The sequence below is a fragment of the Triticum aestivum genome, chromosome 3A (assembly GCF_018294505.1).
Source record: "Triticum aestivum cultivar Chinese Spring chromosome 3A, IWGSC CS RefSeq v2.1, whole genome shotgun sequence".
NCBI classification, from domain to species: Eukaryota; Viridiplantae; Streptophyta; class Magnoliopsida; order Poales; family Poaceae; genus Triticum; species Triticum aestivum.
In genome coordinates this window covers 642,365,033-642,436,807 of record NC_057800.1, presented here as the reverse complement: position 1 = coordinate 642,436,807, position 71,775 = coordinate 642,365,033, and the positions used below count along the sequence as shown (strand labels likewise).

The window sequence follows — 71,775 nt, the reverse complement described above, 5'->3', positions numbered from 1 at the left end:
AGTTGGTGTTGTTTTAACCTTCGCAAGGACCGGGCATAGTCACACTCGGTTCAACTAAAGTTGGAGAAACTGACACCCGCTAGCCACCTTTGTGCAAAGCACGTCGGGAGAACAGGTCTCGCGTAAGCGTACGCGTAATGTCGGTCTGGGCCGCTTCGTCCAACAATACCACTGAACCAAAGTATGACATGCTGGTAAGCAGTATGACTTATATCGCCCACAACTCACTTGTGTTCACCTCGTGCATATAACATCAACTCATAAAACCTAGGCTCTGATACCACCGTTGGGGAACGTAGTAATTTCAAAAAATTTCCTACGCACACACAAGATCATGGTGATGCATAGCAACGAGAGGGGAGAGTGTGATCTACGTACCCTTGTAGACCGACAGCGGAAGCGTTAGCACAACGCGGTTGATGTAGTCGTACGTCTTCACGGCCCAACCGATCAAGCACCGAAACTACGGCACCTCCGAGTTTTATCACACGTTCAGCTCGATGACGATCCTCGGACTCCGATCCAGCAAAGTGCCGGGGAAGAGTTCCGTCAGCACGACGGCGTGGTGATGATCTTGATGTTCTACCGCGCGGGGCTTCGCCTAAGCACCGCTACAATATTATCGAGGATTATGGTGGAAGGGGGCACCGCACACGGCTAAGAAAATGATCACGAGGATCAACTTGTGTGTCTAGGGGTGCCCCCTGCCCCCGTATATAAAGGAGCAAGGGGAGGAGGCCGGCCGACCCTATTGGCGCGCCAAGGAGGAGTCCTCCTCCTAGTAGGAGTAGGACTCCTACTAGGAGGGGGAAAGGAAGTGGGGAAGGAGAAGGAAAGGGGGGCGCCGCCCCCCTCTCCTAGTCCAATTCGGACCAGGGGGGAGGAGGCGCGCGGCCCACCCTGGCTGCCCTTCTCTCTCTCCACTAAGGCCCATATGGCCCATTACTTCTCCCGGGGGGGTTCCGGTAACCCTCCGGTACTCCGGTTTTCTCCGAAATCACCCGAAACACTTTCGGTGTCCGAATATATCCGTCCAATATATCAATCTTTATGTCTCGACCATTTTGAGACTCCTCGTTATGTCCGTGATCACATCCGGGACTCCGAACTAACTTTGGTACATCAAAACTCATAAACTCATAATATAACTGTCATCGAAACCTTAAGCGTGCGGACCCTACGGGTTCGAGAACAATGTAGACATGACCGAGACATGTCTCCGGTCAATAACCAATAGCGGAACCTGGATGCTCATATTGGCTCCCACATATTCTACAAAGATCTTTATCGGTCAGACCGCATAACAACATACGTTGTTCCCTTTGTCATCGGTATGTTACTTGCCCGAGATTCGATCGTCGGTATTTCAATACCTAGTTGAATCTTGTTACCGGCAAGTCTGTTTACTCGTTTCGTAATACTTCATCTTGCAACTAACTCATTAGTTGCAATGCTTGCAAGGTTTATGTGATGTGCATTACTGAGAGGGCCCAGAGATACCTCTCCGACAATCGGAGTGACAAATCCTAATCTCGAAATACGCCAACCCAACATTTACCTTTGGAGACACCTGTAGAGCTCCTTTATAATCACCCAGTTACGTTGTGACGTTTGGTAGCACACAAAGTGTTCCTCCGGCAAACGGGAGTTGCATAATCTCATAGTCATAGGAACATGTATAAGTCATGAAGAAAGCAATAGCAACATAATAAACGATCGGGTGCTAAGCTAATGGAATGGGTCATGTCAATCACATCATTCTCCTAATAATGTGATCGCGTTAATCAAATGACAACACATGTCTATGGTTAGGAAACATGGCCATCTTTGATTAACGAGCTAGTCAAGTAGAGGCATACTAGTGACGTTTAGTTTGTCTATGTATTCACACAAGTATTATGTTTCCGGATAATACAATTCTAGCATGAATAATAAACATTTATCATGATATAAGGAAATAAAATAATAACATTATTATTGCCTCTAGGGCATATTTCCTTCATGACTCTCTTCTTGGAAGCATCCCACTTGAGTTGAGCAGCCTCTTGTTTCAGTGCCATGTTGTAGAATTCATCGTACTTCTTCAGCTCAAAAAGCACAAGAGCTAGTTGCAGAGCTTCTCTGAGGCCACCTCTGAACTGATAAATCATGTTCTTCTCGTCAGGGACGTCTTGCTTAGCGAAACGAGCGAGTTTCTGGAACATGATGTTGTACTGGTAAACAGACAAGCTACCTTGCTTCAGATTGCGGAACTCCTCACGCTTGCTCTCAACAACACTCTGAGGAATGTGGTGAGCTTTGAAGTCTTGGAGGAATTCATCCCAGGTAATCACATGACCTCCTCTGGAATCTTTGTATTGCTGATACCACTCTGCAGCTTAGTCTTTGAGTTGGAACGAGGCAAACTTGACAAAGTCCTCAGGCCTGACGTTGTTGCACTCGAAATGTTTGCAGATATCCATGAGCCAATCATCAGCGTTTGTGGCCTCGACACAGTTACTGAAGGACTTTGGCTGGTTTGCGAGCAACTGGTTGAGTGTAGCAAACTGATTCTGATTGTTGCCATGGCCTTGATTTTATTGGTTGCGCTCTTGCAAGAGTTGCATAAGCATCTGCGTGTTGGCGTTGGTAGCGGCTATCACAGCTTGCCATGCCTCCGGAGGTGGAGGTGGTGGCGGCGGTTCCGGATTCTGACGCGTTGGGGAGCCATCCTGAAGAGGGTAACATCCGTTAGCATCTTGACAGACATATATTCAAGCTGAATCAAATGGATCGAAATTACAACATATAGCCTTAACATTCGAACAAAAATGAACGAATGAATTCCAAATTAAATGGTCACACTTCCATAAATTGAGAAGCCACTTAGATAGAGGTAGAAGAATAAAACAACAAGGTACAAACATGACCACATAGTTGGTGAGGATTACCCAATCACAAACCAAATATCCGCGGAAGAAATACTAGAGCTACATGAATTCCCACCTATGAAACTCCCGAAATTTTCCGGTTATGCAATCGGGTGTTGGGGATACATGGGAAGCAAAACTAGCAAATCCTACATCCAGTTGTATCCATCCTTCAACACATAACCAAGAAACCTTCGGAAATCATTTACCTCAACCTTCAAAAATCATCCGTTATACGAGTTATGGCAATACTCCCGAACTCCCGCCCCAGTACTGGGTGGGGTCGAGGTTATCTCACCAACAACTGCATAAAAGAGATTTTTGATGTCGGCGAAACTCAGGTATTCCAGAACTGCAACGATAAAATTGTGACGACAACACCTCGGAGCTCAACTCCCCGGGACACTGGCACAACCCCTAAATGTCAGGAGGCACCAAGAACAATGTTCTCGTCACAAAACCATCGAAACGATTCCAAGATACCCGCGTGATCCTAATTTTTTTAGTGAAATTTGAGAAGAGAAGAGTCAAAACTCTATGTCAGGATGCCTCACCAGAGCGACGAAGGGACTGATGAGTAAAAAGAATCCTACTCTCCGATATATATAATCCTAAAAGACTCAAAACATTTTTCTATACTCAACAACGCCAGCGATTCGATCAAGCAGGGGGCTCCTAAGTCGGGGAAGGCTCTGATTACCAACTTGTAACACCCACGATGCGGCTATATCTCCCACGTGTCAGAGCACGACTTAGATGCATAACCGCATTGTAGGCAATATCACAAGAGGGGTAATCTTTACACATCCCATGTACTGAATAAGAAAAGAGGTACATAGTTGGCTTACACTCGCCACGTCAAACAATACATAAATATAGAATTACAATCATCCAGATACAATCAAGGTCCGACTACGGAACCAAAATAAAGACAGCCCCAAATGCATAATGTCCCCGATCGCCCCAACTGGGCTCCACTACTGATCGTCTGGAAAGGAAACGTAGTATCGTCCTGAGTCCTCATCGAACTCCCACTTGAGCTCAGTCGTATCTCCTGGAACGGTATACATGGTCCCTGCATCTGGTTTTGGAAGTAATCTGTGAGTCACGGGGACTCAGCAATCTCACACCCTCGCGATCAAGATTATTTAAGCTTATGGGTAGGTAAAAGGTATGAGGTGGAGCTGCAGAAAGCACTAGCATAAATGGTGGCTAACTTACGCAAATGAGAGTGAGAAGAGAAGGCAAAGCACGTTCGAGAATGTATGATCAAGAGGTGATCCAAGTCTACTTACGTTCAAGCATAACCCGAGACCGTGTTCTCTTCCCGGACTCTGCCGACAAGAGACCATCACGGCTACACACGATGTTGATCCATTTTAATTAAGTTAAGATTTTAGGTTTTCTATAACCGGACATTAAAAAATTCCCATCTGCCCATAACCGCGGGCACGGCTTTCAAAAGTTCAAATCCCTGCAGGGGTGTCCCAACTTAGCCCATCACAAGCTCTCACGGTCAATGAAGGATATTCCTTCTCCCAGGACGGCCCGATCAGACTCGGAATCCCAGTTACAAGACATCTCGACAATGGTAAAACTAAACCAGCAAAGCCACCCGAATGTGCCGACAAATCCCGATAGGAGCTGCACATATCTCGTTCTCAGGGCACACCGGATTGTCCAAACTTCCGGTAGGCCAGCCCAGAGTTGCCCCTGGTGGCCACCGGCGGCTGACAAGTTGGACCAACACTCAGAGGAGCACTGGCCCGGGGGTTTAAAATAAAGATGACCCTTGAGTCAGCGGAACCCAAGGGAAAAAGGCTAGGTGGAAAATGGTAAAACCAAGGTTGGGCCTTGCTGGAGGAGTTTTATTCAAGGCGAACTATCAAGGGGTTCCCATTATAACCCAACTGTGTAAGGAACGCAAAATCAAGGAACATAACACCGGTATGACGGAAACTAGGGCGACAAGAGTGGAACAAAACACCAGGCATAAGGCCGAGCCTTCCACCCTTTACCAAGTATATAGGTGCATTAAAGTAGACAAGTAATAATAATGATATCCCAACAATAAACATGTTCCAACAAGGAACAAACTCCAATCTTCACCTGCAACTAGCAACGCTATAAGAAGGGCTGAGCAAAGCGGTAACATAGCCAAACAAAGGTTTGCTAGGACAAGCTGGGTTAGAGCTTTGACATGGCAATATGGGAGGCATGATAAAGCATGTGGTAGGTAACATAGCACATACATAGCAATAGAGCGAGCAACTAGCAAGCAAAGATAGAAGTGATTTCGAGGGTATGATCATCTTGCCTGCAAAGTTCTCCGAGTTGACATAAGCTTGATCCTCGTAAGCATACTCAACGGGTTCCTCGATCACGTACTCGTCTCCCGGCTCTACCCAAAGCAAGACACAAGCAAAGGAAGACACAATCAACCACGGTGCAATGCGCAAGCAACATGATGCAAAACATGGCATGATATGCAGGATGTGATATGCAATGCATATGCGTGCTTCGGAAAGGAAATATTGAACCAGGCCTCAACTTGGAAAACCAAGAGTGCCGCTGGAAAGATGAGTTGATTTCGGTCGAAATCGATATAAAGATCACCGGAATCGGATGCACGGTTTGCAAATGGCAAGCAAAACAATAATGGCACCAATCTGCGATTAACAGCACGAAGGCATCTAAATGCATCAAGAAAAAATAAGCTACTGCACTCTAACATAGCAACAAAGCACATGGCAGTGGTCCACTCAAGATGCTTGACAAAAGATGAACACTGAGCTACGGCTAAATCACACAATAGCAGGTTCAAACAAGCACGGCAAAAGTGCAAAAGATATCAGGTTCACAGACTTAGTGAAAATAACAACATGGCAGGATTTAACATCAGGAAGCAATGTTTAGAGCAAGATAACAACATGCTACAGGAACATATCATGGCAAAGCAAGGCATGGCATGAAACTACACAAAGCATATAACAAAAGTCCCTTACTGACCATAAGCCAAAAGGGATCAGAAAATACAATGGCACCCATGTAAACATAGAAAGTTTCGTTAATGGATTCAGACTTAGCAGAAAACTGGGCATGTCAAAAACAGAGTTACGTAGGCATGTTTGCGAGCTCGATGCACTCACCACAAGGCATTGCATGACAAACTAAGCATACACCCAGCAAGAAGATATGATAAATAAGATAACCATGGCAAGAACACTCTCATAGCATGCATGGAACAACTACAACAACCTCGACAAAATTGATTAACATGTAAACAATCTGCCAGGAACATTTTATAGCAAAAGTAGAGCAAGATTGAGTCATGCTAGGGTACTCCATAATTGCAAACAAAGACATGGATGGATAGAGCATAACAATATCTCAAAATCATCCTTATTGAACATGCTCAAAATAGGCATGGATCACTCTGTAGCAACATGAATACATGGCATAAAAATATCATCAGGGAAATGACTTAGAAGAATTCTAAGTCCCTAAAATCAGCAACATCACGAGAGCTACTTTGCATGCTTGTGCTAGTCACCACAATGATCACAAAAATACATGGCATACACCCCTGTAAAGATGGCATGGCATACAACAAAACACATGTAGGGCTCAAGATCATAGGAGGCACACATTAAACATGGCAAAAATGACAAATGTCCATAATCTGTTAAGAATCTGAAACTAACATTACATAGCACTCTTGCAACAGCATTTAGGGTATCAAGATGAACTCAAATGAACATGGTGCAATGGAATGAAATGAAGTGCACATCGAGACGAACAATTTGATATGCTACACGCCCAAAACGGAGCCACGGATGCAAAGTTATTATGTGATGAAGTATGCTAAAAATATTCGGGACTTAGGGGAGAAAGGAGGTCAACCCTAATATTTTCAGATCTGGATCGGGGGCACTCTTCCCGAGGTTGGCCGGAGAAGAAGAACTCGCCGGTGGATCAGAGGGCGGCGCGGGGCTCGCCGGCGACGAGGGCAGGACAAGGCAGGGTCGGGCGTCGTGGCGGCGCTGGCGCGAGCTCGTCGAGGAAGGCCGGCGCCGGAGAAGAGGCGCGGGGGAGCGCTGTTGGGGAACGTTGCAGAAAACCAAAATTTTCCTACGGTTTCACCAAGATCCATCTAGGAGTTCATCTAGCAACGAGTGATTGGATTGCATCTACATACCTTTGTACATCACGCGCGGAAGCGTTCAAAGAACGGGGATGAGGAAGTCGTACACGACGTGATCCAAATCACCGAAGATCCTAGCGCCGAACGGACGGCACCACCGTGTTCAACACACGTACGGTCAGCGTAATGTCTCCTTCTTCTTGATCCAGCAAGAAGGAAGGAGAGGTTGAGGAAGATGGCTCCAGCAGCAGCACGACAGAGTGGTGGTGATGGAGCTGCAGTACTCCATCAGGGCTTCGCCAAGCGCTATGGAGGAGGAGAAGGTGTTGGAGAGGGAGAAGGAGGCAACCAAAGGCGTGGAAGAAAAGCCCTCCTTCCCCCACTATATATAGGAGAGCCAAGGGGGGGCGTCGGCCCTAGGAGATCCAATCTCCTAGGGGGGCGGCGGCCAAGGGGAGGTTTCCCTCCCCCCCCAAGGCACCTAGGAGGTGCCTTCCACTATTGGGACTCTTCCCTTTTGTGAAACCCTAGGCGCATGGGCCCTTTGGGGCTGGTGCCCTTGGCCCATGTAGGCCAAGGCGCACCCCCTACAGCCCATGTGGCCCCCTGGGGCAGGTGGACCCACCCGGTGGACCCCCGGGACCCTTCCGGTGGTCCCGGTACAATACCGATGACCCCGAAACTTGTCCCGATGGCCGAAACAGGACTTCCCATATATAAATCTTTACCTCCAGACCATTCCGGAACTCCTCGTGACGCCCGGGATCTCATCCGGGACTCCAAACAACATTCGGGTTACTGGATATACATATCCCTACAACCCTAGCATCACCGAACCTTAAGTGTGTAGACCCTACGGGTTCGGGAGACATGTAGACATGACCGAGACGACTCTCCGGTCAATAACCAACAGCGGGATCTGGATACCCATGTTGGCTCCCACATACTCCACGATGATCTCATCGGATGGACCACGATGTCAAGGATTCAAGCAACCCCGTATACAATTCCCTTTGTCAATCGATATGTTACTTGCCCGAGATTCGATCGTCGGTATCCCCATACCTTGTTCAATCTCGTTACCGGCAAGTCACTTTACTCGTGCCGTAATGCATGATCCCGTGACCAGACACTTGGTTACTTTGAGCTCATAATGATGATGCATTACCGAGTGGGCCCAGTGATACCTCTCCGTCATACGGAGTGACAAATCCCAGTCTTGATCCGTGTCAACCCAACAGACACTTTCGGAGATACCCGTAGTATACCTTTATAGTCACCCAGTTACGTTGTGACGTTTGGTACACCCAAAGCACTCCTACGATATCCGGGATTTACACGATCTCATGGTCTAAGGAAAGGATACTTGACATTGGAAAACTCTAGCAAACGAACTACACGATCTTATGCTATGTTTAGGATTGGGTCTTGTCCATCACATCATTCTCCTAATGATGTGATCTCATTATCAATGACATCCAATGTCCATAGTCAGGAAACCATGACTATCTGTTGATCAACGAGCTAGTCAACTAGAGGCTTACTAGGGACATGTTGGTGTCTGTTATTCACACATGTATTACGATTTCCGGATAACACAATTATAGCATGAATAAAGACAATTATCATGAACAAGGAAATATAATAATAATGCTTTTATTATTGCCTCTAGGGCATATTTCCAACAGTCTCCCACTTGCACTAGAGTCAATAATCTAGTTACATTGTGATGAATCGAACACCCATGGAATTCTGGTGTTGATCATGTTTTGCCCTAGGGAGAGGTTTAGTCAACGGATCTGCTACATTCAGGTCCGTATGTACTTTACAAATCTCTATGTCTCCATCTTGAACATTTTCACGAATGGAGTTGAAGCGACGCTTGATGTGCCTTTTCTTCTTGTGAAACCTGGGCTCCTTGGCAAGTGCAATAGCTCCAGTGTTATCACAAAAGAGTTTGATTGGCCCCGACGCATTGGGTATGACTCCTAGGTCGGTGATGAACTCCTTCACCCAAATTGCTTCATGCGCTGCCTCCGAGGCTGCCATGTACTCCGCTTCACATGTAGATCCCGCCACGACGCTTTGCTTGCAACTGCACCAGCTTACTGCCCCACCATTCAAAATATACACATATCCGGTTTGTGACTTAGAGTCATCCAGATCTGTGTCAAAGCTAGCGTCGACGTAACCCTTTACGACGAGCTCTTCGTCACCTCCATAAACGAGAAACATTTCCTTAGTCCTTTTCAGGTACTTCAGGATATTCTTGACCGCTGTCCAGTGTTCCTTGCCGGGATTACTTTGGTACCTTCCTACCAAACTTACGGCAAGGTTTACATCAGGTCTGGTACACAGCATGGCATACATAATAGAACCTATGGCCAAGGCATAGGGGATGACGCTCATCTCTTCTATATCTTCTGCCGTGGTCGGACATTGAGCTGAGCTCAATTTTACACCTTGCAACACAGGCAAGAACCCCTTCTTAGACTGATCCATATTGAACTTCTTCAATATCTTATCAAGGTATGTGCTTTGTGAAAGACCTATGAGGCGTCTTGATCTATCTCTATAGATCTTGATGCCTAATATATAAGCAGCTTCTCCAAGGTCCTTCATTGAAAAACTCTTATTCAAGTAGGCCTTGATGTTGTCCAAGAGTTCTATATCATTTCCCATCAAAAGTATGTCATCTACATATAGTATGAGAAATGCTACAGAGCTCCCACTCACTTTCTTGTAAACGCAGGCTTCTCCATAAGTCTGCGTAAACCCAAACGCTTTGATCATCTCATCAAAGCGAATGTTCCAACTCCGAGATGCTTGCACCAGCCCATAAATCGAGCGTTGGAGCTTGCACACCTTGTTAGCATTCTTAAGATCGACAAAACCTTCCGGCTGCATCATATACAATTCTTCCTTAAGGAAACCATTAAGGAATGCCGTTTTGACGTCCATTTGCCATATTTCATAATCGTAGAATGCGGCAATTGCTAACATGATTCGGACGGACTTTAGCTTTGCTACCGGTGAGAAAGTCTCATCGTAGTCAACCCCTTGAACTTGTTGATAACCCTTAGCGACAAGCCTAGCTTTATAGATGGTCACATTACCATCCGCGTTTGTCTTCTTCTTAAAGATCCATTTATTTTCTATGGCTCGCCGCTCAACGGGCAAGTCAGTCAAAGTCCATACTTCGTTTTCATACATGGATCCTATCTCGGATTTCATGGCTTCTAGCCATTTGTCAGAATCCGGGCCCGCCATTGCTTCTTCATAGTTCGAAGGTTCACCGTTGTCTAACAACATGATTTCCAAGACAGGATTGCCGTACCACTCTAGTGCGGAACGTGTCCTTGTGGACCTTCGAATTTCAGTAGGAGCTTGATCAGAAGTATCTCGATCATCATCAATAACTTCCTCTCTAGTTGGTGCAGGCACCTCAGGAACATTTTCTTGAGTTGTGCCATTCTCCGGTTCAAGAGGTAACACTTCATCAAGTTCTACTTTCCTCCCACTTACTTCTTTCGAGAGAAACTCTTTCTCTAGAAAGAATCCATTTTTTTGGCAACAAAGATCTTGCCTTCGGATCTGAGGTAGAAGGTATACCCAACAGTTTCTTTAGGGTATCCTATGAAGACGCATTTTTCCGACTTGGGTTCGAGCTTTTCAGGTTGAAGTTTCTTGACATAAGCATCGCATCCCCAAACTTTCAGAAACGACAGCTTAGGTTTCTTCCCAAACCATAATTCAAACAGTGTCGTCTCAACGGATTTCGACGGAGCCCTATTTAAAGTGAATGCGGCAGTCTCTAAAGCATAGCCCCAAAAAGATAGCGGTAAATCGGTAAGAGACATCATAGATCGTACCATATCTAATAGAGTGCGATTACGACGTTCAGACACACCATTACGCTGAGGTGTTCCAGGCGGCGTGAGTTGTGAAACTATTCCACATTTTCTTAAGTGTGTGCCAAATTCGTGACTCAAGTATTCTCCTCCACGATCTGATCGTAGAAACTTGATTTTCCTGTCACATTGATTCTCAACCTCACTCTGAAATTCCTTGAACTTTTCAAAGGTTTCAGACTTGTGTTTCATTAAGTAGACATACCCATATCTACTCAAGTCATCGGTGAGGGTGAGAACATAACGATAGCCACCGCGAGCCTCAACACTCATTGGACCGCACACATCCGTATGTATGATTTCCAATAAGTTGGTTGCTCGCTCCATTGTTCCTGAGAACGGAGTCTTGGTCATCTTACCCATGAGGCATGGTTCGCACGTGTCAAATGATTCGTAATCAAGAGACTCTAAAAGTCCATCTGCATGGAGCTTCTTCATGCGTTTGACACCTATGTGACCAAGGCGGCAGTGCCACAAGTATGTGGGACTATCATTATCAACTTTACATCTTTTGGTACTCACACTATGAATATGTGTAGCATTATGCTCGAGATTCATTAAGAATAAACCTTTCACCATAGGAGCATGACCATAAAACATATCTCTCATATAAATAGAACAACCATTATTCTCGGATTTAAATGAGTAGCCATCTCGAATTAAACGAGATCCCGATACAATGTTCATGCTCAAAGCTGGCACTAAATAACAATTATTAAGGTTTAAAACTAATCCCGAAGGTAAATATAGAGGTAGCGTGCCGACGGCGATCACATTGACCTTGGAACCATTCCCGACGCGCATCGTCACCTTGTCCTTTGCCAGTCTCCGCTTATTCCGCAGCCCCTGCTTTGAGTTACAAATGTGAGCAACTGCACCGGTATCAAATACCCAGGAGCTACTACGGTTACTAGTAAGGTACACATCAATTATATGTATATCATATATACCTTTTGTTTTGCCGGCCTTCTTGTCCGCTAAGTATTTGGGGCAGTTCTGCTTCCAGTGACCACTTCCCTTGCAATAAAAGCACTCAGTCTCGGGCTTGGGTCCATTCTTTGGCTTCTTCCCAGCAGCTTGCTTGCCGGGCGAGGCAACTCCTTTGTCGTCCTTCTTGAAGTTCTTTTTACCCTTGCCCTTCTTGAACTTAGTGGTTTTATTCACCATCAACACTTGATGTTCCTTCTTGACTTCTACCTTTGCTGATTTCAGCATAGCAAATACTTCAGGAATGGTCTTTTCCATCCCCTGCATATTGAAGTTCATCACAAAGCTCTTGTAGCTTGGTGGAAGCGACTGGAGGATTCTGTCAATGACCGCATCATCCGGGAGATTAACTCCCAGCTGAGTCAAGCGGTTATGTAACCCAGACATAGTGAGTATGTGCTCACTGACAGAACTATTTTCCTCCATCTTACAGCTGAAGAATTTGTCGGAGACTTCATATCTCTCGAGCCGGGCATGAGCTTGAAAAACCATTTTCAGCTCTTCGAACATCTCATATGCTCCATGTCTCTCAAAACGCTTTTGGAGTCCCGGCTCTAAGCTGTAAAGCATGCCGCACTGAACGAGGGAGTAGTCATCATCACGTGTCTGCCAAGCGTTCATAACGTCTTGGTTCTGTGGGACGGGTGGATCACCTAGCGGTGCTTGTAGGACATAATCTTTCTTGGCAGCTATGAGGATGATCCTCAGGTTCCGGACCCAGTCCGTATAGTTGCTGCCATCGTCTTTCAGCTTGATTTTCTCTAGGAACGCGTTGAAGTTGAGGACTACGTTGGCCATTTGATCTACAAGACATATTGTAAAGATTTTAGACTAAGTTCATGATAATTAAGTTCATCTAATCAAATTATTCAATGAACTCCCACTTAGATAGACATCCCTCTTCTAGTCATCTAAGTATAACATGATCCGAGTCAACTAGGCCATGTCCGATCATCACGTGAGACGGACTAGTCAACGTCGGTGAACATCTTCATGTTGATCGTATCTTCTATACGACTCATGCTCAACCTTTCGGTCTTCTGTGTTCCGAGGCCATGTCTATACACATGCTAGGCTCGTCAAGTCAACCTAAGTGTTTGCATGTGTAAATCTGTCTTACACCCGTTGTATGTGAACGCTTTGAATCAAACACCCGATCATCACGTGGTGCATTGAAACAATGAACTGTCGCAACGGTGCACAGTTAGGGGGAACACTTTCTTGAAATTATTATGAGGGATCATCTTATTTACTACCGTCGTTCTAAGCAAACAAGATGCAAAACATGATAAACATCACATGCAATCAAATAATAATAGTGACATGATATGGCCAATATCACATAGCTCCTTTGATCTCCATCTTGGGGCTCCATGATCATCTTGTCACCGGCATGACACCATGATCTCCATCATCATGATCTCCATCATTGTGTCTCCATGAAGTTTCTTGCCAACTATTACTTCTACTACTATGGCTAACGCGTTTAGCAATAAAGTAAAGTAATTTACATGGCGTTTCTTAATGACACGCGGGTCATATAAAAAATAAAGACAACTCCTATGGCTCCTGCCGGTTGTCATACTCATCGACATGCAAGTCGTGATTCCTATTACAATAGCATGAACAACTCATACATCACATATACATCGTTCATCATTCATCACAACTTTGGCCATATCATATCACAAAGCACTTGCTGCAAAAACAAGTTAGACGTCCTCTAATTGTTGTTGCAAGTTTTACGTGGCTGAAGTAGGGTTCTAGCAAGAACGTTTTCTTACCTACGTGAAAGCCACAACGTGATTTGTCAACTTCTATTTACCCTTCATAAGGACCCTTTTCATCGAATCCGCTCCAACTAAAGTAGGAGAGACAGACACCCGCCAGCCACCTTATGCAACTAGTGCATGTTAGTCGGTGGAACCGGTCTCACGTAAGCATACGTGTAAGGTTGGTCCGGGCCGCTTCATCCCACAATACCGTTGAAGCAAGATAAGACTAGTAGCGGCAAGAAAGTTGACAACATCTACGCCCACAACAAATTGTGTTCTACTCGCGTAAGAAGAACTACGCATAGACCTAGCTCATGATGCCACTGTTGGGCAACGTTGCAGAAAACAAAAATTTTCCTACGGTTTCACCAAGATCCATCTAGGAGTTCATCTAGAAACGAGTGATTGGATTGCATCTACATACCTTTGTAGATCACGCGCGGAAGCGTTCAAAGAACGGGGATGAGGAAGTCGTACACGACGTGATCCAAATCACCGAAGATCCTAGCGCCGAACGGACGGCACCTCCGTGTTCAACACACGTACGGTCAGCGTAACGTCTCCTTCTTCTTGATCCAGCAAGAAGGAAGGAGAGGTTGAGGAAGATGGCTCCAGCAGCAGAACGACGGAGTGGTGGTGATGGAGCTGCAGTACTCCGTCAGGGCTTCGCCAAGCGCTATGGAGGAGGAGAAGGTGTTGGAGAGGGAGAAGGAGGCAACCAAAGGCGTGGAAGAAAAGCCCTCCTTCCCCCACTATATATAGGAGAGCCAAGGGGGGGCGCCAGCCCTAGGAGATCCAATCTCCTAGGGGGGGGGGCGGCGGCCAAGGGGAGGTTTCCCTCCCCCCAAGGCACCTAGGAGGTGCCTTCCACTATTGGGACTCTTCCCTTTTGTGAAACCCTAGGCGCATGGGCCCTTTGGGGCTGGTGCCCTTGGACCATGTAGGCCAAGGCGCACCCCCTACAGCCCATGTGGCCCCCGGGGGCAGGTGGACCCACCCGGTGGACCCCCGGGACCCTTCCGGTGGTCCCGGTACAATACCGATGACCCCGAAACTTGTCCCGGTGGCCGAAACAGGACTTCCCATATATAAATCTTTACCTCCGAACCATTCCGGAACTCCTCGTGACGTTCGTGATCTCATCCGGGACTCCGAACAACATTCGGGTTACTGCATATACATATCCCTACAACCCTAGCGTCACCGAACCTTAAGTGTGTAGACCCTACGGGTTCGGGAGACATGTAGACATGACCGAGACGACTCTCCGGTCAATAACCAACAGCGGGATCTGGATACCCATGTTGGCTCCCACATACTCCACGATGATCTCATCGGATGAACCACGATGTCAAGGATTCAAGCAACCCCGTATACAATTCCCTTTGTCAATCGATATGTTACTTGCCCGAGATTCGATCGTCGGTATCCCCATACCTCGTTCAACCTCGTTACCGGCAAGTCACTTTACTCGTGCCGTAATGCATGATCCCGTGACCAGACACTTGGTTACTTTGAGCTCATAATGATGATGCATTACCGAGTGGGCCCAGTGATACCTCTCCGTCATACGGAGTGACAAATCCCAGTCTTGATCCGTGTCAACCCAACAGACACTTTCGGAGATACCCGTAGTATACCTTTATAGTCACCCAGTTATGTTGTGACGTTTGGTACACCCAAAGCACTCCTACGGTATCCGGGAGTTACACGATCTCATGGTCTAAGGAAAGGATACTTGACATTGGAAAACTCTAGCAAACGAACTACACGATCTTATGCTATGTTTAGGATTGGGTCTTGTCCATCACATCATTCTCCTAATGATGTGATCTCGTTATCAATGACATCCAATGTCCATAGTCAGGAAACCATGACTATCTGTTGATCAACGAGCTAATCAACTAGAGGCTTACTAGGGACATGTTGGTGTCTGTTATTCACACATGTATTACGATTTCCGGATAACACGATTATAGCATGAATAAAGACAATTATCATGAACAAGGAAATATAATAATAATGCTTTTATTATTGCCTCTAGGGCATATTTCCAACAAGCGCGGCGTCTCACGGATGGCAGGCGACGTCGGTTCGGGCCGAGCGGACCCCGCCTGGGCCCGACGGGCTGGCGCGTGGGTGGCATTGCGGTGATGTGGGCGCGGGGCGGCGGCGAATGAGGAGATGACATGTGGCGGTGGCGGCGGGATTTCTGTCCGGCGGCGGGCGGGCACGTCCGGCCGTGCGGAGGGGAGAGGGAGCTAGGGTTTGATCCGGAAAATTTCGGGGGAGGCACCTATTTATACATAGAAGGAGCTAAGAGACTCCAAATTAAGCACGGTTTTCGGCCATGCGATCGTGATCGAATGACCGAGATGATGGAGGGGGTTTAGCTGGGTTTTCGGCCACTTTGGAGGGATGTTGGGCTGCAACACACACGAGGCCTTTATGGTTCCTCAGTTAACCGTTGGAGTATCAAACGAAGTCCAAATGGCACGAAACTTGACAGGCGGTCTACCGGTAGTACACCAAGGCCACTTGGCAAGTCTCGGTCCAATCCGAGAACGTTTAATACTCGCACATGAAAAGAGGCAAAAGGGGACATCGGAGGACGTAGGAGTGCCAGAATGCAAAACGGACAATGGGAAAATGCTCGGATGCATGAGACGAACACATATGCCAATGCGATGCACATGATGACATGATATGAGATGCATGACAAGGACAAAAGCAACACGACGACAAAACCCAACAATGAGGAAATATCATAACTTAGTGCCGAAAATGGCAAGAGTTGGAATACAAATATGGCAGGTTACATATGGGGCGTTACAATCACCCAACTACATTGTACTCGTCCTCGTCCTTGTGAAGTTCTCATACCAACTCTCACCCCCACTTCTTGGAGGCCTTTGCACAAAATTGGTGACGCGACAACATTCATGAGCGGTGCCCATGTTGAGATGATTGGTCGATGGCGGACATGCAAGCCGCTTTGCACGTGCAATGTTTGATGAGATGTTGGTGGAAGAAGAGGGAGGAGATAGAGATTTGTAGTTTACGGCATGTTCAGAGACTCTCTAGCTTGTCCAAAACTTCTCGTATCCAGCTTCTAACCTGACTTCTCACTTCATGTGACGTCCAACAAACAACCTCGCTAGCTTCTCCCAGCGCCCGAGTGAGCTGGCAGCCCAGCTAGGGCGGTGAAGCCCAGCTTCTTGCCACCTTGGGCTAGCTGGAAGCAGCCCATTTCCACACCGGCGCTGCTCCTCACTGAGCTGCTCCTTCCTTGTGATTTTTGGTTCTATAGAGAGGTGTATAGAGAATGTTTATGAAGTTGGGATGCTCCTCCTTGCTCATCGGCGCCGCTCCTCGCTGAGCTCCTCCTCCCCCCACTGGCGCTGCTCCTCGCTGGCGTCAATGGCATCTGGATGAGATCCTCCTTCCCCCATGGCGCCGCTCCTCGCTGACGGTGGTACTTGCGGCTGTGAGGACGGGAATCGGCGAGGAACTCATTGTGAAGGCCAGATCTGGAGTCGTTGGAGAGAATCTAGGCGGCGACCGAGGGGGGCGGGCGTGGCGGTGGGACGGTGGCGTTGAGGGTTTCCAGAGGGATAACGTGAGGGAGAGGGGAGATATTACCGAGTTGTTCGTGTGTTTCTGTTCGAGTGAGCAAGAGGTGGGTTGTCGAATTGTTTTCCTAAGCAGTGGCAATCTGGTTGTAAATAAGGGGAACTCCAGATTCTTCAAAACATGGAGCTGTGTTCCCTTTGCTTCACAAAATTGCACTACCGGCCCATCTTAGCTTCGGGAATTCAACTTCTAGAAGATAAAGCGGTCAAGTCAACTTCAAACGAGAAGTTTGTGGAGTTGAGAGTTGGAGGGGTTCAAAACAGGCCCTTAACTAAAATACATTTTACGAGGAAACCTTACAAATTTTGGTGCTTGTTTTCTCCCTTCAAAATTGCTTTTGGATCAAAGTGTATAACTTAAACCAGTGTATAGGGTAAATTGCGTGAGTTTTGAGTTACATGGATTGTTTTTGAATCGCTTTTGGATCATAGATTAATTCACTCTACATTTTTACAGTAAAGACATTTTATAGGGTAGATCGCTTTTGGATCATAGATGAATTCACTATACTTTTTTTGAGGAAAATACTTGAGATTATATTATGTTAAGGAAAACATTACAAGCAGACATACAGTAGATACGAGTACATCCACATAGGTTACGGAAGAACACCAAATCCAACTCGACCACACAACTGCCGCTACCCACATCTCGCCGTCGTCGCCGCCGGAGAGAGAAGAAAAGCGACCAACCCCTTTAGATCCGGAGAAGCACCATCGCTTGTAAGCTTTGTGAGCCACACAATCGTAGCCCGCCGAGAGAGGCGAGATCTTGAGTAGAGCTGAAATGTCCAGGCTGCCGAAGCGACGCCCCATGCCACGCCGGATCCGCATCGGCCAGCTTCGCTGAAGCAGGTTCAAAGACCAATCGCCGATGAACAACCTCCAATCCTCCATCCCTGTCGTAGCCACCTCCTGCGTCCACAGCAAAAGAAGCGCCAGAAGCATCTTCCCATGGAGCCGAAGAAACGGACAAGCCCCAACCACCGCTCCACATGGCCAAAGCCGCGAACGCCATGGGTTAGAATCCTCGACCCCGCTCGCCTTCTCGCCGCAGCAAGGAGCCTCGCAGTGACCGACGACGGTGACGACCAACTCGCGGGATCGTAAACACTCAGATCCGCGAGACCAAAAGGACCCCAGCTCCTCGCTAGTGCCAAGAGCGACGACAGGCGAGCGAAGAAGGTGACCGGGCCACTTTATTCCACACACCGACTTCCCCTCCGCCATGACGCCGGTGCAAAGGACACCAAACCTAGAAAATCTAGGTATATACACCGTCAGGCATCAGATCCGAGATCTCCCACCCCTCCAGTAGCCATAATGGCCACCTGAGGTGAAGGAGACCACCGGTCTTACCCTGCCCTCTTCTATAGGCAGTTTCGAGAGAGGACGGGAAGAGACTAGTTGGAAAGTGTTGGAAGGGAGAAGTGAGAGGGGAATTCACTGTACTTTTTTAGGGTAAAGAAATTAGGGCATTTCACTCTACTTTGCTTTTTTAACCTATCACTCTACTCTACTTTGCTGGATAAAGGAACGAAACATGGTGTTAGGGTATCTCCAACGCCGATCGTCAATGTGGTACGAACGCGGGCTTGTATCGGTCTGCAGTGTGGTACGAACGCGTTTTTCTCCCGCAAACTTGAGACAAACGTGGGAGCGATTTGCGGGAGTCTGGACCGCTCCCAAACCTGTTTCTAACAGTCCTGGCGTGTCAAAAACTCCTCCCCCTCCCACGCGCGCTTCCCTTTCGGTGCCAATTGCCCACATTCATGTCGCTGTAGAGCGCGCTGCTCCACATTGAAGGCGGCTCAGGGCGGACGCGGCCTCTCACTGCCTCCGCCATTGAAGCAGCGCGCCGGCCGAGGGTGCCGCCCGCTGCACACCCGGCTGAACACGCCTCCTTGCCGCATTCAAACACATCCATTAAACCCGCGTGGAAGTCGAGAAACCTACTCTAGCCACACGTCCGTTCACGAGCGGGCCTATATTAAACACAACGCAGGGCATGCTCCTCCCGTCCGCCCTCTATATAAACCAGGCCAGACTCTGAATCACGCCACTCCACCACTCCCCATCTCCTCCTTCCACCATTTTCTCCAATCTTTCAATGGCATCCAACGAGCCAGAAGAGCAGTTCTCCGGCATAAAAGTCTACCGAGTGACCCGCCGAGCTCGGCGGGTACGAGCGAGGCACCTCGTTGCTCCATCCCGCTCGTCTAGCCCGTTTGAGCAAGTTGCCGCCCCAAGCCGATGAGCGATTCAGCAACTCGCTGCTCCAAGCCAGCTCGCGAAGGAGTGGTGAGTTGCTCCAGGCTGGCACAGGCATCACCGCCTCCAGTGCATGCGACCGCGCCATCTGTCGTCAATGCACGCGTAGCCGTGCCGTGTAGGCAGAGAAAGAAGCCGGCTACACGAATGTCGACAAGGTGGCGGCAGCACGTCCGTGCCCACCGCCGTCATCGAGGAGAAATAGAACACGGGAGGCCGTCGCTTCTTGGGTCCCAGGAAGGCCGTCGCCGGTGACTTGGCCGGTTGTTCGTTATCTCAGACCATCCTAGGCACCCGCCTGAGATCCACAGAAGCACCCTCTTTGCTGCTCCAATGAGCAGCGCAGTTGGACATAGGGAAGATATGGGGGAAGAATATGCCTCTAGGGCTCCCGGCAGTCCGGTTAGCGGGCTGTCAAACATGGGGAAGACAAGCTGCGGGCGACCATAAACTAGTGCAGTGTATTTATGTCGCGGGAATGAAGCTCCACATGACCGTACGTGCACATAGTTTTAGTTTTTTATTAGTTGAAAATATGTTCAAAATGTAACCGTTTTCGTCCGGTTTATATGAAATCCGTCATGTTTATATGAAATCTAACCTTGTTTGCATGAATTCCATTCCTTTGTTGAAAAAGAGTTTGAAATGTATGCGGTCATGGTTGGATGGCGTGTCCGCGGACTGATCCCCGTGTTCGTGGACGGAGGCGGGAGAAAATTTGTGGGTTGGTTAGACCTGCCTTATATAGCTGGCCAAATGGGCCGGTTTTTTCGGGCCGGCCCGTGAGCACGCCGGCACGGCCCGACTTGGGCCAGGCACGACACGGGCTAAACGGGTCGGGCCCGGCACACGGCACGCCCTGGGCCGTGCCTGGGCCTGGAGGCTAGGCTCGCGGGCCGGCACGGCACGGCCCGATTAAGTTTTCTTTATTTTTTTATACATCTATATATGGCCCAACATATAAAAATAGGCTAAAAACGCTCAGTGCGGCAAATAATAGACTGAAAATATGCGGCCCACCGTGCTAAACGGGCCAACGTGCCAGCCCATTTACTAATTGGGTTGTGCCCGGGCCTGAGGGCGCAGCACGCGGGCCCACACGGCCCGTATAGTAATCGTGCCCTGGCGGGCCATGCCGGGCCAGGCACGATTACAATGGGCCGGGCCGGGCCGGGCCGTTTGGCCAGGTATGCTGCCTTAGTTTGCCCCCAAAAAAACGGTGGTTCGTTTTGGACTTTTGGGCTTGGGCTTAGCCCCTCTGGTACACCACAGTGTACCCGCCGCCGCCGCCCACCATGCTGCGCTCGCCCACGGCCGCCGCCAACGCCATGGCTGCAACCCGCCGCCTCCTATGCACGGCAATCACCGATGCGTTCCCCTCCCCAGCCCACCTCCTCGCTCTGCCTCCCGTCACTCCGTCGCCCACCGCCGACGAGCTCGCGCGCCTGCTCCTCGCGCACCACAACCCCTTCCACCCGTCCGAGTCGCCGCTCCAGCTCCTCTCCGGCGGGGGCGTCTCCCTCTCCCAGGATCTCCTCGTGCAGATCCTCCTCCGCCTCCGCGGCGCGTCCAAGCTCGCGCTCTCACTCCTCAACGCCGTCCGCCTCCACCCGTCCGTCTCCTCCCCGCCCAACGCCGACGCCTACGACGCCGTCGTCGACGCCCTCGGCCGGGCGCACCAGTTCGACGCCGCGTGGCGGCTCGTTGTCGAGGCCGCGGCGGACGGCGCCGCCACGCCCCGCACGTTCGCGGTGCTCGCCAGGAGGTACGTCGCCGCGGGATTGACCAGGCAGGCGGTGCGCGCGTTCGACGACATGGAGGCTTTCCTAGGGAGAGAACCCGATGCCCAGGAGTTCACCACTCTTCTCGACACGCTCTGCAAGTACAAGTACCCCAAGGTTCGTGATCTGGATGCCTAGGTGGTAATCCTCTTAGTTTGATTGATTGCAGATAGTGTAAGGTCTCTTAACACTGCATTTCTGATTTCTGTACTATGCCTGTTGTAGTTTGTAGCCTCCTGCTCTATATTTAAATGTCTGTTATGGCGAGTGGCGATTTTCATTGTTTTGTTGCAAGTTACAATTGTGAGCTTACGATGAGAATATGAATGCATTCAAGTGAAGATTGTGTTGGCTTTCTATGTCTATAAATATATGAATGTGCTGCCCCTTAAGCTTTTTGTGGTGCACCATGAAACTCTTGGCCTCTCATTGTGATTTGCTTTTTGTGGTCTGCAGTTTGGTAGGTTCAGAGTGAACATTGCCTGTAGTTTGATGAGACGTTTCATAGTAATGAATTGGTGCAGTTGCAATTAGGCTGATTCAATCTGCAAATTTTCCTCTTTTTTTTGTTCTGATATTGTGTATGAAATTGGTCGGTCATGGATTTGCTTCTTATTCTGTGCAGTTTGTGGTGTGCAATTTGTAAGCACTAGATGACATCTACAAGTTTGTTCAGCTTGTTCAGTTTGTAAGTACTAGACGGCATCCACAATAATGATTCTGTCCAGTTTGTTCGGCTTCTTGCGAGTCAAATTAACCGTGATGATAAAGATCTACAAGAAAATGAAACCTGAATTTTAGTATCCCTGTGGACAATCCTTCAAAGAGAAACCACAATATCACAGTTCATTTTCTGGAATGGAAAAAATAATGGCAAAGTTACTAATTCAAAGAAATTAGTATATAGAGGCAAGCTTGTTGATCAGGATCTCAGCAGAAGCATTATCATTTCAGGTTGATGAAATACCTGGCATGACAATTAGATCATGCCTGCAAGATGGCAGAAAGGATTAAGTGCTTAAATTGCTTCCTTGGTTGATCATGCATTTCTAGTTTTTTTATGAGCATTAACAAAGTAAGATTCTACTCCAGATATTTGATCTTGGGCATTTCCGCGTGTACAAAGATAAGACTATGCTAACCAATGGTTTTGGTGTTTCCATCTAGATATGTTTTTAATGCTTGGATTCTGGGATTTAGATGAATGGAGTTGTTCTTTTTGGCTTTAGTCTCATCTTGATGTTTTCCTGTGAATGTTGAACTGATTTTTGTTTGTTTGTTTGGGAATATGGTGCCAATGGAGTGGTTTGCCCTCATGTCCTCATAAATGTTTTGTATCTGTAGCTTCAGTAGCGAGTAGAGAAGCATTTTGGATTTCTTGGACATGTAACTTATGTGATGCCAAAATAGATCAACTTTACTAAGTGCCTGCATCCTAATGCGTATGGTTTGGCTGGAAGTTTTTACTTCAGTTTGATAGTCAAATAAGGTATGTGTAGAAAGTTGTAGAGATATTTTTAGACGAAATAGAAACAGTTGACTTAAAAGTATCTCTATTTCATCTAAAATAGATATACTATTTGCCTAACAAGTGTTTGAATTACATTAATCAGCTGTCACACAGTTGTAGTCTACTTTATGTACATTGTTTGGAGGGTCTGGTAATAATTCTCTAATGTGCCCACTGGCATTTTTATCACCATTGCAGGTTGCTGTGGAGATATTCAATAAAAGAAAATACAAATATGAACCAAATGAAAAGATGTACACTATCTTAATTTATGGCTGGTGCAAGGTAAACCGAAGTGACATGTCCCAGAAATTCCTAAAAGATATGATTGATCGTGGGATAGAGCCGAACATAGTTACATACAACATTCTCTTAAATGGTATCTGTAGGCATGCAAGTTTGCACCCTGATAACCGGTTTGATAGAACAGTTAACGCAGCTGAGAATCTCTTGAAGGAGATGAGTGACAGGGGAATTGAACCAGATGTAACGAGCTACTCAATCATCCTGCATGTTTACAGTCGTGCACATAAGGCTGAACTATGTTTGTGTATGTTCCGCTCGATGAAGGATAGAGGCATTTGCCCCACAGTGGCAACCTACACTTCTGTGATCAAGTGCCTTGCTTCGTGTGGGAGACTGGAAGATGCTGAGAAGTTGCTCGGTGAGATGGTTAGTGAGGGGGTGTGTCCCTCCCCAGCGACCTATAATTGCTTCTTCAAAGAGTACCGAGGGAGAAAAGATGTTAGTGGCGCCCTTGAATTGTACAACAAGATGAAGGCTCCTTGTTCACCAACTGCACCAGATATTCATAGCTACAATATATTGCTTGGAATGTTCATCAAGTTGGACCAACATGAAACTGTTATGGAACTTTGGAATGATATGTGTGAGAGCACCGTGGGTCCTGATCTTGATTCATACACCTTGCTGATTCATGGTTTTTGTGTCAAGGAAAAATGGAAGGAGGCATGCCAGTTCTTCATGGAAATGATAGAGAAAGGTTTTCTTCCCCAGAAGATCACCTTTGAAACACTGTATCGCGGTCTTATACAAGCGGACATGTTAAGGACCTGGAGAAGGCTGAAAAAAAGGGTTGATGAAGAATCAGCAAAATTTGGCGATGAATACAAATCATATCACATCAAGCCTTACAAGAGGTGATATGTTGCCATCGAAAAGATGATCTGTATATTCTTTTAATTTCTTGCAATCCTGCCGTTGTATACCAGCTTGATCGGGGCACAGTTGTTAGATGTATCATGGCACTATCATTCCGAGGTGATCTTTATGACAAACATAAGCTAAGGAGCACTTCAGGCGGAAAAAAGGAAGGGCGAGCAGACATGTGCCATTGGTACACTGATTTCATCGGACTGAAATTGCAGTTACTCATGCATCTGCTGTCTATATAGTAATCTGGTATAATGATTCTTTGGTGTGATTGGGTGAAGTTGAAGGTGAAGTACTGTATTACTGATTTCAGATCTTCATCTTTAATTTCATGTGAGCTACATCTAACTGAACCATTTCACCTGTTCATGTACTGCAGAAAGGTGTTCCTTCAGAGACATCAGATTATTGGCGGAGTGGGAAAATTCTACTGCCAAATTTCTTGCGACGAAGGCAGCTGTTTGATGGTGCTGGCTTCAATGCAAACTTTCAGGACATGCAGATGTCCCAAATTTTTTGTAGGTTGTGGTTAGCCTTTATCCATAGAGTTGTTTTCGTTTTAGTCAACAATCATGTACTAGTATGCTGTGGGTATCTGATATAGCAAGAAGTTATTCACCTGTGAAAATTGTAGCCCTCCCTTATTTTTTCTAATGTTGTACTTATAGTCTTATACTCCCTCTTTTCAAATGGTACCTTTGACCAACAATTACACTATTAATATATAAATTTTGTCATATTCATAAAGTACTTTGGAATATGAGTCTAATGACATGGATTTTATGTCACATAAAGTACTTTGGAATACGAGTCTAATGACATGGATTTTCTGTCACATGAAGTACATGGAATATGAATCTAAGACATCAGTTTGGTGTCACATAAACTCATAAAGTAATTGTTGGTCAAAAGCCTGTCCTAACAGGACCAGCATTTTGTCATCTTTGCCACCGTGTACTTTCTTCCTAGGCTTTGGGCTGCATATATTATGATGATTATGTTTGGTAATAATGTTTTCATAAAAGTTGGTCTTTTGTATGAGGAAAGGAAGGTTGCAGAAAGAGATGTCATTGCGTGCATGAGAACAAGCTAGATATGTTTTCTTCTTCTTCTTTAACTGGATTTAGGATCTTGTGGTGGTCTTTGATCACAATGATTCTTTTCATCCAAGACAAGAAATATCTCCCACCAATTATTGGTACCCAAGGGTCCCATCTCCTTGAGCTTTTCCTCAAATTGTAAGTGTAATCCTTTGGAAATCTTAAACCCTAATGTTGCCTTTCCAAAGAGGACACCACAATACTTGTGATAAATCCCACACACAAAAAAAACAGCAAAAACATAATCATGTCAAGTCCAATATTTGCATCTTAAAAAAAATCCGTTTCAGTTCCCATTAGCCAATAAATTCTCCAACATAGTTCTACCTCCCAAAATTCATGAAAAAATGGCGAGACACCCATTTTACAGGCAGTGACCTCTAGTACAAAGATTGGGCGAAATGGCACATTGTTTCATCCTTATCCTTTCATTAAACATCTTGGATCTATATGGCCAATTGAAAGTGCATCTTATCAGGTTTTCGTGATGAATGGCAAGACAATTGATATGACTAAGAGTTCATCAAATTTATTTCAGTAAATTAGTCCCCATATGTGAGTGTGACTCCTACTTTTACATCTTCAGGTGGTTACTTGCTTCAAACTCCCAGGATGTAATTTATAGGTCTTTGGTGAATCCAAAGTTCACATCAATGTTAGTACAATTATACTATCAGAAGGGCACAAATAAAAGAACAATGGTTGAACTCCAAGATAAAATCCTCAACCAAAGTCCCTCGGAATTTTACTCCTTTTACTCCTGCCACTCAATCCTTTGTTTTTCCTAGCCTTGGTACCTTCGAGTAATTCTACCCAGTACTATTGAGGGTGTGTGCTCTGTCGAGTGAACCCTATTTTCTCCGAGTCAGAACTGCCAAGAAATTTCTCCAGTACCACCGAGCTATGTTTCCTTTGAGATCAACTCTGTTAGCTCTGGTACATCCGAGCATGACTTTTTCCCGGCACTTTCGAGCCCTTCTCAATTTGCTTCAGCCCTTTGAGTCCCATTATAGGTCCAGTACTCCCGAGCAAATCCATTCGGAACCTCCGAGCTGGGATCTAGCCTTTTCTGCACCGTTTCTCTTTGAGAACAACTCTGCCGACCCCGGTACTTCCAAGCATCTTCTATCTTCATAGAAAAGAGCCACCTTTCTGTTTGGTATCTCCAATCTTCTAATCCAGGTACTTCCAAGCATCTTCTATCTTCGTAGAAAAGAGCCTCCTTTGAACGTGCCCCATAGTTCTGGGTTTTTTTCCTCTGCTGGTTCCGGGCTAGTCTTTTACTAATCATCACTGTATTGGTTAGTACCCCCTCCGTAAAGAAATATAAGAGCATTTAGATCACTAAAGTATTGATCTAAACGTTCTTATATTTGTTTACAGAGGGAGTAATACTCGATAGGCATGTGTCAATTGGGCAAATATCAGTCTAAGGAGAGCCCTCAAATGATGATTATGCACACATTTTATTTTCTATGTAGCAATCCTAGAGGAAAATCAGTGACCAACATAACAAAATAAGATTGTATTCATACTCTGAGAAAGATTGTATTCACATTCGCCGTGAGAATTCAGTTGCTTCGAAGCAATTGTCGGCGAACCATATGTCCATCAGCAAAGCTTTCAGAGTAAAATATTCCAGAATTTACACAAAACACTCCATTTTAAGCTGGACGCAGTGTAAGTTTATGCAGTTAAATTCCCTGACTGGATCAGGAGTTACACACGCGAAGCTTATTATTTATACATCAGCCTCGAAGAAGATCGAACGATAGAGCAGCGAACCCGGGCTGAACCTCCATATGTGCTATACCGTGATCTGCCAACTCGAACGAAACCAAGTTGCAGCAGATGTCGGAATTTATGCGGCTGCCCTAGAGAAGTAGTAGAAGAAGCTTACATAGCGCACCATTCTCCGGTTAGCTACGCTCCTCTCCTGCAAATTGACAGGAGGGAACATTGGTTCCTCAACTCAAAAGAGTAGGCCAAATGTTGTCGGATTTTGCACAGTGTTGTACTAGTAACTTACAGTCTTGGTTGTGTTCTTACAAGAGATGGCTGCAGCGCGTCGTAGTGCCCATAACCGTCGTATAGAACACGGACCGGGTTGTCCTTGCCGTACTCCTGGCCATACTCTGCTATGATCCTGGGGTTATCGGTGCCCTTGGTGTACATGTGGACGGTGATGGGCATCCTGCAAGCAGTGTTGACATTCCTCGTAAGCAATTACATTTCAGAATATAAACCTACAAATTGATTACACATGTAAAGAAAGGTGCCTACCCAAGAACATGTGAGCACATGAGCAGCTCAGGTTCTCCTCCCCAGGCGTGAGGCTTCCTCATCTTCCGCACATAGCTCTCGAAATTGCCTTCGAGGAACCTATCCAAAGATTCACATCGAAAATGATCATGTTACTTTTGATTTTGCAGGAAAGAAAAGATCATGTTTAATTCACTGTTTTAAATTTTTTTGCAGGAAAGAAGACTTCACCATTCGGTATCTCCTCGTCGCTTGATGAACTCATCTGCAACCTGAAACAGGCCGACAGGTGGGTCAGCAATCTCTTTTGCTAAAATTGCAAGGAACGGAACGGAATCATCAAGTGCTGAACCGGTTGAGTGGTTACCTTTGCTCGAAGCTCGTCGGCGAGTTCCTTCTGGGCGCTGTCGCTCGGCGACTGCTTGCCTCTCCTTATGCAGGCGCCATAGGCGACGGACCGGAACAGGCACCTCCCGTCCCCTGTAATTCCTGAAAAATAGTCGAGTTTCCAATGTTCAGAAATGCGGATGGCCGACTCGATCAGTCTGAAAATCACATCAGAATCAACCGCTTGGAGAGTTTCACAGGAACAAACAGCCCCGTAAGCGTGATGCGCCGTACAAAGCACACATCCCAGGTGGGATCACTTTTTTCTTCATAAAGTACAGTTATATATTGATCTTCCTTGTTGAATTTATGTCAAAGGAGATGCATAGATATATAGATAGATAGATAGATAGATACCCAGTTATGCAAAGGCTGCTGCTTTAAAGTTTAAACTAGTCATACAGTGCATGGAGACGGCAAAATATGGAAGGCGAACAAGACCAGGGAGGCATCTTAACTAGTCGATTAGTTTAATAGCGATTCAAATCAACGCCTAAATCTGTTTTCTCCCGCTCTTTCCTCCCCTTTAGACCAGGCTCAAGATCGTACTGATCACAGATAAATCATGGCAACAAGAAGCAAAAGAAAAAACTCTGTTTCTGTCATGATCATCATCGAAACAATCCCCCTTTTCATGCACCAAGACGAGGAAGACGCAGCAAGCAAGACAGAGAAGCAGAGAAGCAGAGGACGTACGGATGGATCGCAGCGGCGGCGGGAGCTCCCGGTCCGACATCCGCCCTGCCGGCGGCGGCGACGGCGGCGGCGATGGGCCGGCCCTCTTCCTCCCCTTGCTCCTCTTCCACGGCAGGGAGGGGAAGCAAGCGGGCGGAAGGAATAACAAGCAAAGCAGGAAGGGAGAGCGAGACGGAGGCAGGAATGTTGCTACAGAAAGTGGCGGGTTGAGGGGGGGACGGGCGTGGAATCGGATTCGCTTTTCAGGCCGCCGGGGCTGGCCGGGTGGAGGCCCTCGCCGCCGCCGCGTCCCATCGAACCGACCGACGGCCGACGCCCCCCTCCCTCCCTCCCTCCCTCCCTCCCTCCGCGGCTGGCTTGGCTTCCCGCCACAAATAACCGGGGGCTCCTAATTAAATCAGATCCCCTCCGGAGCCAGCGGCGCCTTTCGGTGCTCCGCTCCGCTCCTCGAGAGCCGCTCGACCAGGTGAGGTGAAACCCGACGGATGATGCCAAAATTCGCGCGCCTGCCGCGCAATCATCCCGTGCGGAGAACGGGACAGCACGTGAGTGAAAATGAACCTCGCCCTTCCTCCGTGCTGTCGGACGCAAGCCGTGGTGGCCGGTCCTTTTTCCCTCTCACAGTCTCATGCATCCATTCATGTTGGCCCTTGCCATGTCAGTGTCGTTATCTTGGCGAGGCCTCTGCGTCCTTCCACGCAGAGGCAGCAGCCGATGATAATCAGTGACAGGACAAAAAGGAACCCACCCCACCTGGATGAGCAAGCAGCGGGATTACCGTGAGCAAGTAAATAAATCTCCTTGATGAGGAGTCGAGCCTCCCTGAAGAACGAAATTAGCTTCACAGGACCATGGAGCCCACATGTCAGTGAGCAGAGGACCGTCGTGTTGACAAAAGAGAACAAACGGTTGCTTGACTGAAAAGGAAGGGAAGAGAGGCATCATCTCGTAACAAGGCAGGCTATATATACATTGTACAGTGTCATGAGAAGGCGGCAAAGAGGGGGAAAATGCCCTACATCACCCCACCGAGCAGGGGGGGAAGAAGCAGTAGTCTCTTTCAACTTACTTAACCCAAACCCAAAGGAAGGAAGAAGCAGCCACGGCGCCAAAGCGGAAGACGACCCAAGGAAAAAAGGAACAAGAAAGAGGAGATGTACAGATCCTACTGATGATGATGAACCAGGCCCCAAAACCCTGCCTGCTAGAGGCTAGCACTGGTAGAGGGAGAAGCCCCGGTTCTTCCACAGCGAGCTCAGCGTCCGCCCCAGCTTCCTCGACTTGGACTTGCACAGCGGCTTCGACTCCCGGTGGCACACCATCACCCCGCCGCCGTTCCCGCCCTCCGGCGCGGCCTGCTGCGGCGGTGCCTGCTGCTGCGACGCGGCTTGCTGCCCCCCGCCGTCCCGTTGCCGCTGCTCCCGGAACAGCTTCAGCAGCTTCTGGGCCTTCTCCCGGCCCCGCCCCGTGCCGGTCGCCGAGATGGAGACCAGCGACGGCACCACGCCCTCCTGCAGCACCGGCGCGATGCACTTGTCGTCCGCCGCGCACATCGCCAGGAGGCACGACACCGCCTGCTCCTGCTCCGTCGGCTCCCCCGTGTCCAGCAGCATCGCCAGCGTGCTCACCAGCCCCGGGGTGGACATGATCTCCTTCCTGCCGGCCTGGGTCGCCGCCAGGCTGATGGCCACCGCCAGGGCCTTCTCCGTCCACCCGATGCCCTCGGACACCGAAGAGTCCGTCAGGAGCGTGTGGAGCGCGTCCACGATGCCGGCCGACAGGAGCGACGGGATGCTGGCCTGGTAGGTGGAGAGGTTGTACAGCGTGTAGAGAGCATCATGCTTGCAGGAGCTGGCTTTCGGGTCGCAGGCGTCGTGGTTGTACAGACGGTCCACTAGGAATGGCACAGCCTGGGTGGAAGCGATGACGCTCTTCGCGTCGGTGAGGCAGGAAAGGTTAAGGTAGAGCGCCGTGGCTGCAGCAGCTAGGCGTGGATTCGATGTCATCTGCTCAAGTAGTTCGACTATCCCAGCAGACAACAGAAGTCCCTTGTTTCTGAAATAAACAAGCATAGGGTTTGTAAGCAAAAACTGGAAATTCAGAAGTTCAAGGTCAACTAACTAGCTGCAAATGACAAGCACCATTTAACTGAAAAATACATGGCATACCTATTATTATTGACTGCAAGGTTAAAAAGAGCCATGGCACCAACTTCTTGTGCCTTCTCATTTCCTTCTTCCACAGAATACCTTAAGAACTGAACTAGGGCCTCAGCGAACCCATTTGAGCCCATCTGGATCCTTGCTTCCTCATCATCTTTCAGCAGATATCTTATCTGCTCAACCAATCTGCACTGGCTCAGTATGTTGTTTCTTTCATTAAGCACCAGCAGCAAGTTCCGATACCCCTCATTCATATCAAACTCAAAACAAGAGCTATCATCCAATGTGCCTGATTCGCTGTTCATCGGTTCTTCCTTTCTCTCGTTCTCCAGGGGAACCACCTTGACACCCTTGATGTTGCTAGTGTCAAAACTATCGACAGACACACAGCCCGTCGCCTGGGAGTCAGATAAAGCAAGCCTCCAATTTACATCAAAGGATCCCGGTGGACCATCTGGAACTGGAAAATCATTCTGCTCGCACCAGCTGGAAATCATGGCCTTAACACAGTAGTTTGGAGTCAAAGACAAGTGGGCCAGTTGTTGCTGAGTCTTGGGACATGTGCTGTGACCATCATTAAACCATTTTTCAATGCAAACACGCTCATAAGTCTGACCAGACGAAACAATAACCGGGTCATACATCAGCTGCAAGGAAATGGGACATCTGAGTTCCTCGGGAGGGATCGACATGTTTTCGGACCTTGGACCACTAGGCCTACAATTGAATGATCCAAGCCTCGAATTGAAAGACCCAAACCTCGAATTAAATGATTGAATGCTCGAAAGCTGTCTACTGAATGCTCGGCTGTTTCCGCAGGGGCCATACATGTCATCCATGCCTAATACTGTAGGTGAACATGGGGCTGATCCTTGAGAATCGGTATCATCGCCTGCTTCACTTCTGAAAAATTTCGAGTATTTCCTCATGAGATTGTATAGGTAGGACACAACAAACTCCTTCCGCTTATCATCTCCAGAACGAGCCTTTTCAATTAGCTTCTTGAGGGCTCTTCTCTCAGTCAATGCTGCCCTGGAAGAAGTAATTCCCAGCTTCAGAGCAGCCATATGAAAGACCTCAAGCTCCCCACTATCGCTGGAACTGTTCATTTTACTGTTTCTCTGGAGCAAATTGATCACCTCATCACCAGCTTCCTTCTCTGATTGATCCAATGTAAATACAACCTCCTCCAACTCACCAATGATCTCTACAATCTGTTGCGCACAGACAGGATCAGGATGTCAGGACATAGCACGCAAATTTACTAAATGGTTTAACCATAAAACAACTGGTGCATAATGTGGGATTTGTAGTCCAAGGAAACCAAACAGAAGCACAATTTAGTTGTGCTAATTAGGATTTTACACAACATACCTTATGGCCAATATCTTCGGTTACTATGCTTTCGACACGCCGAAGACTTTCCTGAAGTTGGCTTCTTGATTTCTCAAACTTCAAATGCACAGTTTCTGCGGTGATGGCCTGAAAGTGGATATTATCAGTGTAAGAGTTTCGCAGTTTAATTATTCTAAAGACACAAATATTGAAAAGCAATGCTGCAAATGCCCCATGGCAAGTTTGCAACTAATTATAATATCCAGAGTGCTCGGCAGGGAGGGGTACAACATCTTACCAAGTAGAGCCTGCTGCAATCTGCGCAATGTTGAAGAAGACCTTTGGATTTATCCAGAGCAACATGCAGCGAACACAGTGCCTGTATGCCAGACTTGCTTCTGGGCCTTGATGCTTCGATGAACGGGAAAATCGCTAAAAGTTTAGAAACCGCAGGATGAAATGCTCTGCACATTCCAGCATGTAACTGCAGAAAACACAATTTCTTCAGATTAGGCAGCCATACACAAATCCACCCAAAAAAGAGAAGATACAAGGTTCCAGTTATTTCTAATATGCTTTGCTTCCTATACAGTACAAAGCTTTAAATACCCATCCTGTAGAAATAAAACGGAATTAAGAGTGCTGCTAAAACAGTCACTAAGATGTAAGTTTACAAAGCAAATCCAAATAGATCTCATTAATCAACAAAAACAGTATATTCTAAACTCTTAACTGCAAATAATCTGCAGACCAATTAGCTTGAACAACAGATATTATCACTGAAAATCAAGATAAAACCACAGTTAAGATGGTACCTTGGCATCAATAGCCAAGAGAGGGCCCTCCTCGACCTCCATTGCGTCCATGCTTGACTATCTCGTCAGTTCCACCATCTAATTTGCAAGATTCAGAAGGGAAAAAAAAGTCAGATCGGCAGATCACATCACTCTCAGTTGCAAGCATTTCAGACCGGCGAAAACAACAGGCCTGGACTTGGGAGGATAGGACAAGGCAACGCTCCCGGAACCAGTACGAAAAGAGGGGATGGGAATAGTAAAAAATCTACCCGCTGCAAGCCCACAACACAGTGTTCTCCAGGAGGCACCTTTCGGAAAACCACCAAGCGAGCACGACCTTTTCCATGCTAAATTTGAGACGCGCGGAGCTCCCTGGAGCCCATGATTTTGACCAAGCTCGCCTCTTTCCCCAGCAAATCCAAGGGCCACGGGCGGGCGCTGCCAGCCAGCCAGCCAGCCAGCCAGCCAGCGCTGCAGCGCATTTCGCTCACCGCGTCTCCCCAAGAAAAACTCAAAAGAAAATTAAGATGAGGTCGGCAGCTCGCTCGAGCTTCTCTCGGCCTGACAAGTAGTGTGGGATTTAAAGCAGCTTCCTCCGGAGTGGGCAAGGCCGGCCACAGGATAAGGAGCGCTCTGAAACATCGTTTTCAGCCCCGCAAATCTGCCATTCGGGCTCGTTCCTCGGATGAAAATGCCAGAAATCCATCGGGAGGAGGCCTTTCTTCGCGTAAAACTAGCATGGTGGAACCGCACGAACACCGCAGGCTTCCTCCCCGGAGATCCCCAATGGCGGAGCTCGCCCAGAGAAAGAGGAGCAGAGAAGCACACGCGCGCGCAGAGAGGACGCACAAGCAGCCCAGAGCACCCCCAAGGTCACATCCCGCCCCACCAAAGCTTACTCTGAATCCTAATCTCCCGGACCGAACAGCGGGGAAAGGAGAGGCGAGGAACGATCCATGGCGGCAAGAGACGAGTCAGAACACGCACCGTCTCGAGCGAAGAGAGCGAGGCGGGAAATGCCTCGGGAGGGCCGCTACGGCGGACGGGTCTCTCCCCGCGGGTGTCTCCGTCGGTCGCCGGCGGCGGCGGGCGGCGGGCGGCGTGGTGAGGGGAGAGGCGAGAGGAGGAGGGGGGTGGGGGGGAGGGGAGGAGAGGAATAATGCAGAGCGGGGGGGCGTTGGAGTGGTGGATTTTATTCAGATGTCAGGGGCAGGGGGGCACCGAAAAAAAAAAGAGAATGGGATATGCCACATCTTCTCTTCTCCGGGGTTTTCATTTAATTAATTAACTAAGAATAAATGATTTATTAGTGGAAATAATACGGTTGGAGCTTTCCTAGTTATTCATTTCACATATTTATTATTCTCTTGATGTGGCCTGGATAAGATATATCTATATATCATCGAAATAAATATAAGCTTGATTGCTAGTTTTGCCCGATATGAGAGGCGTGGACGTCCGGTGGTTGGTTAGTGTGCGTGTGTTGGCTCACAAGTGTGCCTTGTGAAAAAAATTTAAAACAAATTTCATGCTGAAACTTTGGAGGTTGGGTGCCCTCCTTTTTTGGGTGTGTGTGTTTTCTTTCCTTATATTATGGGAGTTTTGGATATGCTTCCGTCTTGTTTATCTCGAAGGCAAATCATGGAGCACAAGCAGTGTTTCGGGAGGCCCTAGGCGAATTCGATGCCATGTGCCCCTATGTCTTAAGATCATATATATGTATGTGCGTGCGTGGTACATAAACTTAAACATAATAATTGTTGGACAATGCCATATTACGACAGAAATATTAAAAAGATAGAAAATTGAAAGTAACATGATATGATTACCTCAAATAAGAACCAAATTCAACTAACTCCATCGACAACAATAATACTTAAGTACCCTTCAGTTGTTGAATCTTCAGATCCCTTTCTATCTTTTTTCTCCTTGTTTGAGCAACTGACAAATGCTTCTTAGGCAACATGGCGGGCTAATGTCCTAATATTATGAAGAAAATTATTCAAGGAATTAGAAATTTATACATCAGATGATTTGAATGATTGGAACCCTAGACATGTGCATAGAATGACAAAAAAAAGGATGGTTGAATACATACTATGAAAGATTGAATTCGAAAATTATACACTAAAATTTGGAACTTCGTGTACACTGAAATTAGAGGATGGATCATGGATGAATAGTTGAATACGTTCTAAAAAATAAAAGAAATTACTGAAATTGGGGTTTGCAGGGATGGATCAGGAACATGGTACAGAGAGTTATGCATGGATACGTATACGTACTGCTGTGGGCTGCGCTCACTGCTCACATACATACGTATACGTACTGCTGCGGGCTGCAGCTGCTGGATTGCCGCACGGCGGGCGACGCGCACAGCGGTGACCGAGGCGACCACAGCGACGAGTGGACGAACAGACGAGCGAGGCGTCCGCGAGATCTTCGATTGATTTGTTTCACAATCGAAACGCACGGCCCCGCCGTGCGGCGTGCGTGACGCTTCGCTAATCGCTACCTGCTATCTGATGGGCCTACCTCATCTCGTTTTTCTTCTCTCATAATTTTTTTTTCACCTATTTTTGCTTGGCTATATTATATATGTGCACTACATCATGGGCCCCTCCCTGGGCTGGGCCTTGGGCCGTCGCCCCCCTGCCCATGCCCCAGGGCCGGCCCTGAGCACAAGCAACCGTATTTTATTGTTGAAATGAAATGGTTTGTAACAGCAAACCGTACCGGGATAACAATAACAAATAATGGGAGTATGTGTTTGGAGAACTCATGTGAAATATAGTTATCAATAATAGCGCCAAAAAGTGCGTTTAATTAGGTATGATGCACGCCTTTTGTTATATATAAAACGCAAGAGATTCCAAGAAAAGATCGGCGATGGTTTTATTTCGGCTCTTAGTTTCCTCTTGTTTAGGGTCCATATCGCTAGATATCTTTATGGAGACATGTCAAATACATGTAGTAGGAAACGATCCCAATCGAAACGAGATGGCTTGGATGGCATGTCGCCCCGTCGTGTTTCTTTCTCCTGCCCTTTCTCTTGTCACGCATGATATCGATGTTTAAACAACTTGGCAGACTGCTGTCATTTTTCCCGTCTCCCGTTTACCTCAAACACACAAAGAAAATACAGTATATTGATTTTACCAGTGTGGTTTGCTTGCAAGTACTCCCTCCGTTCCAAAATAAGTGTCCGTGGGTAGAAATTAGTTTCTGCTGTGATGGCTCCTTGCAAGATGTAGGGCAAGCAACACATGATTGTGTCACGCCCCAAAGCGCAACCAGCCCAACTTGCCCTGTGCCCAAAAGTGGCCACCCTCCATGGCATGGCATGGCACCCATCTCTGTCCCTCTAAACAATGTGTCCATCATCCACTGGTGATGGAGCAGCACAGCAGCAAACTACTAATTGCTAGACCCCAGATTTAACAAGTGAAACCGAGATCAACACAGAGATCTAGCAGTGGTAGCAGCTAGTGCCAGCATAGTGCCCACCTCTCCCTCCCCAAGTTGAGGCCTTTTTGTATGGGCATCTTTGATCCCCATCAGATGCCGAGCCCGAGACAGGGAGAAATAAAGAAGCCAATCTTGACCTGCTAATTAAATTATCACGCACTAATTAGTCCAAGGAATGGTTAGTTAATTAATCATGTGTCTGAGTGGCCCCTCCACTGGCCGGCGATTCCATGCGCCCCGCTTTGGGAATTTTTAAAAACCGTCGGAGTTGGATCGGCCCTTGCTTTCGGGCTGATCCTGGATCGATGCGCGCGGATCAAATCGTGGCGTCGACCCGACCTGATTTGAATGCGTGTTTAATTTAACTCGTCGTTGGAAAAAAGGGCGCCGATATGTGGTGGCCAGGAGTTTGCATGTGTTTTTTCCTGGGTTATTATGAGATGGGATTTGGCTTTAGGCGACAGGTGCTTGGAGGCAGGGACGAGCGTGTCGAGGAATTATTAGCGAACTTTTTAGTAGTTTGTTTATGAAAGCAGGGAATGTGGAGAAAGGTTTACTGTTTGCTTGGTGCTGGGTGCGACGGTCATCGCTCCATGGACAGAAAGAAAAGAGGGGAGGATAATTGACCACTCATGCTGCAATTTGCATGATGTAAATTGGCCACCCGGTGCATTGTTATGTGTGAGCTAGCCGGTCTGTCTCATGACCTGACCTAGCTGGTGATCATTCCTATTGCTTTCATCTTTACTTTACCTTTTCTTTTTCTTTTTACTTTTCAGAGTGCTGGATTTTTCTGCGGCAACAGCAATCTTGACGCGAGTAACACTGTCCGCTACTAGTGCTCTTTGATTCTTGATTTGTGGGTATGGCTACGTCTCAGTCGACTGAGACTTAACCAAGTCTCAGTCAAGTGATATAATATGACCGTATGCATCGCTCTGATGCGGAGGCCGGGGTTACCCCTTTTCGAAAAAAGTGGTATAGTATAAAAAGAAGAAAGAAAAAAACTGAAAAGAAAAAAATTATACGAATCTCCATGCAAAATCTAAGGACTATAGCATCGACCGAGACATAACGAAGTCTCAGTCGATCGGGACTTTGCAAATTGTTTGTAAAATGCTGTCCACTAGTTAATCACAGTTATTTTTTCTTTCTTCCTTTTTTGATTGGCAAAATGCTCCTAGATGTTGTCAGAAACTCTGGGTTTTGTGCGTGTGTGCCAGCGTTGCGTTGGCCGGCGCATAGATCAGGGCTCGATGCGATGCGATCCGCTGGCAGCGCCACGTATTCTATCGCGAGGATCGTACCAGGCCTACGTCAGCGGTGTCAGTCGGCCCAGCTGCCCGCCCGCCTCGGGGCTCGGGCGGATCGGAGCCATGGATGGATGGATTAAGAATGAATGCACTCGTACTACGAGATGATGGGGACACTCCGGCAGAGAGATGTCGCGATTGAATGGGAGGAACCGAAGGCAGTGGGAGTGGCGCCAGCCAGCCACGAGCGGAGCGTGACTGGGACTGCCAGATGCGCAGATGCCAGCTGGCCACGGCCATCCAGGCAGGCGCCGCGCAAGCACTCCCCGCCATCGGTGCATCTGCGGCGGCCAGCGAGTTAAACCGGGCGGCGCCCTGCCGCCCCACGCCAAGTGTCGGCGCCCCTCCGTCCGTCTCATTTCCCGCGCACCCAGCTGCCGCTACCACTAGCGCCACTAGCGCTGGGTCAACGCGAGGCTGGTCCTGCCTGTGGTGGCTGCAGTAGCCCAGCCCGGGTAGACTGGGCACTCGTTTCTCCTTGTCCCGTCCGACGGGTTGCTGTCCGTGCCTGCGGCACGGCCGCCGTGTCCGTGTCGCCGACAGCACTCGCCGCCGCCCTCCTCGCACGCCTCCGGCGTGCGCTCTCCTCTCTCTCGATGGCAGCCGGCGAGCCATGCATCTGCTCTGCTTGTGTGGCGTACTGCGCTGCGTCCGGTCCAGGGGCCATGAATGATTTCGGGATCCGGCGGCCGGGTGTCGGGACGCACACGTGGACGGCGCCGTGCGAGCCGAGTTGATGGCCCTCGCTGACCCCCGCGGCCGGCCGTGGACACGCTGGCGGGCTGTGGGCTGCGGCGCGTGAGATGCGCTGGCTGCGGCCATCAATGGGACAGCTCAGCCGGGCCGTACACGCGGCGGCCATCACGGAGTGCCCGCGCGGTGACCACCACCTCCCCAGCCCCCTCGTCCTCTCCTTCGGGGCATACGTGGCGCTGTAGCGTGTGTGCTGTCGCCGCTGTTCGGGGCCGCCCGGAGGCACGTTTTTCTTTGGACCAGCAGTAGAATAGCTTTTTTTTAATCAAGGGTAGCAAGCTAGCAATAGAATATAGCCAGCATGGAGGAGCATGGAACTGAGTATTAATTTGGCTGGCATTTTTGGCAAAAACTGCTAAAAATGGAAAAAAAATACCCTTTGAAACAAGGTGGTAACTACACCTGATAACTGGTTTTATTTTTACAAAATTCAGAACAAGTCAAAACGTTCCAAAACTTTTTCCCAACAAACATAAATCTATTTTTCTATGCCATCTCTTTGCTATAGGAATCGAGATGTATATCATCTCATTTTTTTATAATTTTTCTATTTCTATGTTGTTCATATCCTATGAACTAAAGGAGGCCCAGTTCAGAAAAATCATGAAAATGAGATGACATACGTCTCAATTCCTATAGCAAAGAGATGTCATTTGATAGGATAGGATTTTTTTTCCATTCGGTCAGGGCAAATGTTTTTTTTCTTCGAAAAGTGAAGGATCGATAGGGACTAAGTGCATCTCCAACGCAGACCTGCAAATTTGCTCCTGCATCCGTCCGTGGACTAGGGGGGGAGCAGTCCGTGGACACGGAATAACTCTCGTCCAATCCTTTGAAAATGAGTCTTGCCCTGACACATTTTGCTGGATGCATTGCAACAATCGATTCAGTGAGAAGGAAGCAGGTGAAGGTGACGCAAGGGCGAGCGAAGAAAGGCCTGGAGAGGCCGGCAAGGCCTTGACGAGGAACGAGCCGCAACCAATGTAGACGAATAAGAAAACTGATGATTGGTAGGGGTGTGGGGGTGTAAGGCTCCGCGGGGAAATCTGGTAATGTGCGTGTTTAGAGGGATGACCAGGCAGGGGCCGAGCTATGAAATTTTTCTAATGGTGCACTCATGATTTGAGTATGAACTAGCTATTGAACAATATCGGGCCATCTCATAATAAGAGTACAAATAGTGGCGAATCTATGTGTAAGGGTCGGGGGAGGAGGGGGGGGGGGGGCTATTGCCCCCTACCTTCGGAATAATGTGAAGTTGAGAGAATTTGGTCGGCTTCGATGTTTTTTATTATTGTTTGCTCTCCCCATATTTGCATATTTTACTGATCCACTAAAGTTTCTCTCTAGCTACACACGGTCGTCTCCTTCCACTCGTTAGGTGGGGAAATTTCTGTGCATATGAACAATTCAATCCCCTGCTTATTTTTATTTGGAAGTGCTAAAAGTTTGACGTTAGATTTTTAGGAATAGCAACTCTAACTTTTTCATGGCAATTTATATTGGCACGAAGACGACAAGTTTAGTTTTGCTAGCATGCCATCTTTCTGGCAAGAAAAAAAGAGACTCAACGGATTTGTCATACCCGTCAGCTAAACTTGCAATCCTTGATGAACATAAATTGTCATGAAAACTGCTCGATTTGCCGTGCCTAAGGATCTGATGCTTGCTTGATATTCGGGCCCTTTTTCTTGTCTTATTCTGCTCGTCGGCACCTAATGCAGATACCGTGCTCCTAAAAGTATGCAGTCACACGAGCCTAATAACGAAAACCGGCTAGGCAGAGCACGCGCGCGAGCACGTTACGCCACATGCTGACATGCATGCATGCATGGGTGCAGCTGCGGGCAAAATGGCATGGCGGTGTGTTCCGTCGCCTTTACTCGAAACAATGGCGACCCTCTCTCCAACCATCGATCGATGGCGAGTGGTTTGATTTGGCCCAAGATGCCAACGGAACCCACGAAACCAACCAACCAACCAAACCTCTCATGCATGCATGCAATGCACGTACCGGCCGGCCTCGCCAAACCCCGTGGCGGCGCCTGCACTGCATGCAACCGCATTTCCTTCATCCTTGCCATGCACTCCTCTGCGGCTGCACGAAAATGTTCTGCCTTTCCTTTCACTTCAGCCGGCCCTGACACCGCGTGTCAGGCCGGGAACCCGGTTCTGCCGCCGCCGGCAGGCATCTTTCTGGTTGCACTACGGATCTACTGTACGTTGGGAGTGTGCAGTTTACGGGAGAACGAGATCAGGCGGGAGAACTCGATCGCCCAGCTCGTTCGTTTCCGGGGGAGGGAATAAAAAGCTTGCTTTTGTCGCGCCAAAACGCTCTCCTGATCCGGGGCACCGATCGGCCACATGCGAGATTCCTGCTGCGTTCTGGTCTGGTGGTGGCCTCCTGGATGCATGGATCGATCGAGTGGAGTTGGAGGAAGTCCCTCCTCCACAGATATTTGGCCAGCCAGCCAGCCAGGGGAAATAGTGTCGAGCAAGCAAGGCAAGGCGCTGCCAATCGCGTGGCGTAACATGGCGCCACAAAACTATTCGCTCCTCTGACTTCTCACGCTTGGCCCTACGTACCGCCCCATTTGGCCATTTCCATTTGGGTTTCTTTCTTTCTCTGGGTCACCTCGCCCTCATTGGGTGGTGCTCAGCATGTATTATGGACGGTGTCATCGCGAAGCCGTCGTCGTTCAGCCTGTAAACCGGATCGAGATCTGGGTTTCCGATTTGAACCTTTTGGTATGATATAATACATGTTTTTTTGTGTGGTGTTTCTAACAGGTCCGAGAGAAATAGCTAGCATTTCCTCCAGTTCTTTTTACTCTGCATATAAGATTTGTTTCAAGCCGGATTTTATGAAGTCTGGCCATTTTTACATGAAAAAATAAACATCTATAATATTAAAGTCAAATTCATGATGCATCTAATGATATTGATTTCATATTGTGAATGTTGATTTATTTTTTTCTTCATAAAGTTGATCAAACTTCACAAAGTTTGATTTCAGATAAATCTTATATGCGAAGTAAAAAAGGACCGTAGGGAACAATTTTTAAAGTCACCACCGCCCCAGGGATGTGAGATCACACTTTGGGAAATAGTGCTCGCAACAACAAAAAATTAAAACCAAGGCAAAAGATTTACCTCATAGATTAATTAAACAGAAGAGAATTGTTCGGTTGATTAATGAGAACCCGGGTGTGCATAACCTCTTGAACAAGCTGACAGACGTACCCAACACGCAAAAACCATAAACCCCCACACTTATGCTCTTTTTAGCGAGGAGTTCCCCCAGTTTTCATTAAGAAAACCATAGTAGTTCTTACACCACCACAGCACACCCCATCGCCGAAGCTTCATTAGTGCAAGAGAACAAAAAACACTTTTGTGTCGCACGGAAACCCCTAACGAGAACGCTTCGGCTTAAGACGATGGATGCCTCTTAATCCACGGAGACAAAGACAAGCCATGAGGGCGACCTAGAAGATTGTGACCATCCATTAACTAGTCGCAAGTGTCTTTCCTACAACATTACTCTTCTTGCCTTTGATCATGAGAGCCTTCTCTACCTTCTTGATTTTGTTCCTCGTAGCCTTCCCCGGAAGGAGGCAAGCAATCATCTTGTCAGATCCAAGGCTAGCCGCCTCCAAGAGAGGTGGACAAGTCGCAACGCTCTTTCGGGATGAGTCTCAGAATTAGGTGCCAACACACCTGCCTTATCAACCTCGTTACCCATAAACACGAGTTATCCAATGGTCACACATGAGTGAATGACAGTAGCATTGATACTTCCATTGCCAAAAGTGATGAGAAAATACCACAACAAACATTAATTATAATTGATTCAAATCTTTCAAAGTCCACTTAGTTGTCATCACTGCCATTATCTTCGTGTGCATGGAAGAAAAGATGAACATTAGAGGTGGTATAGCTTCTCCGTTCCTCGTCATGTCCGTCATATTTGCTTGCATGATTGTGTCCTCGTGCATCCCATTGTCAGCACAGACCTCCTCACATTTGGGTGAGCATATGTCATCCTTGGACCTCATGCCACTCTCAATAACCACCAGTTGATGGAAATGAGCTTTGAGGTCCGCCTTCCCAATAAAATTCAGTCAGAGGCATTCACCTAGTTGGCCACACCCCTCCTCCAATTTCTCTTTGTTCAATCATCAACGGGGCTTTTTTGTGTCGAGTGTAACCACCATTCTCGCATCATTTGATCATTACCTCATCTTCGTGTAAGCCTAATGATATTTAGAAGCCTTTTGAGATGGGATGATTCATAAAATTATATGGTAAGTGACAGCAAGAGAATAAGGCAAAAATCACGATAAAAGGAGATGGCCCGGGTAGCCTTCATTCAAATAAAAGAAGAAGAAAAGGAATATATGATGCACTAATGTTCAAAGTTAGCATACTCCATACTTGGACCTCATGCCACCCTTAATAACTACTAGCTGATGGCAATGAGCTTTGAGGCCTGCCTTCTCAATAACATGTCAAAGGCATTCACCTTGTTACCCCCTCCCTCCCAGTTTCACATTTCTCTATGTTCAATCATAAACGGGACTTCTTTGTGTCAAGTGAAACCACCATTCTCGCATCATTGGATCATTACATCATCTTCGCGTAAGCGTAATGATATATATAACCCTTTTGAGATGGGATGAATCATAAAATTATATGGTCAGTGACAATAAGAGAATAAGCCAAAACTCGCGACAAAAAGATGATGGCCAGAGTAGCCTTCACTCAAACAAAAAGAAAAAAAGGAATATATGATGCACTTGTGTTCAAAGTTTTTTCTTATAGTGTAACACGTAGCCATCATTAGAGGTGCGAAGTGTGATAAGGGGAACGGATAAGGGAGACGTAGCTCGTACAAATAAGCAGAGTGGGTGTTACAGTTAAGGAGTAAGAGAAAACATGAAAAGCATGGCATCACATTGTAATTAACCCTAAAGTCAAGTCATGGTGAAATAGTAATATCCGTAAAATGAGATAATTTCGGTTTTCTCATCATAATTTGCCCATCAAGGGCCCAACTTTTTTGGGGGAAGTATTATATTATGAACACAACTGGACTGAGGCAAAAAAAGACGAGCACGGTGATCGGCATGCCACGTGCATGAGAGGGATATTAACTCGAATATCTGCTTAATTAATTTTGTACCTCATTGCACATCTTGAAATTTCTATGTAGTAAAAAAATGTGGTAACGAGATTAACAAACTCCCGGATGATGCTAATCATTTGAAGTCAGCAAAGTGATATATTATCATAGTGCTCCTCCGCATTATTGCTTTGTTGTGCGCTATAGATTACTACTGGATCTTTATAACGATCAGTTCATGTGCCCCAAGCTTGAGCACATGGAGGAAGAGGGAAGCAAACACAATCATTTGCGCGTCCGCTAAGTAGGCGGATACATGCATTTAGTTTATCAGGGTCAGTCAGTTATGCGTATAAGCTTTATGGCTCAAACTTATGCATGGGCACTAGTATAATGGTGACACGATTTATAAGATATCTTTTGTCTTGCCACTTTACATCCAAATGCCATCGAGGATTGTTTTTCTTCGTAAACATTCAAAGCTTGTTTAGCGCATACCCTCACCCCTATGAACGCATACACATACCCTACCCCTATGAGCACCTCCGAGAGACTGAGCCGGCATATCATCTTGAGATTTACGAAGTCACCGTAGGCGCCTCGTCGTCGACGGGAACGTCTCCTCCCACTGAAAGCGCATCGCCGGAAATCTTGAAATAAATCCAGGAATAATGCGAGCACCAGAATTTGAACCCTGGTGGGTTGGAGATACCACTGTCCACCTAACCAACTCAATCACGGGTTGATTCGCATGCTATTTACTGTTCACTGTATTATATTCGGCTTCATCGAGTTTTGTTCCTCTCAACCGCATGCTCCAACCGTGCTAAAATTTTCTGATGGCCACTCTTATTTTCTTTTCCGGTCCACGGTTCATGTTGTTGGGGAACGTAGCAATAATTCAAAATTTTCCTACGTGTCACCAAGATCAATCTATGGAGTCATCTAGCAACGAGGGAGGAGTGGATCTACATACCCTTGTAGATCGCGCGCGGAAGCGTTCAAGAGAACGGGGTTGATGGAGTCGTACTCGTCGCGATCCAAATCACCGATGATCCTAGCGCCGAACGGACGGCACCTCCGCGTTCAACACACGTACGGAGCAACGACGTCTCCTCCTTCTTGATCCAGCAAGGGGGGAGGAGAGGTTGATGGAGATCCAGTAGCACGACGGCGTGGTGGTGGAAGTAGCGGGATTTCAACAGGGCTTCGCCAAGCGCTGCGGGAGGAGGGAGATGTGTCATGGGAGGGAGAGGGAGGCGCCAGGGCTTAGGTATGGTTGCCCTCCCTTCCCCCCCACTATATATAGGGCCAAGGGAGAGGGGGGGCGCAGCCTTGCCCCTTCCTCCAAGGAAGGGTGCGGCCAAGGGGGGGGGGGGGAGGAGTCCATCCTTCCCAAGGCACCTCGGAGGTGCCTTCCCCCTTTAGGACTCTCCCCTCCTCTTGTTCCTTTGGCGCATGGGCCTCTAGGGGCTGGTGCCCTTGGCCCATGTAGGCCAAGGCGCACCCCCTACAGCCCATGTGGCCCCCGGGGCAGGTGGCCCCACCCGGTGGACCCCCGGGACCCTTCCGGTGGTCCCGGTACAATACCGGTGACCCCGAAACTTGTCCCGATGGCAGAAATAGCACTTCCTATATATAATTCTTTACCTCCGGACCATTCCGGAACTCCTCGTGACGTCCAGGATCTCATCCGGGACTCCGAACAACTTTCGAATTACCGCATACTAATATCCCTATAACCCTAGCGTCACCGAACCTTAAGTGTGTAGACCCTACGGGTTCGGGAGACATGCAGACATGACCGAGATGACTCTCCGGTCAATAACCAACAGCGGGATCTGGATACCCATGTTGGCTCCCACATGTTCCACGATGATCTCATCGGATGAACCACGATGTCAAGGACTTAATCAATCCCGTATACAATTCCCTTTGTCTAGCGGTACGATACTTGCCCGAGATTCGATCGTCGGTATCCCGATACCTTGTTCAATCTCGTTACCGGCAAGTCTCTTTACTCATTCCGTAACACATCATCCTGTGATCAACTCCTTGATCACATTGTGCACATTATGATGATGTCCTACCGAGTGGGCCCAGAGATACCTCTCCGTTTACACGGAGTGACAAATCCCAGTCTCGATTCGTGCCAACCCAACAGACACTTTCGGAGATACCTGTAGTGTACCTTTATAGCCACCCAGTTACTTGTGACGTTTGGCACAGCCAAAGCACTCCTATGGTATCCGGGAGTTGCACAATCTCATGGTCTAAGGAAATGATACTTGACATTAGAAAAGCTTTAGCATACGAACTACATGATCTTATGCTAGGCTTAGGATTGGGTCTTGTCCATCACATCATTCTCCTAATGATGTGATCCCGTTATCAACGACATCCAATGTCCACGGTTAGGAAACCGTAACCATCTATTGATCAACGAGCTAGTCAACTAGAGGCTTATTAGGGACATGGTGTTGTCTATGTATCCACACATGTATCTGAGTTTCCTATCAATACAATTCTAGCATGGATAATAAACGATTATCATGAACAAGGAATATAATAATAACTAATTTATTATTGCCTCTAGGGCATATTTCCAACACATGTGGCCAGATGTAACTTAAAAAAATCATGTTCATTTTTTCACTAAGTTGTAATAAGTTATTTTGTGTATGTAGGATAAAATCATTTGCCTTTCAACCATGTAACATATATCTTGGTTATATTTTTATTCATGTATGTTTCTTAAACTTATGGGAGTTTAACCTATAAGAGTTATTCAATATTATCGGTCTATTTTTTGTTTACGATGCCTTGTCTATTTTTATCTAGCTCATGTATTGATTTCTCTATACTAAAATTTTATAGCTATACAGGTTATACTGCATATGGACCGTGTTTATGGTTGGAAGCCAACTGTACTATAGGTTTTTTCCCTTCATATAGTGATTTTGACTAACTCCAGAATTAGTATTTGTGTTTTCTTCAATTTACATGTACTGATAACAATGAACTCTGTACGTATGTGTCTTCTATGAAATTTTCATAGACGACATCGAGTTACGATTGTTGGTCAACATTCAAACATGAACTAGACAAAAACTATATTAGTTCTTCCCAATCTGCATAATATTAACATTCAAAACCCTCTCAAAGGTGAGTTTAGATGCTCCCCATCCCGCACTTCACTGGTAGGTGTGTTTAATTTGAATCCTGAACCACACATTGGTATTAACATTCAAATCCCTCTTAAAGCTACAACTCCCAAACCCTAAGCTAATCAATCAGTTTAATTTGAACTAACGTGATGTCGAAGCTAGAGCTCCCAAACTAGTGGTCCTCCCAAAATCCTTTTATTTTCCATTTCCCGCAAATCATTGGTATGTAACCTATGGCCGCGGCCCTGGTGGCCCACAAAATCCCATTCATGAAGGGAGAACCGTTATTGAAAGTGCATTTAGTCTCTAATGTTATTTTGGTATTGATGACATAGTAGTTAGTGAGACTAATGTCGGTTATTAAGTTTATCTCATGACATTGGTCTCTCGATGAGTTCATATGGAGATCGTTGCCCACCTTGACTTCAAAAAGGAAAAAAAATCATCATTATCTAGAGACTCACATGTTTTATTAGTTTCTTTTGATTCATAGGTCAACCACACTATTAAGGGGGTTGAGGTGGTTGCATAAGGATGAGGATCATGCAAAACATAAACACCAAGCCATTCACTCCTACCACAAGATATTTGGGTTAATACCCTACTCAAGATGATTTGTGTGGGTACCCTATGCCCACAGGGTCCAGGAAAATATCTCTGCGCACGGGCCCTATGACTTGGGGTTTGTTGCTAAACTCCCCGGACACCTCGTGTGAACATGGTCTAGTGTCTGGCTCTCAGGTGACCCCATGCGCACATGGGCTATAACCCAGTGCGCATGGGGCCCTGAGGCCGGCAACTGCCACCTTGGGATGGGAGTATAAATACCCACTCTTCTTCCACCTCTAGATGTAACCATTGATTTCAGGTGCTCCATCATTTCCAACACTTCAAAATCTCAATCTCATTCAATCCCTCCACTCAACCAAAATATTAGGATTGAAAGAGAATCACCCAAACTACACTTCCACCAAACCAATTTGTGATCCCCATTATTGTTTATCACCAAACTTGTTACTTTTTGAGATTTGGGACTCTTAGGCGGTAGGAGTCAAGGCCCGGAAACTATGTGATTTGAGAAAGTTTGTAAAGGTACGGTGGTCTTCTTCAAGGCCAACCACATGTCATTTGTGGCTCATCTGTTTGGGTGACTCAAAAGGGAGACTAGGGTGAGCTACTTGGTGGCATTTCGAAGCTTCTTCTTTGGCACCTCTCTAACGGGGATTAGCACTCCTCAAAGAGTGAGAACTTTGGGATACATCCACATGTCCAACTTGTGCAGTTCTTCCTTTTTGTACATTTACTTGTGTTTGCTTGATAGCTAGCTTGTTGTTCTTGCTTATCTAGTGTATTGGCTTGCTTGGTATATAGGTTGTTGTCAACGTAGATTGCACATCTATATAACTTACTTTATATGCATTGCCCCTGAAATTGAAAGTGAAGCTAAAATTTTGTAATCTCCTATTCGCCCCCTCTAGTCAACCTCTCAATCCTTCCAGTTATTATCAATGCAATAACAATATTAGGGTTTCTGAGTTCTATCCTTATAATCATTAACTAGTCTCCATCCAAATTATATTTTATAGTTAGGTGTTTAGCAAGGAAATGTTAATATCTCTCATGCTAGGAATGCCTAAACCCTCATACTCTCCAGCTCCCATAAGCTAAATGGTTTACGTGATGATTATTAATGATGAATCAAAATTAACTAATTTCTAAGCAAACTAAATTGTAGTTACTCCGTGAATTTGGATGGCATGGACACATACTAAATTTGTCCGAGAACACATCAAGATTTATTGTATGAAACAAATGTTGCAAACATACATAGTGTTATAATGTCGAGACATATTTTTTTAAGAAACATGCTTTTTTGCTACTTAACCAATAAGTGCTTCAGGTCGAGCACGAAACAACATTTAACATTCAACTAACATAAAGCGGCAAATCCACAACTAGGAAGTTCATAATTTTTGTATATTTGTCACAAAAAGGAAAGGGAATACAGTTTGCAAAATTGAAATTAAAATTTAAGTCATATATTCATTGCATAATAGTCGAGTTTGGATCATGTAATATTCAACACGAGGGAGTCCAGAATTGTTTACAGACCTTTGCATGGATGGAAGCCAGACAAATAATTAACCATGTGGTTTCTTCAAGTAGCGAGCACGCCCGTCGTAACTCCGTTGAATTCATCCCGATGGACGAATTTGAGGAGGATCGGAGCCTGGAAGACCAACTCAAAAAATGAAGTGTCGTCATCTGCTTGATTGCCGCCCGTCCAAGAAAAAAAAACATAACCTAAACTACTAGTCAGCGAGGATCCCCTTCCTAGCCCGGTCATCAAAACAACAGCAGGGGAAAGGGAGCCATGGGCTCATCAGAGAAACTTGGAGGGAGTGAGTTTGCCCTGGCAACCACATGCGAGAGGGGAAGAGTCACGAAGGGTACTAGACACACAAGGTGTGTTTGGTTGCAGTAGTGAACAATACCTGCATTGCATACACATCTCAACCCAGCGTGGCTCTCGAAAAACAGCCTCATATGCGACATCTGCAAGTTGTTTGGTTGCCTGCATATGGACTTCCTGCATTAGGGGATCAACTTTGGCATGTTGTTTGGTTGCCTGCATTGTCTCGGCGCATACAACTAAACACTGTTTGGTTGCCTGCATGGGGTATGATTAAGAGCTAGCACTTGCACTTAGCACGCAGGGTTAAGAGCTAGGAGAGAAAGGGTGAGAAGAAATGCAGTATGCGTTGGACCATGGCGACCGCGGTGGATAGTGGTCGTGGCGCCGTGTCCGACATGGCGAGCATGGAGTCGTGGGCGAGTGACCCCGTCGGCGAACTAGTTGCGGTGCTCGCGCAAAGACAATGGACAGGGGAGGAGAATGCAGTGCTTGCACCATGTCCGTGCGGTAGGACGAGATAGGAGGCCGAGATGATCAACGTCAAAAACGACTCTAGTGTAGTGGGGTGAGAGAGAGGAGGCCGAGAGGAGGCCAAGATGACGGACCCCGTCGGTGCAGTAGGAGGATGACAGAGAGTAGACCGAGATGAGCGACGCCGGAAACGACTCTAGTGTAGTAGGACGCTGCCAAGGAGATCAAGGGGGAGGGCATCGGCGTCAAGAGGGACGAATATGAGGACTTTGAGCAGAGGACAGAGGAGCTCGACATGGCGGCGTCAGTGCAGTAGACTGTTGTTCAAAAAGAGATGAAGCTACGATCGTCGAAACCAAAAACTTACAACACAAATATTGTGAGGAACTGCGAGATTAGGCTGCTGGTCAAAGGAAATTTTAAATGATCGATCGTGCATGACGAATCTGACAAAATTCGTCTAGAATAGCTTCAAGCGGGAAGACGAAATTAAGAACTTACGGCCGACAAAACTACGAACCGACCGCCTGAATGGAACCATAACATCGAGGTGCATCTTTCTCATGTAGAGCTTACCTCGAACCGAAGTACCGTTGTATAGATCAGAGGAAGGGGGTTAGATAGGAGCTTACTCAAGGTTGAATAAGACCTCACTTCACTCATGCAAGGGCCCGCTCGCTTGCGCTCGTCTCAGCCTGGCTTGCGAGAAACTGCCGATTCAAGCGTTTCCAGCGAGCCAGGCTCTGGGTTGCTTTAAGAAACGTGCGATGCAGACCAACATGAAAACCAGTCAACCAAGGTTGGCCTCTAGGCGGGCAACCAAACACGCCCATACTCACGCCCATACTGTCTCTCTCTAGCCCAGATTCTGGTCAGCAAACTATTCCCTGCGTTTTTTTTTACTTGAGGCACTTTTTTTTTGCTCGCCAAGGGATTGGTGAAATTTACTAGGGCGCGATACGTCACGTACGTAGTACGTGGATTAGTTGCAGCATCGACCAGAAGGCATTGATCGACATACTACTAACTCATAAATTCCTACGGGACACCTTAACGAGAAAAGGACCCTAATAATCAAGGCCACCGTACGTACGTACGCGATCAAACGAGACGACTAGTCGACACGTATGAGCACCCACCCACACGCACTGCACCGATCTCCGGATCCGCTCGCCTGCCCTTGAGTTAGTTAACCCACCCACACAGCTGCTCGCTCAGCACCTGTGCACGCACGCACGCGAGAGATTAATTAAGCTTCAGTTACACCGGCCAGGCCAGCTCGATCGACGGAGTAGTACTTGGTTTAGTCATCATTAACCTAACCAAACCGGCCGCCAAAACCTAGGACAGGACAGAGCATCAAGCTAATTAAACTACTCCCTCCTTTTCGGTTTATAAAAACAAGTACAATAGAGCTGAGTCAGCAGGCTATAAGGATTAAACTAATATATTTCTACTTAGTTGGAGGAAAGAGAAGAGAAGAGAGAAAATAAGCGGGCTCTTCGTGAAGAGCCAACTCTAGCACGTGCTTCTAGGCACTTTGTGAGAATGAAAGGTGGGCCACATAATAAAAAAGTAGTACACTCTTTTGATCTACTATTGTATATGTTGGCTATAAGATGGGCTGTAGATGACATGGCACTGGCTTGTAGCCAGCAGCTGGCTATATTATTAACCATGCTCTAAGGCTTAATTCAAAATTCTCACCAACCAAGGTAGATGGTGAGTGGTGGAATACTTTTTGTAGTTTGCAAAAGCACCCAATTAATGCTTTTGTTTTCCTCAAAAAAGTATGTTTATCAATGCATTAATTGCAATGCATGCATGCATAAATTACATGCATTGGTCAATTTTCTCTTAGTACTTTCATGCAATGATTTAATGCACCTTGGAATCTGAATATGTGATGAAAAACAACTAAATTGAGCCTTATAAAATGGAAAAACTAAAATTTTGAGATAAGCTCTATAACCCGGAAAGAAGGGAGTAGTGATCACCAGCTTAATTGATGCCTCGGCTAGTTGCTGGCTGGGTTCTAGCTTGGTCAAAATAGCTACTAGTACTCTACTCTAGACTCCAGTACAGCCTGCTCGGAACAGCTAACTGCACAGTATACTTCTAATCGAGTGGCACAGTTGGTAGTGAGTGGACTGCTGAGACGTACAGCTAGGCACTGCCAGAGAAGCCTAGCGCGTCGTCAACTTGGGTCAAATTTAACAAATTTGATCTGTGGACGAGATCAAATCACAAAATAAACTGCTCGTGAAGCTATTTCACGCGGGTGATCTTTTTATGTGATGTCCGACATAAAGGCGTCACACTACATTGTGCAACGCCTTATAGATAGACGCTACACGTCTGGCCAACGTTGCATCCCAAACTGCCTAAAAATTGCTAAGTCATTGTGCAGAGCCTACGAGCTAGGCGCTGCACTGTATAGTGTAGCGCCTAGCTCTTAGGCGCTGCACTATTGTTTGCACTACAAGCAACCACTAGTGCAACGCCTAGAAGCTACGTGCTACACTGTATAGTGTGGCGACTAGCTCTCAGGCGCTGCACACTGACTTTGTAATTTTTGGATCACATGGGTGCGATGTTGGCCAGGCGTGTAGCGCCTATCAGTGAGGCGTTGCACAGTGTAGTGTGAAGCCTTCGTGTCGGAGGTCACACAAAAAGATCAGCCACATGAAATAGTTTCATGGTTAATTTATTCTGTGATTTGATTTTGTCTATGGATCAAATTTATCAATTTTGACTCAACTTGGATCGTGCTGGCCTACTTCCGGCTTAAGCCGTCCACGTCACGCGTGGAAACCAGCAGGGGACGGGACACGCGCGCACGTACGTGGACGTTGATGTATCACGAGATGATCACATCTTCATCTCCACCGCACTGACTATTCGCAGCGGGCTTACACCAACTCTACCAAACCCGTATATCACGCGAACCCACATAATTTCGGTGCGGGCTTGGTCCAATTTTTTTATTAAAATAGTGCCAGTATACTCATCGGACGACCCGCAAACCGACCCTAGCTTTTTCTAAATAGTCGAATAAAGTCGAGTAGGGCTGGCAACAAGGACTAGGAAGATACGGGCTAGTTTGTTTTCTAGGGGAAGGCTTTATGCAAGATATGCACGTGAGTAAGTCAGTATGTGCGTATTTGCCAAAGCAGTATATCTACGGGTTTGCAGGGCAGAGACGGATAGAAACCCTATCCTCGCACCGCTGGCATTTCGTCGCAATTCCCCACTTCCCTCCTCACATTTCTCGTCACCGGTGAGCTCCTTTCCGCCTCCAGCTGCCATGTGAGGCCGCATGTGGAGCTCCGGTGACAGCTCCAACAGGGGCGACCACCCTGAGCACGAGCGGCGTGTCCGCTCGGACAGTGCGAGGAAGCGCGCGGCGAGGAAGTGGACGAACGAGGGTCTCGAACCGCCGCCGAGGCTCCTCGGTCGCGAGACGGAGGAGTACGACCGTCGGCACGGGCGTACGCCCTCCTCGGCCGCGAGCTCTTCCTCTTCCGGCGCGGCGCTTCTCCTCATGAAGAGGGAGTGGTCGAAGGAGCCAAAGGGTATCGAGTTCGTCGCCGTCAAGTAGGAGCCGGAGGAGATCGAGTGCCAAGGGGTCGTCGGGCCCAAAGATTTCGCGGCCGATGTCGACGCGGTCACGACTGCCATTGCCGAACGGAGCTGGCATAAGGAGGCGGAGCGCTAGCGCCACGACGAGGAGCTCGAAGACCTCATCCTCAAGCAGGCGGTCGCGGCCAACCTTGCCACGAAGGACAAGGACAACGAGTGGTGGCGCATCCGCGAGGAGCAGAGGCAAAGTTCATTGATCTTGTCAGCTCCGACGAGGAGGAATGAGCTCCTCCACCGCGTCGTCCTCGGCCGCGAGCACGTCCATTTTGGTACATCGACCTCGGCCTCGCCGCCGCGAGATCCCCCACCCCTCTCTAGTAGTAGTAGTAGAAGAAGAAGAATGTAGTATGTATGATCTTGTAGTATGTGATGAACTAGTGTATGATCATGTAGTATGTGATGAATTATTGTATGATCATGTAGTATGTGATGAACTAGTGCTGTTGCGATTTCTTCTGCGAAAGTTTTTTTTAAAATTATACAGCTTCATATACGGGGTTTACTGTGCCATGCATAATTTTAACCCGTAAAACAGTAATTCGTAGAACTGTAAACACCTTATGCGGGTCGCTACTATACAGGGTCTACTCGAGTTGCTCCTAACCTGTGCAGCGACTGATCCTGCTTACTTGGAGATCAGGCAGAGCACGCTGGTGCCGGTGAAATACGAATTCTGCAGCAATGTTGCCACGCTCAGTCCTTCAAGTTCATAAAAAATGTAGGATTGATTAGTCAAGAATTTTTCATAGACATTTGGCACTTCAAATCTCAAAACCGAGCAAGCCGGTTCAAATCCCAATTTCAATGTAAAACCGGTCACGCGGAAACGGTTCTCTCTCCTCACTTGCCATGTGGGACAGGCCGTGGGTCAAACGGGCGCATGGTGTCTCTCTCCTCATCACAGCTCTCTCCCCTGCCCGACACTTCTTCACTCCTTTCTCTGTCCTGAGTCCTGACCGCCTCGCCGGCCGACGGCCTGGCCTGTGTTCGTCGCCGTCGCCGTCGCCATGCGTACTCGCGAGGAGATCATCGTGTGGGTGAGTGAGGGCAGAAGCAAACGTACTACTCCACATTTCTTCTTTCTAAAACGATGCAAGGGAAATTTGAACTCTCCAATGCGCAATGCGTGCGTGGGCAGAAATCACATATTTGACCTGAGGGTCAAATCAAATCACAAACTGACCTCGTTCCGAAAAAATTTCACTCTGCTGACCCTTTCGTGTGGCGCCCGACAGCTGGGCGCCACACACTACTATACAACGCCTCTCTCTTGGGCGTCGCACCTCCTGCCGGCGTGGCAGCCTGGTCCAGGTGCGGCCCCACAGACAGCACTGCAGCGCCTCATACTTAGGCGCCACACTTGTAATGTGCAGCGCCTAGCTCTTGGGCGCTGCACAGTGAGTTAAAGCGCATCGGCCCAGCCCGGCCAGACAGTTCTTCCCCCTCTCCGCTCTTTGGACAGAGAGCAGCGGCGGCGCCCCCATTAAATCCCCCCTACATCCCTCTCAGATCTGAAGATTTGATCCGTGGATTCGATCTCCAATCCATCCTACTAGGTAAACTCCTCCGTTCCCTTTCTTTTCCTCCGTAAATTTGTTGCCATTTTAGAGATTTGTTCAAGATTTGATGGAACCCTTGATTTGCTTGATTTATGATGTGTAGTCATAGTGGTAGTACCGTAGTGTTGTTGCTTAGTTCACAATATATAGTTCTTGTTAGTGAAACCCTAGATTGTTTTGTTTATATATATATATATATATATATATATATATATATATATATATATGTGAGATGCCTATTTATATGGATAACAATGAGATGTTGAGTTTTGTAGAGATATATGATCTGTTTTTAGATATATATTAGATGTTGATTTTATTTGAAATATTAGATGTTGAGTTTATTTGAACACATATGACATATTCATTGTGTGAGAAGGAGATGTTGAGATTCTTGTAATTGAACACATATTAGATGTTTAGTGTATACCGATATTTGAGATGAAGATGAACTCATATATGTTTATTGTTTGAACTTTGTAAGGATGGTTTGGCTTCTCGACGATGTCTACGACACGAAACACCGGGGCTACATGATGCGCGAGAAGGAGATGGTAATAACGAGTAATCTAAATATTTTGCCTTAAGTTGAAATTTACATGCCCTAAGATTTGTCATTACTTGTTTTTTGCAGAAGCTTGAACCTTTGAAGATTCGGTATCACGGGGTCTCTGGTCCTGCCATGCCTTACGATGATCGGTACACACCGTACATCAAGCAGGGAGGACTACTCCCGTGGATTCAGTTGGTCAGCCGGTCCACGCCGAATCTGAACGCTCCACTGGTGTCCGCTCTTGCTGATCGGTTGAGGCCGGAGACGCATAGTTTCCATCTTCGGACTGGGGAGATGACCGTGATGCTCGAGGATGTCTCGTTGATCACCGGTCTTGCTATCGACGGGATGCCTCTCTGTATGAGCACCGATTCTGATGGGTGGCGTGAGCAAATGATTGCTCTTATCGGTATGGCTCCTACTGAGGCTGAGGCTGATGTAGAGGAGGGAGAAGAGAAGAAGAAGAAGGAAAGGAAAGCAGCCGGAGCTGCTTTGACGTGGATCCAAACTCACTTTGCGACGTGCCCTCCGGATGCCACTGATGACGTGATCCAGACACATGCTCGTGTCTACATGTGGTATGTTGTGTCGAGGACTTTGTTTCCTGACTCCACTGGCAAGAACCCTCCATGGATGTGGCTGAAGGCGCTGACCGTCTTCGATAGCAAATGGAGTTGGGGTTCAGCGACTCTTGCCTACTTGTACCGACAGGTAGTTGGTCTATTTTGTGATCAACTCATTTCTTCATTAGCAATGCAAGCTTGCTGTCAAGTTAACATTGTTTTTCTTTCATATGCAGTTGGACGATGCATGTTGCAGGATCACAGATAGTGCAGGCATTGGTGGTAATATGCTTCTACTTTCTGTATGGAGCTGGGAGCGTCTGCCTGTTGGACGCCCGAAGAGCGTCAGGTTTAGTCCTTGGTATGAAGATGAAGATGACGAATTACGGCGCCCCACTTTACGGTGCCCTTGTATTGTCCGGTCAAGAACGTGCCATCAATGGCGATGACGGGCCGACAATGCTCAAAAGCCCTCACGCATTGCTCAAAGGCCCAAAATGCACGGCCAAATACTCGGACGGTCCTCCCGTTGTGAATCAATGTTTGGTGCCCATGAGGCTCAACCACGTGAACCATGCCTGGGTTTGTGGTGGCCATAGCTAACAACAACCTAGGGAGTCGGTTGTATGCTTCCTCCCAATTGCCATACAACATCTTGAATGCGGCTTGCTTTGCCTTCCATGCCTTGTCGTACTTCACCTTGTAATGGAAGATGGCTTTCACAAGGTCAATGACACTCTTGATGCTCATTGTTGGAAGTGTGGATATTTGGTTGGAAAGCCTATAAGCGATGAACTCGGACGTGAGTTGTCCGTGTTGTTGGTACACAAGCTTGCCATCCGCATTCTTGTGCCGGCACATGTGATTTGGTAGACAACTCACTATGCGCCAAGTGAGACCTCCTTTCCATGGTCTTGCACGCACAATCCATGGACAACTTGGCACTTCACATTTGACCGTGTAACTCACATTGACGTCCGAGTTGGCCACTTTATGTGGACGATAATGCGTAACCGAGTAGTTGTCGAGCCACATCTTCAATTCCAAGAAGGATTGAAACTCACAACCGGGATATATCCCGTTCTTGCCGTCTTCCAAATCACGGTGAGAACTTGGCCTAGCTCCAAGAGATATGCATTTGCCACCATCCACAATGGCTTCATCCGCGAGACTAAGATCCTTGAACAATGGTGTCTTGTGATCCCGCCCGAATACCTTCTTGAATGCTTGGGCCTCCTTCGGTGTGAACCCCTCCTCATCAACTTCTTCATCGGGACCATCGTCATCCGAGTCCGATGCATATGCATGGGAAAAAGGGATGGATTGGTCCATTGTCTCTTGCACATGATATTGGTCGAGATCACCCACATTGTTGTCATGGAGATCAACTTCGTTGTCATCCTCCTCGTACTCATCATTCTCCTCTTCAAAATCTTCATTTTGGTTGTTTGGAGTCGGGCTCAATGTTGGCCAATCTTGTTGCATGAAATGAGGTTCACTCATTTGATCTTGGTTCATGGGTGGTGGAGTGCTAGCAACCAACGGGGAGGAGTTCCGGTTCAAGTCCAAATTCAAAGTAGACTCAACCTTCTTGGAGGCAAATAACTCAAGAGCCTTGTCTAGAGATTCGGCAACCGTCTCCTTGTATGCAACCCAACGTTTGCTCGGAGTTCACACGCATTGTCTTCCAACGGATGTGCATTCCAAAACCAACATTATGCCTTCCCTCGAACTCAACAACGTTACTTGGGTCCATCCAATTCAAATCCTTCCTCACTTGGTCCAAGAGCTCCGCATAGCTTGGACTACTCTCAAACACCATGTCAAGCTCATCCGGGTCCGGCTCAACATTGCCTTTTAAAAAGGCCTCTTTATCCACATGATGAACATAAACACATGTTCTCCCCATCCCTACAATAATAAAAAAACACATATATCAAGTAAGTACTTAACAAAAATATTTGCACAAAATACATATGCCATAACATATATATGAATTAATAATCCTAACCCTCACTTAACAATAACCACAACCCTAACCATAACATAACCCTAACACCAACATCAAACACACATAATCCTAACCCTAGCATACTATGAAAGTCTAACCAACCCAAATTAGCAAAGAAATATAACATGATTCAATACAAATTTGCAAATCCAAGCCAAAACTAGGGTTTCCCCAAAGTAGCAAGATTTGAGCAAATGTGACAATTCCTATGGATGAAAACGAGGGGATCGAAGGAGATTACCTTAAGGGAGGGGTTGGCTTCGAAATCCACGGTCAAATACTTCGGATTTGCAAGATTTGAGAAGGATTTGAGAGGGGGGGAGAGGGGAAGAGAGGAGGGGCGCAAGGCTAAGGGTTTGTGTGGGGTGGGGTGTGTGGAGTGGGGGTGGGATGAGAGAGAGGGTGGGGCCAGCCTAAGTGGAACACAGCCTGTGCAGCGCCCAAGAGCTAGACGCTGCACATTACAAGTGTGGCGCCTAAGCCTAAGACGCTGTAGTGTTGTCTATGGGGCCGCAACTGGACCAGTGCTGCCACGCTGGCAGGAGGTGCGACGCCCAAGAGAGAGGCGCTGCATAGTAGTGTGTGGCGCCCAGCTGTCGGGCGCTACATGAAAGGGTCAGCAGAGTGAATTTTTTTTTAAAACAAGATCAGTTTGTGATTTGATTTGGCCCTCAGGTTAAATATGTGATTTCTGCCGCGTGTGTGAGCTACGTACTCCTACGTACGGCGACGCCAGGAGAGATTCCCCTCGTTCCACGGATTCAGGGCCGTGCCTGCGCACGCGACACTGATAGAAAAAGAGGCTTCCGTCCAGCCCCATTAGTCGCGAAACTGTAGGAACCGCGACTAATGAAGTCTTTAGTCGCGGTTCGGCAGATGAACCGCGACCAAATGCCTGGGCCCAGGGCGCTCGCGGGCTTTAGTCGCGGTTGGCCAGGCAAACCGCGACTAAAGGTGCCCAAAGGCCTTTAGTCGCGGTTGGCCAGGCCAACCGCGACTAAAGCTCCTCCCTTTTAGTCCCGGTTTGTGGCACGAACCGGAACTAATGGGGTTGAGACCTTTAGTCCCGGTTCGTGCCACGAACCGGTACTAAAGGTCCCATTTTCAAACTCTAACCCCCCCCCCCCCGGATCGCCTTTTCAGTTTTAAAAAAATAAAAGAAAATAATGGAAATGTCAAAAAAATAAAAGAAAATAAGTTTCTCATGTGATATGTGGTCTAGTTGTTGGGAAAATTTTCAAATGTGAATTTTGACTTTATTTGCAAAATCTCTCTGAAATTTGTAAAAATGGGCATAACTTTTGCATACTAACTCGGATGAAAAAGTTTTTTATATGAAAAATCATCTACTCGAAAAGTTACATCCAAATTTAACTGGGGGAACCCCGTTAAACATTTTCAAAATCCTCAAAAACCTAATAGAAAAAAAGTTACGGGGCTTGTAAGATCTAGAGTGGAAAAAATTGAAAAATATTCAAACAGTGGGCAAACTATGGTCAAACAATGGTCAAACTAATTATTCTAGAATATTAGTGTTACTAAATAATTATTTTAATTATTTCAATTTTGGTCAAATCTGGTCAAACTGTGGTCAACTGTGGTCAAACTGTGGTCAAACAATGGTCAAACTAATTATTCAAGAAATATTAGTGTTACTAAATAATTATTGTTTTTTAAAACAATAGTTTCAAACTCAAACAGTGAAATGTGTCACTTCATGCTCAAGCAAAATTCCTGAAGGTTAATAGGATTGACATCTTATTATTGTCAGGAAAACAACAAGTGCAGACTTGGAGCGTGGGAGAATAGAACCCGGAAGTTAAGCGTGCTTGGGCTGGAGTAGTGAGAGGGATGGGTGACCGGTTGGGAAGTTAGATGATTTGGAATGATGAGGGGTGATAAAAGAATAAATTGAGAAGTGATGAGGGGTGGTGATTAGAGACTAGAGGTTAAAATAATTCAGAAATTTGAAAAAAAAAATTCAATTTTTTTTTTCAAAAATCTGTGGCGGCCTTTAGTCGCGGTTAGCCACAAGAACCGCGACTAAAGGTCCTCCGCCCCGACGGCCACCTGGCGCCCACGTGGACGGGCCTTTAGTCGCGGTTCTTAAGCAACCGCGACTAAAGGGGGGGGCCTTTAGTCGCGCCCGTTCGGTCGCGGTTGCGCAACCGCGACTAATGGCAGTTGCGAACCGCGACCAAATGCCCTTTTTCCACCTGTGCGAGGGCCTACGTGACGCGGTGGGCAAAGGCCACATGGCATGATGCTCAGTCTCCGTGTCTAGCTCGCGTGGCAGCGATTAAACAGCTGGCCCGATCGGTCGGGACAACTTCAAAACCCGGTCCTGTTCCACCGTCCGGCTCCGGGACGTAGCACGCCTCGCTCTCCGCCTGCCGTTGCTGTGGGATGTTTCAGTCCGCCGCGCGTGCGTACGTACCGACGTCGCCGATAAGACTAAGGTCGAAACTGAGCATCAGCATCCGTCCCTATTTATCTCGATCGCCAGTCCAGGCGACCCACAGGCACGTAAACTCTCCCGTGCGGCCGTGCTAGTGCAAGCTGTTTCCTATATTTTTCTAGCGAGTTTGAACTGTGAAGTGCTAAATGGCGGGTACTATGTGGTAAAGCTCGACCAGGACTCACGGGTCAGCACATAAACGCTCTGTGGTGAGAACGGCCATGGCCCTCCCCAGTAACCATGGCCGCCACGTTGCCGCCTACATCAGCTGCAGGACAAAGAATGCGCCAAGCTCGAGTTTGGTTGGCACCACCATCACCGTAGCTATTATCCAGGCCAGGAATGTGCAGCCGCGCCAACAGTGCAAGTTTGGCGCCTGTTCCCCGGCCGTACACAACCCCCTTAACACACTAGCTCCCAAACCCAACGAAACGACATTGACCGCCTAGACATAATTAACGATTAGACATAGTACTCTGTGATGCTTGTTTGGGAGTTATAGTATTACGTTACGTATAAAACTAACTAGCTAGGATGACAGCATCCAGCCAAGGTGCCAAGCTCCCCTTTGGCCAGGACTTCTTTTTTGGAATCCAGAGGCAGAGAGACGAGACTCGAAGGGCCGGCGCATATGACAGCATCGGCTTGAGCTGATCGCGGTGCACATCGGTAGCATGTGCGGTGCGGGCGCATATGACGATGTTCCCCGGGCTCTGCACGTACGGCATCCGCCGGTTTTTCAATGGACGGCGACCGGCCGACCGAGACATACGTGGTTTGCCCGTGCATCCAGATCGCGATCGGAGGACGCCTGGTCAGACCAGAACCAGGGTGTTCGGTCGCTCAAGCTAGCCGCAACAACATTTCGTTGAGGCGCTGAACTCCTACTTTGCCACAGCTGTTTTTTCCTAAAACACCGAGTAGGGGCGAGTATAATGGAGCATACATATGCACGTGTTCAAGTGTGCCAACTTTTGTTGAGGACCATGCGCAGGTGTACCTAGCTATCTAAACGTTATTTTTGATAATAATCCCACATATAAGGAGCAGGTGAAATGATCGGCATCACTAGTTAACATATCTATCTATAGGACTAATGATAGGTTACGTAGATTCTTTGGCGAAATCATGTACTCCGAAATCATGTAGATTTTCCTTCAAGGGGTCTGGTATATGCTCCAAGAATCATTGGGTCTCCATTAGTGTTAGCATTCATTCAGGAAGAGAGCTACTACTACCACCATATGAGAGATATTTAGTGGACGTTAAAGAACAGTTAGTAGCGCCTAATTAAAATGGTGCACATGGGGGCTCAACGGAAAGCGCTTGTTATTGTCATCTAACCTTAACAAACCATACTCATGAAACATTCATTGAAGTCGTTTGACTTGAAAAAGGAATGGCTAGGCAATGACCCAAGGACAGAGACGATCAACTTTCAACTGGAAGGATGGCCGTCCTAAAAAGAACATGAGCATTTTAACATCGCAACGAACAAAAAGGTGCTAGCACTGGAAACAAATCATTGGATGCATTGACGCTCACGTGGCCTCAACTCCGTTACAAAGCCTTCCATTGACACGACTATTGTTTTCTTTCAGGACGGAGAAGAAATAGAGAGATTGAAATGAATAGAGTGCGTCCTGGAAAAATAAGTGAATGGAGCGATTTGTACTGATGGTGAGTTGGGTATTCATATCTCCTCAATAGGCATGTACACAGCGGCAAGGCCAGCCTAAAGTTTCTGTGGGGTCAATGGTATTTTTTGGATTTTTTACTTTAATATGAACAATAACTAAACAGTGTTTTTAGGCTTATTTTCTAGAAAGCTGTGGGGTCAACTGATCCGACAGACTAACCCATAGCTTCGCCGCTGCATGTACATATGTCGGTTAAAATGACTGTATCCATTCTAGAGCCTTCAGTATTGGCAGCTTTTGGGCAACGCTAACTATATGTAGTTAGCCTATAGGAAAACCTAATTGCTATGTTGGCCTAAACTGACACTAACTGCTAATATTTTTTAAGGGCATCTTCAACGGCAAACCATAAAAAAAAACTTCCGCATCCGTCCGCGGACATAGACGTAGGAGGCAGGCATTGAACCGTAGCCGCAACATTTCACAACAACTCAAATCAACCGGCCAAAATTCGTGCAAATACGTGCGAATTTCATATAAACAAAGCCGGATTTTATATAAACATGTTGGATTTCATATAGACATGACCGATTTCATTACAAACACATGAAAGCGGTCTTAGGTGGGCTAATATAAATGATCGCCAACGTCCGGTCCCGTCTCCGGTCATGAACCAAGAGAACGAAAGCTTCGCCTTTCCAGCACCACCTCCATGACCTCCGCCTCCGGAGCCCCTGGAAGTGAAGTTGTCCGCCTCGATGTCGCTGCCAAGCGACTAGTTGGCCATCGATGCTGAGCCCACCAAGCTTGAAGTCGACGGGAGGGGGGAGTCGTGGCCTTCTTGGGACCCGAGTGGCAGCGACCTACGGTGCACTACTATTCCTCGCTGCCGACGGCGTCTGCGGACGTACCGGCTTCTTCGTGGTCATGATGTCAGGGCGCGGCCTCCTCGTCGTCGGTGTCGCCGAACAACACCTCGGCCGCGTCGTCCTCCCACTCATTGCCGGCGGCCACCACCTCCGCCACCCGCTGCCGGTACTGCCAGCATGCGAGGCGGATCTCGTGGGCGGAGCGGTAGGACTCGAGCATCGCCTCCTGCTCCGCCAGGTCCGCGTCCAACGCAACCGCCCTGCCGCCGGCGACCTGCTCCTCCGCCCGCAGATGCTCCTAGAGGAGGCTGTGGTTGTAGTTGGCGTCGGCCTGCGCCTCCCGGAACTGCTCTTCCGGCACCATGTCCATATAATGGACACAAGCCTCGCCGATGGTCAGGATGCAATGCACCGGCGAGGGTGTTGCGGAAGAAGAGGAGGCTGCCGCGGAGGAAGAAGAGGGTGGCGTTGGCTCATCAGAGGAGGCGTCCTGCATTTGCACGCCCTCTAGCTACCTGCTGGCCTACCAGTCGGCAGCAATGGCGGCCATGGCCTTCTTCAGCTCCGCGTCAGCCCGTCCCAGAGAGCTTTGGCCGTGGAGGGATCCATGGCGGGACTGGTGTGGAGAGGGATGACTGTGACTATGGCCGGGGCACCGGGGCAACGGTTTACATAGCACCGGTGGGCGACAGATGGGCGGATGGGTGGCGCCAGAGGAGACACCCAGGCAACTGTTGGGGAACGTAGCAGAAATTCAAAATTTTTCCTACGAATCACCAAGATCTATCTATGGAGAGACCAGCAACGAGTAGAAAGAGAGAGTGCATCTACATACCCTTGTAGATCGCTAAGCGGAAGCGTTCAAGTGAACGGGGTTGATGGAGTCGTACTCGTCGTGATTCAGATCACCGATGATCCTAGTGCCGAACGGACGGCACCTCCGCGTTCAACACACGTACAGCTCGACGATGTCTCCCACGCCTTGATCCAGCAAGGAGAGAGGGAGAGGTTGAGGAAGACTCCATCCAGCAGCAGCACAACGGCGTGGTGTTGATGGAGGAGCGTGGCAATCCTGCAGGGCTTCGCCAAGCACCTACGGGAGAGGAGGAGGTGTCACGGGAGGGAGGGAGGCGCCAAGGGCTCAGGTATGGATGCCCTCCCTCCCCTCCACTATATATAGGGGCAAGGGAGAGGGGGGAGGCGCAGCCTTGCCCCCTACTCCAAGAAAGGGGTGCGGCTAAGGAGGGGGGAGGAGTCCATCCTCCCCAAGGCACCTCGGAGGTGCCTTCCCCCTTTAGGACTCTTCCCTCTTTCCTATATCTTGGCGCATGGGCCTCTAGGGGCTGGTGCCCTTGGCCCATGTAGGCCAAGGCGCACCCCCTACAGCCCATGTGGCCCCCGGGGCAGGTGGCCCCACCCGGTGGGCCCCGGGACCCTTCCGGTGGTCCCGGTACAATACCGATGACCCCGAAACTTGTCCCGATGGCCGAAACAGGACTTCCTATATATAAATCTTTACCTCCGGACCATTCCGGAACTCCTCGTGACGTCTGGGATCTCATCCGGGACTCCGAACAACATTCGGTAACCACATACAAGCTTCCTTTATAACCCTAGCGTCATCGAACCTTAAGTGTGTAGACCCTACGGGTTCGGGAGACATGCAGTCATGACCGAGATGTTCTCCGGTCAATAACCAACAGCGGGATCTGGATACCCATGTTGGCTCCCACATGTTCCACGATGATCTCATCGGATGAACCACGATGTCAAGGACTCAATCAATCCCGTATACAATTCCCTTTGTCTAGCGATATGGTACTTGCCCGAGATTCGATCGTCGGTATACCGATACCTTGTTCAATCTCGTTACCGGAAAGTCTCTTTACTCGTTCCGTAACACATCATCCCGTGATCAACCCTTGGTCACATTGTGCACATTATGATGATGTCCTACCGAGTGGGCCCAGAGATACCTCTCCGTTTACACGGAGTGACAAAATCCCAATCTCGATTCGTGCCAACCCAACAGACACTTTCAGAGATACCCGTAGTGTACCTTTATAGCCACCCAGTTACATTGTGACGTTTGGCACACCCAAAGCACTCCTACGGTATCCGGGAGTTGCACAATCTCATGGTCTAAGGAAATGATACTTGACATTAGAAAAGCTTTAGCATACGAACTACATGATCTTGTGCTAGGCTTAGGATTGAGTCTTGTCCATCACATCATTCTCCTAATGATGTGATCCCGTTATCAACGACATCCAATGTCCATGGTCAGGAAACCGTAACCATCTATTGATCAACGAGCTAGTCAACTAGAGGCTTACTAGGGACATGGTGTTGTCTATGTATCCACACATGTATCTGAGTTTCCTATCAATACAATTCTAGCATGGATAATAAACGATTATCATGAACAAGGAAATATAATAATAATCAATTTATTATTGCCTCTAGGGCATATTTCCAACGGTCTCCCACTTGCACTAGAGTCAATAATCTAGTTCACATCGATATGTGATCAACACTCAAGGTCACATCCCCATGTGACTAACACCCAAAGAGTTTACTAGAGTCAATAATCTAGTTCACATTTACCATGTGATTAACACTCGATGAGTTCTGGGTTTGATCATGTTATGCTTGTGAGAGAGGTTATAGTCAACGGGTCTGAACCTTTCAGATCCGTGTGTGCTTTACAAATCTATATGTCATCTCCTAGATGCGGCTACCACGTTCTATTTGGAGCTATTCCAAATAACTGTTCTACTTGGAGCTATTCTAAATTGTTGCTCCATTATACGTATCCGGTATCTCTACTCAGAGCTATCCGGATAGGTGTTAAGCTTGCATCGACGTAACCCTTTATGACGAACTCTTTTACCACCTCCATAATTGAGAAAATTCCTTAGTCCACTAGTTACTAAGGATAACTTTGACCGCTGTCCTATGATCCATTCATGGATCACTTTTGTACCCCTTGACTGACTCATGGCAAGGCACACTTTCGGTGCGGTACACAGCATAGCATACTGTAGAGCCTACGTCTAAAGCATAGGGGACGACCTTCGTCCTTTCTCTCTATTCTGCCGTGGTCGAGCTTTAAGTCTTAACTTCGTACCTTACAACTCAGGCAAGAACTCCTTCAAGATCATGTCAAGGTATGTGCTCATTTGAAAGTATTATTAAGCATTTTGATCTATCCTTATAGATCTTGATGCTCAATGTTCAAGTAGCTTAATCCAGGTTTTCCATTGAAAACACTTTCCAAATAACCCTATATGCTTTCCAGAAATTCTACGTCATTTCTGATCATTAATATGTCAACAACATATACTCATCAGAAATTCTATAGTGCTCCCACTCACTTCTTTGGAAATACAAGTTTCTCATAAACTTTGTATACACCCAAAATCTTTGATCATCATCAAAGCATACATTCCAACTCCGAGATGCTTACTCCAGTCCTTAGAAGGATAGCTAGAGCTTTGCATACTTATTAGCATATTTCAGGATGGACAAAACCTTCCGGTTGTATCACATACAACCTTTCCTCAAAAATCGTCGAGGAAACAATGTTTTGACATCCTATCTGCAAGATTTCATAAATAATGCAGTAATTGCTAATATAATTCCAACAGACTCTTAGCATCGCTACGAGTGAGAAAGTCTCATCGTAGTCAACTCCTTGAACTTGTCGAAAAACATCTTAACGACAAGTCGAGCTTTCTCAATGGTGACACTTACCATCATTGTCTGTCTTCCTTTCAAAATCCATATGTACCTAACAGCCTTACGACCATCAAGTAGTTCTTCCAAAGTCTACACTTTGTTTTCATACATGGATCCTCTCTCGGGTTTTATGGCCTTGAGCCATTTATCGGAATCCGGGCCCACCATTGCTTCTCCATAGCTCGTAGGTTCATTGTTGTCTAGCAACATGACTTCCAAGACAGGATTACGTACCACTCTGAAGTAGTATGCATCCTTGTCATCCCACGAGGTTTGGTAGTGACTCAATCCGAAGTTTCATGATCACTATCATAAGCTTCCACTTCAATTGGTGTAGGTGCCACAGGAACAACTTCCTGTGCCCTGCTACACACTTGTTGAAGTGACGGTTCAATAACCTCATCAAGTCTCCACCATCCTCCCACTCAATTCTTTCGAGAGAAACCTTTCCTCGAAAAAGGACCCGATTCAAGAAACAATCCCTATTGCTTTCGGATCTGAATTAGGAGGTATACCCAACTGTTTTTGGGTGTCCTATGAAGATGCATTTTATCTGCTTTGGGTTCGAGCTTATCAACCTGAAACCTTTTCACATAAGCGTCGCAGCCCCAAACTTTTAAGAAATGACAACTTAGGTTCCTCTAAACCATAGTTCATATGGTGTCATCTCATCGGAATTACGTGGTGCCCTATTTAAAGTGAATGTGGTTGTCTCTAATGCCTAACCCATGAACGATAGTGGTAATTCGATAAGAGACATCATGGTATGCACCTTATCCAATAGGGTGCAACTATGACGTTTGGACACACCATCACACTATGGTGTTCCAGGCTGTATCAGTTGTGAAACAATTTCCACAATGTCCTAATTCTGTGCCAAACTCGTGATTCAGATATTCATCTCTATGATCATATCATAGATCTTTTATCCTCTTGTCACGACGATCTTTCAACTTCACACTGAAATTACTTGAACCTTTCAATAATTCAGACTCGTGATTCATCAAGTAAATATACTCAACATCTACTCGAATCATCTGTGAAGTAAGAACATAACGATATTCACTGCATGCCTCAGCACTCATTGGACTGCACACATCAAAATGTGTTACTTCCAACAAGTTGCTATCTTGTTCCATCTTACTGAAAACGAGACTTTTCAGTCATCTTGCCCATGTGGTATGATTTGCATGTCCCAAGTGATTCAAAATCAAGTGAGTCAAAACGGTCCATTTGCATGGAGTTTCTTCATGCATACACACCAATAGACATGGTTCGCATGTCTCAAACTTTTCAAAAATGAGTGAGTCCAAAGATCCATCAACATGGAGCTTCTTCATGCATTTTAAACCAACATGACTTACATGGCAGTGCCACCAGTAGGTGGTACTATCATTACTATCTTTTGGCATGAACATGTGTATCACTACGATCGAGATTTAATAAACCATTCATTTTAGGTGTAAGACCATTGAAGGTATTATTCAAATAAACAGAGTAACCATTATTCTCCTTAAATGAATAACCATATTGCGATAGACGTAATCCAATCATGTCTATGCTCAACGCAAACACCAAATAACAATTATTTAGGTTTAACACCAATCTCTTTGGTAGAGGGAGCGTGCGATGCTTGATCATATCAAGCTTGGAAAAACTTCCAACACATATCGTCAGCTCACCTTTAGCTAGTCTCCGTTTATTCCGTAGCCTTTTGTTTCGAGTTACTAACACTTAGCAACCGAACCGGTATCTAATACCCTGGTGCTACTAGGAGTACTAGCAAAGTACACATTAACACAATGTATATCCAATATACTTCTATCGACCTTGCCAGCCTTCTTATCTACCAAGTATCTAGGGTAATCTTGCTCCAGTGGTTGTTCCCCTTATTACAGAAGCACTTAGTCTCGGGTTTGGGTTCAACCTCGGGTTTCTTCATTGGTGCAGCAGCTGATTTGCCGTTTCATGAAGTATCCCTTCTTTCCCTTGCCCTTCTTGAAACTAGTGGTTTCATCAACCATCAACAATTGATGCTCCTTCTTGATTTCTACTTTCGCGATGTCAAACAACGCGAATACCTCAAGGATCATCATCTCTATCCTTGATATGTTATAGTTCATCACGAAGCTCTAACAGCTTGGTGGCAATGACTTTGGAGAACCATCACTGTCTTATCTGGAAGATCAACTCCCACTCAATTCAAATGATTGTTGTACTCAGACAATCTGAGCACAAGCTCAACAATTGAGCTTATCTCCTTAGTTTGCAGGTTAAGAAAGTCATCGGAGGTCTTATACCTCTTGACATGGGCACGAGCCTAAAATCCCAATTTCAGCCCTCAAAACATCTCATATGTTTCGCGATGTTTCAAAAACGTCTTTGGTGCCTCAACTCTAAACCGTTTAACTGAACTATCACGTAGTTATCAAAACGTGTATGTCAGATGTTCGCAACAACCACAGACAATGTTCGAGGTTCAGCACACTGAGCGGTGCATTAAGGACATAAGCCTTCTATGAAGCAATGAGGACAATCCTTACTTTACGGACCTAGTCCGCATAATTGCTACTATCAACTTTCAACTAATTTTTCTCTAGGAACATATCTAAACAGTAGAACTATAGCGTGAGCTACGACATAATTTGCAAAATCCTTTTGACTATGTTCAGGATAATTAAGTTCATCTTATGAACTCCCACTCAGATAGACATCCCTCTAGTCATCTAAGTGATTACATGATCCGAGTCAAACTAGGCCGTGTCCGATCATCACGTGAGACGGACTAGTCATCATCGGTGAACACCTTCATGTTGATCGTATCTTCTATACGACTCATGCTCGACCTTTCGGTCTCCGTGTTCCGAGGCCATGTCTGTACATGCTAGGCTCGTCAAGTTAACCCTAAGTGTTTCGCGTGTGTTCCGAGGCCATGTCTATACATGCTAGGCTCGTCAACACCCGTTGTATTTGAACGTCTGAATAAAACACCCGATCATCACGTGATGTTTTGAAACAGCGAACTGTCGCAACGGTGCACAGTTAGGGGAGAACACTTCTTGAAATTGTTGTAAGGGATCATCTTATTTACTACCGTCGTTCTAAGCAAATAAGATGTATAAACATGATAAACATCACATGCAATCAAATAGTGACATGATATGGCCATCATCACTTTGCTCCTTTTGATCTCCATCTTCGGGGCTCCATGATCATCATCGTCACCGGCATGACACCATGATCTCCATCATCATGATCTCCATCATCGTGTCTTCATGAAGTTGCCTCGCCAACTATTACTTCTACTACTATGGCTAACGGTTAGCAATAAAGTAAAGTAATTACATGACGTTTAAGTTGACACGCAGGTCACAAATAAATAAAGACAACTCCTATGGCTCCTGCCGGTTGTCATACTCATCGACATGCAAGTCGTGATTCCTATTACAAGAACATGATCAATCTCATACATCACATATATCATTCATCACATCCTTTTTGGCCATATCACATCACATAGCATACCCTGCAAAAACAAGTTAGACGTCCTCTAATTGTTGTTTGCATGTTTTACGTGGCTGCTATGGGTTTCTAGCAAGAACATTTCTTACCTACGCATGAACCACAACGTGATATGCCAATTGCTATTTACCCTTCATAAGGACCCTTTTCATCGAATCCGATCCGACTAAAGTGGGAGAGACAGACACCCGCCAGCCACCTTATGCAACTAGTGCATGTTTGTCGGTGGAACCGGTCTCACGTAAGCGTACGTGTAAGGTTGGTCCGGGCCGCTTCATCCCACGATGCCGCCGAATCAAGATAAGACTAGTAACGGCAAGCATATTGAACAATATCGACGCCCACAACTACTTTGTGTTCTACTCGTGCAAAGAATCTACGCAATAGACCTAGCTCATGATGCCACTGTTGGGGAACGTAGCAGAAATTCAAAAATTTTCCTACGAATCACCAAGATCTATCTATGGAGAGACCAGCAACGAGTAGAAAGAGAGAGTGCATCTACATACCCTTGTAGATTGCTAAGCGGAAGCGTTCAAGTGAACGGGGTTGATGGAGTCGTACTCGTCGTGATTCAGATCACCGATGATCCTAGTGCCGAACGGACGGCACCTCCGCATCCAACACACGTACAGCTCGACGATGTCTCCCACGCCTTGATCCAGCAAGGAGAGAGGGAGAGGTTGAGGAAGACTCCATCCAGCAGCAGCACAACGGCGTGGTGTTGATGGAGGAGCGTGGCAATCCTGCAGGGCTTCGCCAAGCACCTACGGGAGAGGAGGAGGTGTCACGGGAGGGAGGGAGGCGCCAAGGGCTCAGGTATGGATGCCCTCCCTCCCCTCCACTATATATAGGGGCAAGGGAGAGGGGGGAGGCGCAGCCTTGCCCCCTACTCCAAGAAAGGGGTGCGGCTAAGGAGGGGGGAGGAGTCCATCCTCCCCAAGGCACCTCGGAGGTGCCTTCCCCCTTTAGGACTCTTCCCTCTTTCCTATATCTTGGCGCATGGGCCTCTAGGGGCTGGTGCCCTTGGCCCATGTAGGCCAAGGCGCACCCCCTACAGCCCATGTGGCCCCCCGGGGCAGGTGGCCCCACCCGGTGGGTCCCGGGACCCTTCCGGTGGTCCCGGTACAATACCGATGACCCCGAAACTTGTCCCGATGGCCGAAACAGGACTTCCTATATATAAATCTTTACCTCCGGACCATTCCGGAACTCCTCGTGACGTCCGGGATCTCATCCGGGACTCCGAACAACATTCGGTAACCACATACAAGCTTCCTTTATAACCCTAGCGTCATCGAACCTTAAGTGTGTAGACCCTACGGGTTCGGGAGACATGCAGTCATGACCGAGATGTTCTCCGGTCAATAACCAACAACGGGATCTGGATACCCATGTTGGCTCCCACATGTTCCACGATGATCTCATCGGATGAACCACGATGTCAAGGACTCAATCAATCCCGTATACAATTCCCTTTGTCTAGCGGTATGGTACTTGCCCGAGATTCGATCGTCGGTATACCGATACCTTGTTCAATCTCGTTACCGGCAAGTCTCTTTACTCGTTCCGTAACACATCATCCCGTGATCAACCCTTGGTCACATTGTGCACATTATGATGATGTCCTACCGAGTGGGCCCAGAGATACCTCTCCGTTTACACGGAGTGA

General features: G+C 47.1%; 3 protein-coding genes across 5 annotated transcripts; 1 reads left to right on the top strand and 2 right to left on the bottom strand.

The window, feature by feature from the left end:
- The first annotated feature begins 20,873 nt into the window (after positions 1–20,873).
- On the top strand, positions 20,874–24,766 carry LOC123062833 (pentatricopeptide repeat-containing protein At2g13420, mitochondrial). Of its 2 annotated transcripts, none has more exons than XM_044486508.1 (3): positions 20,874–21,527; positions 23,119–24,380; positions 24,473–24,766. In XM_044486508.1, the coding sequence occupies exons 1-2, from the start codon at positions 20,925–20,927 to the stop codon at positions 24,082–24,084; spliced, it is 1,569 nt and encodes a 522-aa protein (XP_044342443.1). In that variant the 5' UTR covers positions 20,874–20,924; the 3' UTR covers positions 24,085–24,380; positions 24,473–24,766. The 2 variants fall into 2 exon arrangements, with proteins under 2 accessions (XP_044342443.1, XP_044342444.1); XM_044486509.1 differs by lacking the exon at positions 24,473–24,766 and having other exon boundaries at positions 23,119–23,205; positions 23,310–23,579.
- A 1,937-nt stretch (positions 24,767–26,703) lies between these two features.
- Positions 26,704–28,860, bottom strand: LOC123062832 (OVARIAN TUMOR DOMAIN-containing deubiquitinating enzyme 4). 2 transcript variants are annotated; one of them, XM_044486507.1, is made up of 6 exons: positions 28,539–28,860; positions 27,823–27,944; positions 27,687–27,727; positions 27,477–27,575; positions 27,223–27,387; positions 26,704–27,129 (listed from the first exon to the last, which is right to left on the bottom strand). In XM_044486507.1, the coding sequence occupies exons 1-6, from the start codon at positions 28,576–28,578 to the stop codon at positions 27,117–27,119; spliced, it is 480 nt and encodes a 159-aa protein (XP_044342442.1). In that variant the 5' UTR covers positions 28,579–28,860; the 3' UTR covers positions 26,704–27,116. The 2 variants fall into 2 exon arrangements, with proteins under 2 accessions (XP_044342442.1, XP_044342441.1); XM_044486506.1 differs by having other exon boundaries at positions 27,243–27,387.
- A 624-nt stretch (positions 28,861–29,484) lies between these two features.
- Positions 29,485–33,995, bottom strand: LOC123062831 (U-box domain-containing protein 45). Its single transcript, XM_044486505.1, has 6 exons — positions 33,820–33,995; positions 32,851–32,928; positions 32,334–32,519; positions 32,075–32,182; positions 30,707–31,914; positions 29,485–30,593 (listed from the first exon to the last, which is right to left on the bottom strand). Exons 2-6 carry the CDS (start codon positions 32,899–32,901, stop codon positions 29,750–29,752), a joined length of 2,397 nt encoding a protein of 798 aa, XP_044342440.1. The 5' UTR covers positions 32,902–32,928; positions 33,820–33,995; the 3' UTR covers positions 29,485–29,749.
- Between the last annotated feature and the right edge of the window lie 37,780 nt (positions 33,996–71,775).

Excerpts from the sequence above, each read along its gene's own strand:
- LOC123062832 (XM_044486506.1), bottom strand. The coding sequence starts at position 28,578 with ATGTCGGACCGGGAGCTCCCGCCGCCGCTGCGATCCATCC. Across the intron at positions 27,388-27,476 it reads ATGTGCTCACATGTTCTTGG|GATGCCCATCACCGTCCACA; the intron begins GTAGGCACCTTT and ends CACTGCTTGCAG. Across the intron at positions 27,130-27,242 it reads ACGCGCTGCAGCCATCTCTT|GAGAGGAGCGTAGCTAACCG; the intron begins GTAAGAACACAA and ends GTCAATTTGCAG.
- LOC123062833 (XM_044486508.1), top strand. The coding sequence starts at position 20,925 with ATGCTGCGCTCGCCCACGGCCGCCGCCAACGCCATGGCTGCAACCCGC. Across the intron at positions 21,528-23,118 it reads GCAAGTACAAGTACCCCAAG|GTTGCTGTGGAGATATTCAA; the intron begins GTTCGTGATCTG and ends TCACCATTGCAG.
- LOC123062831 (XM_044486505.1), bottom strand. The coding sequence starts at position 32,901 with ATGGACGCAATGGAGGTCGAGGAGGGCCCTCTCTTGGCTATTGATGCC. Across the intron at positions 32,520-32,850 it reads TCTTGGCTATTGATGCCAAG|TTACATGCTGGAATGTGCAG; the intron begins GTACCATCTTAA and ends TGTTTTCTGCAG. Across the intron at positions 31,915-32,074 it reads CCGAAGATATTGGCCATAAG|ATTGTAGAGATCATTGGTGA; the intron begins GTATGTTGTGTA and ends TGTGCGCAACAG.